The 72,089-nt window shown below is 38.4% G+C and overlaps 1 protein-coding gene and 1 non-coding gene across 3 annotated transcripts; both read left to right on the top strand.

Annotated features, from left to right (window-relative positions):
- Positions 1 to 26,662: 26,662 nt before the first annotated feature.
- LOC140885951 (small nucleolar RNA R71) lies at positions 26,663 to 26,769 on the top strand. Its single transcript, XR_012151363.1, has one exon. It is a non-coding gene; the product is annotated as a small nucleolar RNA R71 (small nucleolar RNA).
- A 27,959-nt stretch (positions 26,770 to 54,728) lies between these two features.
- Positions 54,729 to 56,944, top strand: LOC140884699 (uncharacterized). Of its 2 annotated transcripts, XM_073291540.1 has the most exons (7): positions 54,729 to 54,791; positions 54,902 to 54,986; positions 55,163 to 55,316; positions 55,501 to 55,638; positions 55,721 to 55,882; positions 56,080 to 56,171; positions 56,627 to 56,944. In XM_073291540.1, exons 2-7 carry the CDS (start codon positions 54,952 to 54,954, stop codon positions 56,712 to 56,714), a joined length of 669 nt encoding a protein of 222 aa, XP_073147641.1. In that variant the 5' UTR covers positions 54,729 to 54,791; positions 54,902 to 54,951; the 3' UTR covers positions 56,715 to 56,944. The 2 variants fall into 2 exon arrangements, with proteins under 2 accessions (XP_073147641.1, XP_073147640.1); XM_073291539.1 differs by lacking the exon at positions 54,729 to 54,791 and having other exon boundaries at positions 54,798 to 54,986.
- Positions 56,945 to 72,089: the final 15,145 nt, after the last annotated feature.

Here is a 72,089-nt window from a genome sequence, read left to right as displayed (position 1 = left end):
ATCCTTATTATCGGACGGCTCAATTGACTAGGAACAGTTTAGAATATACAGTGACTATAAGATGTATTTCATGATAGACATCCCCATGTTCTACCACATCTTACATACACTATAGTATATTCAAGGTCTTTATCAAAACAACAATAGTATATCACAATATAACAATATGAAGAAAGATAAAGTCATTGCCATTAATAAAAGTGTAAATTATATTAAACAAAAGATCGTTTGTACAAAGAGTCATCAAAGCCCATAGCCACAAGTTGGCTCACTGGGCACCCACTCTTTCAATCTCCCACTTGCCCTATAGCCAACTAGTCATACTACGTAGACCCATTGCTTCGCGATGTTTGTCAAACAATGGTCCTGGCAAGGGCTTAGTAAGCGGATCAGCGATATTGTCTGCAGAGGCCACTCGTTCGACAGTGATGTCTCCTCTTTCCACAATCTCCCGGATGATGTGGTATTTCCTCAGTACGTGTTTGGATCTTTGATGAGACCTTGGTTCCTTTGCTTGAGCAACGGCACCCGTGTTGTCACAGTACACCGGGACTGGACCAACAAATTCAGGAATGACGCCCAACTCTTGGACGAACTTCCTCATCCAAACGGCCTCTTTAGCAGCAGCTGATGCTGCAATGTATTCAGCTTCAGTGGTGGAATCCGCTGTGGTGTCCTGCTTGGAACTCTTCCAAGAGACAGCACCGCCATTGAGCATGAACACAAATCCAGAGGTTGACTTCGAGTCATCCACGTCACTTTGGAAGCTAGAGTCGGTATAGCCTTCCAATTTCAGATCTCGTCCTCCATATACCATGAACATATTCTTAGTCCTTCGTAAGTACTTAAGAATGTCCTTCACGGCTTTCCAATGCATTTGACCAGGATTAGCCTGATATCTGCTCGTGACACTCAGAGCAAATGCTACATCCGGTCTGGTAGATATCATCCATACATGATACTACCTGTAGCTGATGCGTATGGTACATGTGTCATATTCTCTATCTCTGCATCAGTCTTGGGACACATAGACTTGGATAAAGAAACTCCATGACACATGGGTAGATGTCCTCTCTTGGACCCATCCATTGAAAACCATTTCAATATGGTGTCGATGTAGGTTGATTGAGTGAGTCCTATCATTCTCTTAGATCTATCTCTATAGATCTGTATCCCAAGAATGTAGGATGCCTCACCCAAATCCTTCATCGAGAATCTACCTGATAACCATATCTTTGTTGACTGCAACATCCCTACATCATTCCCAATGAGTAGGATGTCATCAACATAAAGTACTAAGAATGTCACAGCATCCTTAACTACTTTCTTGTACACGCACGGTTCCTCCGGGTTCTTGATGAAACCAAAATCTTTTATTGTTTCATCAAATTTCTGGTTCCAACTTCTTGATGCTTGTTTTAGACCATAAATTGATCTCTGAAGCTTGCATACCTTATGCTCGCTTCCCATGGATGTGAACCCCTCAGGCTGCTGCTTCATATAGATTTCTTCCTTAATGTCTCCATTAAGAAAGGCAGTCTTCACATCCATTTGTCATATCTCATAGTCATACCATGCAGCTATGGCAATAAGGATTCTTATGGACTTGAACATTGCAACTGGTGAAAAGGTTTCATCATAGTCAACTCCTTGCCTTTGAGTATAACCTTTTGCCACCAATCGTGCCTTGTAGGTCAATACCTTACCATCAGGCCCAAGCTTTCTTTTGTAGATCCATTTACACCCTATTGGAACAATTCCATCAGGAGGATCTACTAAAGACCAAACTTGGTTTGTATGCATCGAATCCAATTCAGACTGCATAGCTTCAAGCCATAAATTTGAATCCGCATCAGAAATTGCTTCCTTGAAGTTTCTTGGATCACATCCAATGTCGGGTTCATCTTGATCCCCTTCAAGAAGAAGACCATATCGAACAGGAGGTCTAGAAGTCCTCTCGGATCTTCTAGGTTCAGGCGTGTCCGGTAATGGTTCCTGAGGCGTAGGATCGTTATTTTGTATTTCGGGTTCTTCTCGAACTTCTTCGAGTTCCATCATCTCGCCTTTCTTATCCAATAAGAACTCCTTCTCCAAGAAGGTGGCATTCCTAGAAACAAACACCTTTGTTTCAGCAGGATAATAGAAATAATATCCGATTGAATTCTTTGGATACCCTACAAAATAACATAAGCTGGATCGACTATCCAACTTATCTCCCACTGTCCGCTTCACGTAAGCAGGACATCCCCAAATCCTCAAGTACGAATACTTAGGAGCTTTGCCATTCCATAACTCGTATGGTGTTTTGTCCACTGCTTTAGTGTGGATGTTGTTCAACAACAATACCGCCGTTTCAAGCGCATGGCCCCAAAACGAAGGTGGAAGCTCAGTGAAGCTCATCATAGATCGAACCATGTTCAACAAAGTTCGATTACGACGCTCCGATACACCATTCAGCTGTGGTGTCATAGGAGGAGTCCACTGAGAGAGAATCCCATTCTCTTTCAGATAGTCCAAAAACTCGGTACTCAAGTATTCTCCACCTCGATCCGATCGAAGTGTTTTAATACTTTTACCTAGCTTGTTTTCTACTTCAGCCTTGAATTCTTTGAACTTTTCAAATGCTTCAGACTTATATTTCATTAAATATAAATACCCATACCTTGAATAATCTTCAGTAAAGGTAATGAAGTAGGTGTGGCCATATTGAGTCCCAACTCTAAATGGTCCACAAACATCTGTATGGATCAAATCCAACAGATTTTGACTACGCTCAGGTTTCCCCTTAAAAGGAGATTTAGTAATTTTCCCTTTTAGCAGGATTCACAAGTAGGTAGAGAGTTAATATCAGACATATCAAACATGCCCTCTCCCACTAGCTTGTTCATCCTCCTTGAGGAAATATGACCTAGTCTAGCGTGCCAAAGGTTTGCCGGGTTTTGACTATCGATTTTCCTTTTGTTTGTTGTCGCCGGTTTATCAATATAATTTATTGGAACGTCTTTTAGTTTTAAGTTGTATAGATCGTTTTCAAGTTGTCCATTTCCAATCAAACATTCATTCTTGTAAATATTGCAAATCCCATTCACAAAATTGCAAGAATAACCATCTCTATCTAGCATAGAAACAGAAATAATGTTTTTAATTAAATCCGGAACAAATAAAACATCTCTTAAAAATAACTTAAAACCGTTCTGCAAAATTAAACAAACATCTCCAATGGCTGTAGCTTCAACTCTGGAACCATTCCCGAGCCTCAGCTGGGTCTCACCCATTCTAAGCCTGCGACTTCTTGTCATCACCTGCAAATCATTGCAAATGTGAGATCCACATCCGGTATCCAATACCCAAGAAGTAGTATTAAGTGAAATGTTTATTTCAATATAGAACATACCCTTTGCAGTTCCCAACTGCTCTAGATATTCCTTGCAGTTGCGCTTCCAATGACCGGGCTTCTTGCAGTAATGGCAAACATCCTTGGATTTTCCATTGTTTGAAGCCTTTGTCTTGTGCTTCTTCTCGGGCTCGACTTTCTTGGGTGGGGCAGAACGTTTCTTGCCCTTCGTACTTGGCCCCTTCTTAGTAGAAGATGAGGAGCCCACCAAGAAAGCTGGTTTATCCTTCTTTAGTGTGGATTCATATGTCACAAGCATATTGACCATCTCTTCAAGGGTGGCCTCTATCTTGTTCATATTAAAATTTACCACAAATCCGTCAAACGAAGAAGGAAGAGACAGAAGCAGTAAATCCACGTTGAGTTCATGCTCCAACACCAAATCAAGGGTCGCTAACTTTTGTATGAGCCAAATCACTCGTACCCATGATCACGGACCAAAGTCCCTTCACGCATGCGACACGTCATTAGCTCCTTAACAGTAGCGAACCTTTCAGCCCTCGATTGAGCCCCAAAAAGTTCCTTGAGTTGAGCGTGAATGTCAGCAGCATTCACGGTGTCCTCAAATCGCCTCTGGAGTTCATCAGACATCGAGGCTTGCATATAGCATTTGGTCTTGATGTCATGGTCCCACCATGCATCAAGTTTGGCCAATTCCTCCGGACTTACGTCAGCTGGTGCTTCCTTCGGAGGTGATTTCTCTAACACGTAGAGCATCTTCTCCGAAGTCAAGACAATCTTCAACTTCCGGAACCATTCCGTATAGTTTGCGCCAGTTAACTTGTTTTGTTCGAGGATCGAGAATAATGGATTACGCGAATTCATTGTATGAAATACTGAAAAGAAAAACAGACATATATCAATGATTGTTTAACAATTTACTAAGACATAAAATAGGCGAAATTTAATTTTATGAATCTCACTCCCACTATTTTAACGATTTCACCACCCTCTAGTGAAAACGGGAAACTTTTCCTTAGTGAGAACATGGAGTCCAATTGACAAACTTATGGTCCCGAATAATATCAGCCAACCATAATTCTCAAAAGGTAGAGCCCAATTGCTTCCAAAGCAACCCCCATGTGTTTACCTCATGTCCAATAAGGGCCCAATAATATGACGCCGTTTAAAGTGACATGTCAAGATGACCCATCAATATTAAGTTGTGATGGACGGTCGCCATGTGGATCCCCCAATAATATGAGCCGATCCCATGGGAGTTCCACCCAACTTACAACATTTGTCGATCCAATGTACAGCTTTCCGACGGACGGGCCCCCCCAATAATATGAGCCGGACCGTATCCGCGGGTAGCATCACATACATTGACCGTTGATGGAAGGTAGGAATATTTAAACAAATTTAAATTTCCTTTATTTATCTTGATATCAATTTTAAATCATATTTAAAAAGAGGGATTTTTAATTATAAAATATTTGTCTCATCATATTCAATTTATTGCATGCTTGCCGGATTCACGCAATTATGTCTAAACATGCATACAATCATAATATCATATATTATATAGGATGATCGATTCCATTTCTAATTGACCCGTGGTTGCCAATCACGGGTCTTAATCCAATCCTAGGTAATATGCAGTATGCAATGCAATCCTATTACATGTGCTTCCAATTTACATTTCTTCAGTCTTTATTGTCTGCTGGGCCCACCATCTTCAAATCTTGATCTCCCACTAAATCTAATGTATTTACAATAAATAACAATGACAAGTAGGGGATACATTTTTAGGGGTGGGAACGGGCCATAAACCAAGCCCACTTTTATTACATATGACATTCATATTGGGCCATAAACCAGGCCCATTAATAAAACCAACAACAATAAAACAAAATGTAAATTCCTAACATACACCTACAAAATTGGTCATGACAATCGATCATCCTTATCCAATAACTTTTAATTCAAAATTAATTTATTGGATAACATGCAGTGGCAATTCAAATTTAAACAAGATAAAATCATATTTTACATATAAAATCTCATTTCACATATAAAATCATATTTTATCTCTTTATCAAATAAAATCATATTTTATCTACAAAATCCAATTTTATAGATAAAATCATATTTTACTTAATATATCATAAGATCAAATCTTATCATCAATTGTACCAAAATAATTGATTTCAAAATTCAATTTAAGGATAAAATATTAAAATTTTCCAAAAATTCAAATTTATCCAAAAATCAATTTTAAAATTTACGGACTCGAACAATTCGATCCGAAATCTCGTGAACCAATCAAAAACTATTTTTGACCGGACAAAAAATAAAATTTTAACACATTAAAATTAATTTTAAATAAAAATTTAATTTTTCCCGCGGGCCGCCCGGGACACTCCCGGGCCGGCCCGCACCCGTGGGCGCGGGCCGGGGCAGCCCGGCTGCCCCTTTAGGGCAGCAACAGTTGCTGCCCTGGCGGCGCCTGGCGCCGCCCTGGGCAGCGCCCAGCGCTGCCCTGCGCAGCGCACAGCGCTGCCCTGGCGGCGCTGAGCGTCGCCCCTGGGCGACGCCGTGCGCCGCCGTGGGCGGCGCACGGGGCAGCAACAATTGCTGCCCCACCGGGCAGCGATCCAATCGCTGCCCGGGTTTTGCCCCGAAATTTTTTTTTTTTATTTAAAAATATTTATTTTGTTTCAAAAACCGAGACTCAAAAATTTTGTACAATTGATTAATTTAATCGTTTGATCTGAGCAACCTGGCTCTGATACCACTGTTGGAAAACTGGCGTTCAGATCAATCACGATTGTTACCCGGTGCAGCGGAAGTTTAAAAATTTTATCATGGAACAATTCCATAGTGTGGGTATCAACCGTTTAACGATTAAATTATTTGTGTGTGTAAAATTCAAATAACAATTATTAAATTTTACCTTCAATCTCGAAGCGAGATTATTGGACACCAACAGAATTAATCTGCTCTTGTTGTCTCTCCCTGGAACCGATGAACTCCTTCAATCAGGTCCACGAATGGGGTTTAAATCCCTCTGATAGATTGCACTAGAAAATCTATCAGAAGTTTTCTGCGAAGAGATTAAACGAATCTGATTCGTTATTCCTGACTGCAATTAAAAATCACAGACCGGAAATTCTCTGACAGAGCAAGGAGGGGTTCGGCCGATTACTTTGAGAGAGAGGAGGGTTTCGAAATTTTGCTCTCAAAATTATGACCTGTTGTGTGTAATTTCTGTACTGTAATAACTTATTTATAATGCAGGCCACTAACACCTTAGGGCCCATTAGTCATAAGTTGAGGCCCGACAAGCAAAGCCCGCATGTTCAGAAATTAATATAAAATTCATCGTGACTCCGATTGATAAACCGATTTTACCAATGTGCACAGAAACCATTTCTGCACATTTTAAAGTCAAGATAATTTTTCCTGAATCCGAATTCAGTGGTTTCCAAAAATGTACATCCCTATGTCATTTTAGGAAATCTTACTCCCTTACTCTTATTTAAGAAGTCCAACTTCTTTATTCATTAAATTTAACTCTTTAAATTTAACTATCTCAACGGGGATTAAAACTCCATTACACTGTGTGACCCTAAATGGTTCAGGGATACAGCTAGCCGTGGGCTCACAACTCCTTGTGACTCGGAACAACGATTTCCGACTTGCCCAACGAATCATGGTAAAGCGCCTAGCAACATCGCCCCATGATTCCCTAGGTATCACTGATAGTGCCTACAAGAACCAGTAGATTTTGGTTAGCGTACAGTACGGTCCCTTCATCCATATATCCCGATCGAATCAACAACCATTGGTATATCGAGAGTCGCTCAAGATTCGATAACTATGCAATACATCTTGAAGATCAAATTAGTGACATCGCATGTGCTACTAAGAAACCATTTCTTAAATCACATCAAGTACTCTGGCCAGAGATTCGTCACACTAATATCTCCTCAGATCGCATAGGATATCCACACTCGCAAGTATGTGGTGAATCCTTGACAACAATGCATGGACTCCTATATGTGTTGTAACTGTACCCAATCCCGACACCTGATGACCCCCATAGAGTCGGTAAACGAGTCAAAGCACAGTACTAGCATATAGAGTCTCCATGATGTTTCAAGTAGTAAGGACTAATGGTGTACAACCAAAACCGCGGACTTTATCCACTCGATAAGTGATAACCACTTGGAAAGTCCGGATAGGGTAGTTCGATTATTCATCCTATGAATATCCATTTGCATGCTTCGAACATCTCCATGTTCCCTACCAATGAAACGTGGTACTCCGCATCGCAAATGCTAGTCTCAAACTCAAGCGATCCTTATCCTTATTATCGGACGGCTCAATTGACTAGGAACAGTTTAGAATATACAGTGACTATAAGATGTATTTCATGATAGACATCCCCATGTTCTACCACATCTTACATACACTATAGTATATTCAAGGTCTTTATCAAAACAACAATAGTATATCACAATATAACAATATGAAGAAAGATAAAGTCATTGCCATTAATAAAAGTGTAAATTATATTAAACAAAAGATCGTTTGTACAAAGACTCATCAAAGCCCATAGCCACAAGTTGGCTCACTGGGCACCCACTCTTTCAAGTGCCAAGTTTCCAGACTGAGTAGCCTTCCCTATATAGTCCCTGGAGCACCAAGGCCTCCAAACAATCTCCGAAGTATACAAACTTCCAGAGGAAAAACCGACTAAGGGTGGCGCCCCCTCATGTCTAGTACTGGTCACAATCCACAACTCTTGGTATTAGTTAATCTGTCATCCTGATGAAAATCCATCATCACTAGGTAACAACCTAAAAGGATCAAAGCAGCCAACTGTTCTAAGAAAATACGTCTAGAACAAACATTCATGTGTCTTGATGAGTTACATCATCCCTGGCAAACACTTGGCTTACTAGAATATTCTAGGTAAAACATCTAGAACTATTCATTGAAAACATGCAAAATCCCAAGTACTCATTAAAACAATGATCAGTCTTTTATTCAAAATAACCAAGTTAATCTCAAAGATTACAACACTTGAACCACAAATCCAGGTTCTAATATAATCTTTATTACAATCCCATATAATATATAACTTAACCAAAAGATTACACTGAAAGATGTACAATACAACAATAACTGAGTACATCAAATACTTAAATCTTTAATAAATCTGATTACAACTGAAATACTGTTTACAACCAAATACAGTATTTAAATTCATGCGAAAGTCTTTCATTCCGTCTACTGATCTTGAACGTGAAGTTTCCCGTCTGCTACTCATGTCAGTAGAACTTCTACCTCACAAGATTTCAAAGAATAAAATCTTGCTAATCTATCGGATCCTTTCAATATTGTTGGGTTCCTTATCTGGCAGATGAGACAAGATTTTCCCGTCAATCTCTCCAACTACTAGTGAAGAGTCTTCTGGGGTGGCTTCCTTGGTCGACTTAGAATGGATGACTACATGTCACACATTCCGTTCAACCTGGAGAAGTGCCTGACGTTGAAAACTGGATCTTCTCTTCAGCCTCCATCCTGCTGGGATCCACATAATATGAACTTCTGCTGCCGACCTTGGCAATGACGATCTTGGAAAAGCTTAGACATCCTACTATTCCAATTTCTGATACTGCTATCGTTATTGAATCCAACTTGTAATCCTACAAAGGATAACCCAAAATCAATACTATGTCCCAAATAATCTTATTGCATGCTCTGATATCATAAATGTAGTGACCCGCACCATGATCACCTACTAATCAGAACTTAAACATGCAATTAATTAATAAAATAATCTTAATCAGAGAAACTGCGGAATTAAAGTAAGTCAAATACCAGGTAAGCAAAATCTAGTGGTCAACCCCGCTATCCAGACTTGGTCACCACCTAACCTCCCTATCTCCGGGAGAACTACCTGCATCTGCCCCATTGAATAGGGCATCCAGCCAATAGAAAATAACCGGAAGTGAGCCTAACATGCTCAGTACGAGAGTATGAGTATACGGTGTTATGTGTGCATGTATGCAAGTGAACTGGGTACCAAGACTCTCAGGTCAAGAAACAAGCTCATAGACCAGGCCCAGGGTATATAGCACGCTGCGCCGTCGCATCAGGAGGTGGCTCATATACCCAATGGATAATGGTGACCTGATACTAGTACATGTGTCCAACCATAAAGGTGACCTGACACAAGACTTACGTATCCAACCATCCACAAACTCGTAGGGTGAGAGCCCTACTACAGGATACCTCTGAGGTAAAAGCTCAATATGCTCATGTATGCAACATACAGTCATGACATGCTGTATATATAAAGGCATATAAAACATGCAATCACATAATCCATGCAAACACATAATACATGCATACTCAATCTGGATATCTCGAATAATACTTCCGTACCTTTCTAAGGCAGATCCTAGAAGCTCCCCCTCTAGGTCCAAGCCTACCATGCAGCACTACAGCATAAATAACCATGCATTACCTAGCATGCCAAACATCACCTACTAGGCTCTAAAAGCCTTAATTAAACTATAGCCTACTCCCTATTTACTATAGGGAACCAAAGCCATACCTTCGTCCGTCGTCAGCCCGCTGATATTGCATGCCCCAGAACCTGGGCATAGCCTAGCTACGACTCCTAGATGCCTCGCCAGAGCTCCGCCGCCTGGCTGCTACTGCGGACACTGTTCGCTATAAAATAAACTATTTCCTACTCCAACTCTTAAAGAAAGAGTCCCGAAGCCCTTAAATAGAGCGATTACCGGGAGAGGAGAGGGAAAATTGCACTTAAAATGAGGGATTCGGACCCCTATTTATACGCCACGATCGGAAGCTCCGATCGGTGCATGTTTGCCACGTTTTGGACGGCCGAGATCGGAAGCTCCGATCGCAGGATCGGAAGCTCCAATCTCCTGCATCTGGCCACGTGTTTAAATCTCCTTGACACCTGTTTCTGGTTGAGATCGGAAGCTCCGATCTCAGGATCGGAAGCTCCTATCTCGGATCGGAAGCTCCGATCTGCCCGGTAGCTCCGAACTGTTTCTCATGCTTCCGAACTGGTTTTGGTCCCCCGGGACCCCCGGGACCTACCCCATCATTTTCGGACGTTCCGGATCTGATTTTCCACTTATTTTAACCAAATAAGGACTCCTTAAACATGTTTTGACACTTTTAAAATTATATGTCATTTTCTAACATGTTTAAAATCACTTAATCTTGTAAAATGAAACCGGGCTACTACAAAAGCCGTGCTATCTGTACGCTCGATAGCGTTGGCGTAGAACTCTCTTACCAAGGGTACAATCGCCGCTAAGGGTTGGCGGCAAAATTCGGTCCATCCTCGAGCCACTATGCCAAGAGATGCGGTGCGTTCTTCAGAGAGATTGAATCCCCTCTCTGCAATTGGATTCCTATTAGATTTGGCGTCTTCATATCTCACCTTGGCTTCTTCGGAGACGAATTTCCCATCGATGATGTTGGATGGGGTAGCCCTTGAAGTTGCAACCTTTTGTTTCTTGGGTGCCATGGCTACAAAACTTGAAGAATCAAGGGATGGACCTGCGAATTTGAAAGAACAAAGGGAAGTATGGAGTGAGAGAGAGAGCGGCGAGAGAGATTAGGGTTAGGAAGAGGAAATTAAAAAAGGAAAAGTGAAAGAAAGAAAGGGGGATCGGGAATTTAATTTGCTGATTCTGCGCGATGCGCCCGGGCGGTAAAAAAATAGCCGCCTGGGCGCACTATAACACCCAGAAAATTTATACGTAAATCCTCATGCATAATTAGGAGAAATTAATTTTAAAATATGGGTTAAATGAATTTATGTGATATTATGTGATTTATATGCATGATTTAATTTATTTTAGCATTTAACCCGCTATTTTAGAATTTCTTGATTTTTTTTGTGAAATAAATTGTTTTGATCGCGTAGACGGGTCCGTGGACGGACGAGATACCAAAATTTTTAACCAAAAATATTTTATGAGTTTTATGAGCCTTAAAATAATATTTTAAGTTATTTTGTCAAGAAAATTTTTGTATTTATTTATATATTTATTTAAGGGTTGATTTTTAGCCAAAATAAGTCATTTTAATGATCTTTATTAAATTTTTAAAATTCCTTTTGTAATTATTTCGAGATTTAGATATTTTATTATGTTATCTAATATTTTTAAGAGGTTAGAAATCTTTTAAGTTGGTAATTATCTCCTAGATAGTTAATAAAATCCTAAGCCTACCAGAAACCCACGCCCAAAATCCCCTAAATCACGTTGCATTCCATATTTTCCTCACCCTAAGCGCCGAAGTCAGTCTCCACCCTTCCCCTTCATCGACGAACAGCAGCCAAGCCTCCATAGCCACCGTTCGAAGCTTCAAGTTTAGTTGTTCATCGTCCCGGAGTCGTATACGCGTTATTGTTCGAAATAAAATCAAAGGCATGTTTAATTCCTTCCTTTAACACCATATAATCTATATAACCTGTTTATGTCCGATCACATGGTTGTGTTTCTGTTTTTTTTTTTTTTAGTTCATGAAGAATTATGGCTAGAACCCGTATAACTATCTTGTTTGCTTGATTTTCATATGCATGGCCACGTTTTTATGAAAGGGAATGGATCCGGCTGCTGGATGATGATTATAGACGTGTATTAGTGTCCTTAGGATCGATCTGGGTTAGAATTTTAAGGTGGAACAAGCTGGAAACGTGAGTTTTACTTTATATTGCATCAGATCGCGCAGTTCAAGGGTTCTGTGGAAGAGAGGCTCGTTATCCTTCCTCAGGCTATGGTTTGATGTACTATTGGTTTCATTGGAACCCCTTAGATGTTGGCTAAGTTTTTTCAAGTGGTCTCATGGTCATTGGTGGTCGGAGCAAGCAGCACGATCAAAAATACAGTCGCTGCTCCTGTTTGAGCACGAGCTGGGATCAGCCTTAATGCGAGGCTTCGTCTGGGCTACTCAGGCCACGGTTTGGGCTGAATTTTGTCTTGATAGAAACCTCTAGATGTTGGCTATAAGTGAGAAGTGGTTTGAGGGAAAAATACGGTCAGAGTAGGGAGAACGATTGGTTTTGGCCGAGTCGCTCACCTGCGCACGCGAGTACAGATGATTCTTGGTGTTTGGGTTTGTTCTCCACCTACGGTGCATGGTTTGGGTTTGTTCTTAGATTTTTGGAAAGGTCTCGAAGTGGGCTAGCCAGTGATGGTGGATCTTCGGCCATTGGGTGGCCGGAGATTTCCGGAAACAAACTGTAAAGTTTGCTGCTCACGCGGCCAAGAGAGTAGGAGGAAGGGGGGGTTCGGGCTTGGCTGGGGGCGGGCTGGGCTGTGTCTTGGGGGGATGGGTCGGGTCATTAGGGTCATGGGTTGGGTCAGTAGGGTTTGGGTCTGGGTTAGGTGGGCCGAACTCGGGTATTTTAATTTTTAAGTGTTTATGAATTTAAGTGGTTTTTGGGCTTTAATAATTAATTAGAAAATTAGTTGGGCCTCCAAATAATTTTATTTAGGCCTTAAATAATTTATTTAAGTTAGCCCAATGATTTTTATGGGTTTGGGAGCCCATGGGAATTTTGGGCCAGTCATTGGATTTTTTAGCCAGTCTAGAGATTTATTGGGTATAATGTAGTTAATGAGGTTAAATATTTTTATTTAGGTTCAGTTAAGTTTAGTTAAGTTATTTGGGCTAAAATATGATAATTGGGTATTTATTTAAGTTTAATGGGCTTAAAGTAATTGACCAGCAGTCTGGACCAACCCATGAAAAATAACTAAGTTCGGAATATATATTTAGTTATTTTTATGCATGAAGTTTATATTTTAGTATAAGTATATTTATTATAAAAATTAATTAAATATATATTACGGACAAATTTTCAGTGCATGCATTCATGAAATTTTATATGATTATGATTATGTATGTGTTGAGCAATAAAATATTTTTATGATGGAAATTGAAGTAGTGTGACAGCACAGAGGTGGTTATCCATTATTTATGTTAAGAGGTAGTTTACTACCAGCACAGAGGTGATTTATCACCGCCACGTATGTTGGTTCAGGAGACTGATCAGTCGGCACAGATTTAGTCACACTTACTGATAGGACCATATTATGTTTCAAAATGTCGTGCTCAACTATATTAAGTATGCTTATGATGTCAAGTTATATTTACGTTCAAGAATAAGATCAGTGATGTTTATGGCAAGATGATGAAATATTTTATGCATGCATGCATGTACATGTATATGTATTAGTATAATTATGTGATGCATTATTTTTAACCTTGCTATAAAGGGTTAGACATGTTGAGCCCCTAGGCTCACTACGCTTATATGGTGCAGGGGAGACAAATGACTTTTATGTAGCTCCTACCGGTGGTGAGGACGTATGAGCTCACGGAACAGTGGCCCCGTGACCGTTGCATGATTTAGGATTATTTCAGATACATTTTATCATGTTGTTGAATTTTAAGCAAATTATATTTTTACTTTAGTATTTCAGCACTTGGTGTTTTTGGAACAATGCAAAACTTATTATTTTTATTTCATGCATGATAATATTTATCTTTTATTTTGAATTACATATATGTATGGACATATATGTATAGTATTATTTTTAGTATTTTATAAAAAAAAAATTCCGCATTTATTAGTAGTAGACGTTTCATTTGGTATCAAAGCGCGGTCTTTGGAAGGTGTCCTACTGTCACGTGAAGCTCAGAAATCCTACTACCGGTCTGTAAGTTTTAATTGTTTTCTTATGAATTATAAGGAGCATATGTGATGAATTAAGATTTTCATATTAGTAAAGTTTTAGAACCCTTAAATTATGCATTGTGATTTACGTAAAAAAACATGTGGTGGTGCAGAATACCTCCGAGACAGATGAACAGACGCGGGGGACCTCCACCTCCACCTCCGCAGAACCCTTTTGTAGCATTGGAGCAGGCCAATGCAAATATGATGGCGGGGATCACTGCTTTGTTAGAGCAGCAAACTGCACGACCTAGGCTTACCCATGATGAAGATGTGGCTGAGCGGTTCTAGAAGAAGGGACCAAAGGAGTTTACAGGCACCACTGATCCGCTCATTGCCGAGGGATGGATCCGATCACTGGAGTCTATATTCGACTACATGGGGATCACAGATGCTGATAGGGTCAAGTGTGCGGTGTATATGATGAGAGGTGATGCAGCCTCTTGGTGGGAAGGCGCTGTTCGAGGCGTGAATCTACCTTTGTTGACTTGGATAGAGTTCAGACGTATGTTCTATGCCAAGTATTTCACTGAGGATGTGCGCAGCCGCATGATCCGAGAGTTCACGAGTCTCCGTCAGGGGGACAAGTCTGTGGTGGATTACATCACCCAGTTCGAGAGAGGGTGTCGCTTCGTGCCTCTTATTGCTGATAGTGCACCGGATAAGTTGAGACAGTTTGTGGATGGATTGCGGGCTGATATCAAGCATGACGTTCACATGTTGGATGTCACTACTTATGAGGCGGCAGTTAGCAGAGCATTGCGTTATGAGGAATGGAGACGAGAGATGCTGAGGGAACAGCAGGGCAAGAGGCAGTTCCAGCCAGGAGCTTATCGACCATATTCGCAGCCTCCTGCGAAGAAGCAGTTTACTGGGCCGCCTAAGGGCCCGAATCAGCAGGGACAACAGCCGAGGCCTCAGGGGCGCCAGCCACAGCAGCAGCAGAGGGGCGGGGCCCCTAAGACAGGAGTATTTCCCTTGTGCCCGCAGTGTCAGAGGCCTCACTCAGGTCAGTGTTTGATCGGTTCCAATGCTTGCTACTACTGCAAGGAGCCAGGGCATGTGGCATACAACTGCCCAAGGAAGAAGAACACCACTGGACGGGTGTTTGTCATGCAGGCTGAGGAGGCAGACCCAGATACCTTCTTAATCACCGGTATATCCTAACTTATTCTTTTAAGAAATTTTTAGGAATTTACTTCATGATTTTAATTTGCATGGGTTGACGGATTGCATGATTAGAGTAAGATGTACTTATTACTTGTGTTTAATTAAGAGAAATATTTTATAACTTTTTATTGGGAGAGAGTAAGTTTAGTATGCGATTGTTGGGATTTTCTGCTTGCAGGGAGAATTCTAGTAGGAGAAAACTCCACGTATGCGTTGCTAGATTCGGGAGCTACGCATTCGTTTATCTCCCTGGAGTTTATCAGACGGATAGGCATTAAGCCCGAGGTTGCTGTTACCGGGTACGATGTAACCATGCCGTCTGGACAGGTTCTTTCTACCACTAGTATCTGCAGAGGCTTGGAGATGGATTTACAGGGGCGCAATATCATGGCAGATTTAGTGGTCTTACCGTTGACTGGATTCGATCTGATTTTGGGTATGGATTGGTTGTCAGTCAACGGAGCAGTGATTGATTTCCGACAGAGGACAGTGGCAGTGAAACCGGTGGAAGGCGACCAGTTTGTTTTCTTTGCATCTCCGAGCACTGAAATATCGCCTATGATTTCTTATACACATGCGAGGAAGTTTACTGAGACGTGGTTGCCATGGGTTTCTTGCCAGTGTAGTCACATCAGCAGTGCCACCTACCAGTTCCCTAGCAGAGATAGAGGTGGTACGTGACTTTTCAGATGTTTTTCCCGATGATGTTGCAGGAATTTCACCAGCAAGGGAAGTGAAGTTCAGCATTGAGTTGATGCCCGACACTGTGCCTATTTCTAAGGCACCGTATCGACTCGCTTCGACAGAGATGAAAGAGTTGAAGGAGCAGATTCAGGAATTTTTGGAGAAGGGCTTTATTCACCCTAGCTTTTCTCCTTGGGAGCTCCAGAGTTGTTTGTGAAAAAGAAAGATGGTAGCATGAGACTTTGTATCGATTACCGAGAGCTCAATAGAGTCACAGTGAAGAACAAGTATCCACTGCCGAGGATTGAGGATTTGTTTGATCAATTGCAGGGAGCTTCGGTTTTCTCTAAGATCGATCTGCGATCTGGCTATCATCAGCTGAGGATCAGAGATGCGGATGTGTCCAAGACTGCTTTCCGGACATGCTATGGGCATTACGAGTTCTTAGTAATGCCGTTTGGGTTGACCAATGCTCCAACGGTTTTCATGGATCTCATGAACCGCGTTTTTCAGCCATACTTAGATCAATTTATCATAGTCTTTATTGATGATATATTGATCTACTCGAGGAGCATGGAAGAGCACAGACAGCACTTGCAGACAGCATTACAGACTTTGAGGGAGCATCGATTATATGCGAAATTCAGTAAGTGCGAGTTTTGGCTAGAGCAGGTGGCATTTCTTGGCCATATAGTTTCGAGAGATGGGATAGCAGTGGATCAGACGAAGGTGCAGGCAGTGCAGGATTGGGGAATTCCGAAGAATGCTTCAGAGATTCGCAGTTTCTTGGGTTTAGCAGGCTACTACCGGAAGTTCATCAAGGGTTTTTCTTCTATTGCAGTACTCTTGACTTCCTTGACCAAGAAAAATGCGAAGTTTATATGGAGTTCAGACTGTCAGAGGAGCTTCGATCGGCTTAAGGAAGCACTCACATCTGCGCCAGTGTTGGCGATGCCTGTTCCACATGAGGAGTTAGTGGTTTACACGGACGCGTCTAAGCTAGGGTTGGGCGCCGTATTGATGCACAGTGACCGAGTAATTGCCTATGCATCGAGACAGTTGAAGATTCATGAGCAGAACTATCCGACGCATGACTTGGAGCTAGCAGCAGTGGTTTTTGCTTTGAAAATCTGGAGGCACTATCTGTATGGTGAGAAGTGCAAGATTTTCACCGATCATAAGAGTCTTAAGTACTTCTTCACCCAGAGGGAGTTGAACATGAGTCAGCGCAGATGGCTAGAGTTGGTGAAGGATTACGACTGCGACATTAGCTACCATCCGGGAAAGGCTAATGTGGTGGCCGATGCATTGAGTCGAAAGACTTCAGTGGTATCCTGTTTGACAGTACAGTTGCCACTTCAGGAGGAGATACAGAGATTCGGTTTGGAATACTATTCGGGCGGTCACGCACCGAGTTTGGCAGTGTTAGTAGTACAGCCGAATCTTCAAGATCGTATCAGAGAGGGACAGCCTGCGGATGAGGAGTTACAACGGTTGAAGCAGAGAGATGAAGCCAAGGGTAGTCTTATTTATACTGTCATTGATGGCATCGTTCAGTACCGAGGTCGTATATGGGTACCGAACATTGATCGGTTGAGGACCGAGATCTTGGTAGAGGCTCACACATCTCCGTATTCGATTCACCCCGGAAGTACGAAGATGTATAGAGATTTGCAGTCATTGTATTGGTGGCCCGGTATGAAGAGAGATATTGGTCGATTTGTATCTGAATGCTTGACTTGTCAGCAGGTCAAGACAGAGCATCAGCGTCCGGCAGGGTTGCTTAAGCCTCTACCCATTCCGGAGTGGAAGTGGGAGAACATCACTATGGATTTTGTAGTGGGTCTTTCGAGGAGTGTCAGAGGCTGTACAACTATTTGGGTGATCGTGGATAGACTCACTAAGTCAGCTCATTTTCTGCCGGTGAGGACTACTTATTCTTTGAACCAGTATGCAGAGCTTTATATCAAGGAGATTGTTAGATTGCATGGCATACCGGTGTCTATTGTATCTGATAGAGATCCGAGATTCACATCTGCATTTTGGAAGAGTCTGCATACAGCATTGGGGACTAGATTACTATTCAGTACAGCTTTCCACCCCCAGACAGACGGGCAGTCTAAGAGAGTGTTCAGGTTCTCGAGGATCTACTGAGAGCTTGCGTCATTGATTTTCAGGGCTCTTGGGAGACTAGATTGCCGTTAGTGGAGTTTACCTATAACAACAGTTTTCAGGCATATATAGGTATGGCTCCTTATGCAGCTCTCTACGGGAGGAGATGCAGATCTCCAGTGCATTGGGATGAGGTTGGAGAAAGGATTTTACTTGGTCCCGAGATTGTACAGCAGACTACAGACATTGTGACACAGATTCGGGATCGTATGAGGACAGCTCAGAGTCTTTAGAAGAGTTATGCTGATACTCAACGACGAGATCTTGAGTTTGCAGTGGGTGATCATGTGTTTCTGAAAGTATCACCTATGAAAGGGGTGATGAGATTTGGACGCAGAGGCAAGTTGAATCCGAGATATATTGGGCCATTTGAGATCTTGGAGAGAGTTGGCACTTTGGCATACCGATTAGCACACTACCGCCAGGGCTTGCAGCAGTGCAAAACGTCTTCCATGTATCCATGCTTCGGAGATACATGTCTAATCCGTCACATGTGTTGGATTACGAGCCTTTGCAGTTAGCACCAGATCTAGCGTTTGAGGAGAGACCTGTTCGGATCTTAGCCACAGAGGAGCGGAGATTGAGAACGCGGGTCATACCGATGGTCAAAGTCCAGTGGCTGAATCACTCTGAGGAGGAAGCCACTTGGGAGACCGAGGCAGACATGAGGACTCGCTACCCGGAGCTATTCGGGTAAGTACTTTAATTTCGAGGACGAAATTCAATTTAAGGGGGAAGAATTGTAACACCCAGAAAATTTATACGTAAATCCGCATGCATAATTAGGAGAAATTAATTTTAAAATAGGGGTTAAATGAATTTATGTGATATTATGTGATTTATATGCATGATTTAATTTATTTTAGCATTAAACCAGCTATTTTAGAATTTCTTGATTTTTTTTGTGAAATAAATTGTTTTGATCGCGTAGACGGGTCCGTGGACGGACGAGATACCAAAATTCTTAGCCAAAAATATTTTATGAGTTTTATGAGCCTTAAAATAATATTCTAAGTTATTTTGTCAAGAAAATTTTTGAATTTATTTATATATTTATTTAAGGGTTGATTTTTAGCCAAAATAAGTCATTTTAATGACCTTTATTAAATTTTAAAAATTCTTTATTTTATTATTTCGAGATTTAGATATTTTATTATGTTATCTAATATTTTTAAGAGGTTAGAATCCTACCCAAAACCCACGCCCAAAATCCCTAAATCACGTTGCATTTCATCTTTTCCTCACCCTAAGCGCCGAAGTCAGTCTCCACCCTTCCCCTTCATCGACGAACAGCAGCCAAGCCTCCATAGCCACCGTTCGAAGCTTCAAGTTTAGTTGTTCATCGTCCCGGAGTCGTATACGCGTTATTGTTCGAAATAAAATCAAAGGCATGTTTAATTCCTTCCTTTAACACCATATAAGCTATATAACCTATTTATGTCCGATCACATGGTTGTGTTTCTGTTTTTTTTTTTTTAGTTCATGAAGAATTATGGCTAGAACCCGTATAACTATCTTGTTTGCTTGATTTTCATATGCATGGCCACGTTTTTATGAAAGGGAATGGATCCGGATGCTGGCTGATGATTATAGACGTGTATTAGTGTCCTTAGGATCGATCTAGGTTAGAATTTTAAGGTGGAACAAGCTGGAAACGTGAGTTTTACTTTATATTGCATCAGATCGCGCAGTTCAAGGGTTCTGTGGAAGAGAGGCTCGTTCTCCTTCCTCAGTCTATGGTTTGATGTAAGATTGGTTTCATTGGAACCCCGTAGATGTTGGCTAAGTTTTTGCAAGTGGTCTCACGGTCATTGGTGGTCGGAGCAAGCGGCACGATAAAAAATACAGTCGCTGCTCTTGTCTGAGCGCGAGCTGGGATCAGCCTTAATGCGAGGCTTCGTCTGGGCTACTCAGGCCACGGTTTGGGCTGAATTTTGTCTTGATAGAAACCTCTAGATGTTGGCTATTAGTGAGAAGTAGTTTGAGGGAAAACTATGGTCGGAGTAGGGAGAAAGATTGGTTTTGGCCGAGTCGCTCACCTGCGCGCGCGAGTACAGATGATGCTTGGTGTTTGGGTTCGTTCTCCACCTAAGGTGCATGGTTTGGGTTGGGTCTTAGCTTTTTGGAAAGGTCTCGAAGTGAGATAGCCAGTGATGGTGGATCTCTGGCCATTGGGAGGACGGAGATGTCCGAAAACAGGCTGTAAAGTTTGCTGCTCACGCGGCCGAGAGAGTAGGAGGAAGGGGGGGTTCGGGCTTGGCTAGGGGCAGGCTGGGCTGTGTCTTGGGGGGATGGGTCGAGTCAGTAGGGTCATGGGTCGGGTCAGTAGGGTTTGGGTCAGGGTTAGGTGGGTCGGGCTCGGGTATTTTAATTTTTAAGTGTTTATGAATTTAAGTGGTTTTTGGGCTTTAATAATTAATTTGAAAATTATTTGGGCCTCCAAATAATTTTATTTAGGCCTTAAATAATTTATTTAATTTAGCCCAATGATTTTTATGGGTTTGGGAGCCCATGGGAATTTTGGGCCAGTAATTGGATTTTTTAGCCAGTCTAGAGATTTATTGGGTATAATGTAGTTAATGAGATTAAATATTTTTATTTAGGCTCAGTTAAGTTTAGTTAAGTTATTTGGGCTAAAATATGATAATTGGGAATTTATTTAAGTTTAATGGGCTTAGAGTAATTGACCAACAGTCTGGACCAACCCATGAAAAATAACTAAGTCCGAAATATATATTTAATTATTTTTATGCATGAAGTTTATATTTTTAGTATAAGTATATTTATTATAAAAATTAATTAAATATATATTACGGACAAATTTTCAGTGCATGCATTCATGAAATTTTATATGATTATGATTATGTATGTGTTGAGCAATAAAATATTTTTATGATGGAAATTGAAGTAGTGTGACAGCACAGGGGTGGTTATCCACTATTTATGTTAAGAGGTAGTTTACTACCAGCACAGAGTTGATTTATCACCGCCACGTACGTTGGTTCAGGAGACTGATCAGTCGGCACAGATTTAGTCACACTTACTGATAGGACCATATTATGTTTCAAAATATCGTGCTCAACTATATTAAGTATGCTTATGATGTCAAGTTATGTTTACGTTCAAGAATAAGATCAGTGATGTTTATGGCAAGATGATGAAATATTTTATGCATGCATGCATGTACATGTATATGTATTAGTATAATTATGTGATGCATTATTTTTAACCTTGCTATAAAGGGTTAGACATGTTGAGCCCCTAGGCTCACTACGCTTATATGGTGCAGGGGAGACAGATAACTTTTATGTAGCTCCTACCGGTGGTGAGGACGTATGAGCACACAGAACAGTGGCCCCGTGACTGTTGCATGATTTAGGATTATTTCAGATACATTTTATCATGTTGTTGAATTTTAAGCAAATTATATTTTTACTTTAGTATTTCAGCACTTGGTGTTTTTGGAACAATGCAAAACTTATTATTTTTATTTCATGCATGATAATATTTATCTTTTATTTTGAATTACATATATGTATGGGCATATATGTATAGTATTATTTTTAGTATTTTATAAAAAAAAAAATTCCGCATTTATTAGTAGTAGACGTTTCACGCACCCCCCCTTTTTTTAAAAAAAACGGGACAGTGGGCATGCGCCCGGGCGGTAAAAAATAGCTGCTCGGGCGCACCCCCCTTTTTTAAAAAAATACGGGACAGTGGGCATGCGCCCGGGCGGTAAAAAATAGCCGCTCGGGCGCACCCCAAAAATTTTAAAAACCTAAAAAAAAAACAGTACTCAACTCGGAAAAGGTTTTTAAAATTAAAACTAAAACTAAAACTAACAAAAACAACAAGAAATAAAAGATAATGTAGAATGTAGTTCTCAATTTAAAGTCGAGAGCTTGACTTTTCTTCCTCCCTAGACTAGTCTTGGTCAGTCAATGTGGTGATGACAGGCATGTAATCAATGTCACCCCCCACATAGTGCTTGAGCCTTTGAGCATTGACCGTAAAAGCTTCGTTTCTGGCATCTTTGATCTCAATTGCTCCCGATGGATACACCCTGATGATTTTATAGGGACCAGACCACCTAGACTTCAGTTTCCCGGGAAACAGCCTCAACCGGGAATTAAATAGCAAAACAGTACTCAACTGTCGTGGAATTCCTCCAATTGATTAAGCTCTAGCAGTCGCTTTTCACCTGCAGCAGCAAATTCAAAGTTTAGGGTCTTAATAGCCCAATATGCTCTATGTTCTAACTCAACAGGTAAATGGCATGCCTTTCCAAATAACAATCTATAAGGGGAAGTGCCTATAGGTGTTTTAAACGCTGTCCTATAGGCCCATAAGGCATCATCAAGTCGAAGCGCCCAATCTTTCCGATTAGTATTCACACTTTTCTCCAAAATTTGTTTGATTTCTCGATTGGACACTTCCACTTGGCCACTGGTCTGAGGATGATATGGGGTAGAGACTTTATGCTTGACACCATATTTTTTTAAAAGTTTGTTGAAAAGTTTATTGCAAAAGTGGTGCCACCATCACTAATGATTGCACGGGGTGTACCAAACCGATTAAAAATATTTTCTTCAAAAATTTCAGTACAACCTGTGCATTATTTGTCGTATAAGCTTAAGCCTCTACCCATTTTGAAACATAATCGACTGCAACCAAAATGTATTTTTTTTGTCAAAGAGAGTGGAAATGGTCCCATGAAGTCAATTCCCCATACATCAAATATCTCACACTCAATGATATTATTTAAAGGCATTTCATTTCGGTTAGAGATATTACCTGTCCGCTGACATCTATCACAAGCTAAGGCAAACAAGCGCGCATTCTTAAAGAGATTTGGCCAATAGAACCCACATTCAAGTACCTTTGCTGCTGTTTTAACTGGTCCAGCATGGCCACCTACCTCACGATCATGACAGTGACTGAGGATGCTTTGCATTTCTCCTTCCGCCACACATCTCCGGATCATTGAGTCAGCATAAATTTTAAACAAAAAAGGTTCCTCCCAAAAATAATGCTTTACATCTGATAAATTTTTTTTCTTTTGATGGAAAGACAGGTTGTGTGGGAGTGTGCTTGTGACCAGATAATTAGCAAAATTTGCATACCATGGTGAATTTTCTATGGCGAAAAGTTTTTCATCAGGGAACCAATCATCTATATCCTCTATGTGAGTTTGTGCACCGTCAGCAATGCATTCTAATCTAGACAGATGATCAGCTACTACATTCTCAACACCCTTCTTATCCCTGATCTCTAAATCAAATTCTTGCAAAAGTAAGATTCATCTAATCAGTCTAGGTTTGGCATCTTTCTTCGTCAACAAGTGCTTAATCGCAGAGTGATCTGTGTATACTGTGATTTTGGAAAGTAGAAGGTATGAATGAAATTTGTCCAGTGAAAATACTACAGCTAGCAACTCTTTTTCAGTGGTGGCATAATTGAGTTGAGTTTCATTTAGAGTCTTGATAGTGTAGTAGATAGTTCAGAATACCTTGTCTATTCGTTGGCCAAGCACTGCGCCAACAGCAGAGTCACTTGCATCGCACATTACCTCAAATGGGAGGTCCCAGTTTGGTGATGTCAGTACTGGTGCAGTCACCAGTCTTTCTTTCAACACTTCAAAGGCCTGTAAACAATTTGAATCAAAGTTAAAAGGGGTATCATTCATTAGCAAAGAAGACAGAGGTTTGGCAATTTTTGAAAAATCCTTAATAAACCGCCGATAGAAACCGGCATGGCCTAGGAAACTTCTTACTCCTTTTACTGTCGTAGGTGGTGGCAAATTTTTAATAATGTGCACCATGGCCCTGTCCACCTCGATCCCCTATTCAGAAATTCGGTGACCCAATACTATACCTTCTGTCACCATGAAATGACACTTTTCCCAGTTCAGCACCAAATTTGTCTCCTCGCATCTCATTAAAACAGAATTCAAGTTATGTAGACATGCATCAAAAGATCGACCGAAAATAAAGAAATCATCCATGAAAATTTCTAAAAAATTTTCGACCATATCATGAAAAATGGCAGTCATGCACCTTCGAAAAGTAGCAGGAGCATTACACAACCCGAAAGGCATACGTCTATAGGCAAATGTACCATATGGACAAGTGAATGTCGTTTTATCCTGGTCTTCAGGTGCAATCGCTATTTGATTGTATCCTGAATACCCATCTAAAAAACAGTAAAACTCATACCCCGCCAGTCTCTCTAGCATTTGATCAATGAAGGGAAGGGGAAAATGATCCTTACGGGTTGCGTCATTTAGTTTTCTATAGTCTATGCACACACGCCAACCTGTAACTGTTCTAGTGGGTATCAGTTCATTATTCTCATTCTGTATGACAGTAATTCCCCTCTTTTTTGGTACACACTGCACCGGACTCACTCATGGACTATCAGATATAGGATAAATGATACCTGCATCCAGAAGTTTGATTGTTTCAGCTTTTACTACTTCCTGCATTTTCGGATTCAATCTCCTTTGTGGTTGGACCAATGGGTTGATGCTCTCTTCCATTAAAATCTTGTGCATGCATATGGATGGATTGATTCCTTTGATATCCGCCACTTTCCAAGCGAACACACTCTTATGTTACTTGAGCACCTCCATTAGTTTGGCCACCATCTCACCTGTCAAAGAAGAAGATATTATGACAGGTAATTTATCATTCTCACCTAAAAACATATATTTGAGATGGACTGGTAATGGTTTCAATTCCACAGTAGGTGGTTCCTCAATGCTTGGTTTCTGAAGAACTAAATCCTTCCGGTCACCAAGGTCTTCAAGTCTAAACTTTCCACCTCTTCTCCATGTCTGGTTGTCATTCAAATATGCAGTCATCTCTTCAATTTCGTCACTGAGATCGTCCACATGCTTAGATATAAGTGCAGCTTCTAATGGTTCCTGAAAAGTATCCTGCACATAATCAATTAACAGTGAGTCCACTACATCTAGTTGAATACATTCTTCATTATTCTGAGAAAATTTTAAAGCATTAAAAACGTCAAACGAAATTTTCTCTTCTCCCACTCTCAAAAGCAACTCTCCCTTCTGGACATCTATTAATGCCTTTCCTGTTGCCATGAAAGGTCTACCCAAAATGAGTGGCATGTCCAAATCCTCTTCCATATCTAGCACCACGAAGTCCACGGGGAAGATGAATCCACTTTTACAAGCACGTCCTCGATTATCCTCCGTGGATATTTGATGGACCTGTCCGCCAGTTGTAACGACATTCTGGTGGACTTTGGTTCTCCCAAGCTCAATTTCCTAAACACAGAGTAAGGCATTAGATTTATACTAGCACCCAAATCACATAAAGCTTTGTGAAATTGAATATCATTAATCACACAAGGGATAGAGAAACTCCTTGGATCTTTTTGCTTTACTGGGATTTTATTTTGCATCAGTGCTGAGCAATTCTCAGTTAGACTAATCATTGCATGCTCCTCCAGTTTCCTCTTGTTGGAGAGGATCTCTTTCAAGAAATTCGCATAGCTTGGCATTTGCATCAGTGCATCGGCGAAGGGAATATTAATATTCAATTTCTTGAATACTTCCAAGAATTTGCCAAACTGAGAATCTAGTTTTGCCTTCTTCAGAGTTGCAGGAAAAGGTGGTGGCACAAAAATTTTTGCTTGTGAAGTGGGTGAAAGTGTTGGGATAGATGACTTACCTGAAATTTTTTCTGAAGTAGCCAATTCTGGCTCTTTCTCGATCTGTGGTACAGGCTCTACTGTCTTTCCACTCCTCAGTTCAATTGCTTTTACCTGCTCCTTTGGATTCTTCTCCGTGTCATTTGACAAGGTACCCTGATCTCTGCTGGAAATTATTTTGGCCAATTGCCCTATTTGATTCTCTAGATTCTTTATTGAGGCATCTTGATTCTGCATCCGGGTTTCAGTAGATGATATAAATTTCTGCATCATCTGCTCTAAGCTCGATTTCTCCTCTTGAGGCTGTCTGCCATAGTTCTGATTTCCATATGGTTTATTGTTCTGTCCACCCCCACGAGAAATTTGGATGATGTCTCCACCCTGGATTATAGGAATTCGAGAATGGGTCATTCCTTGGGCGATTTTGATTTCCCATGTGACTTTCCATAACTCCCTCTGGTTGAGAAAATGTTTGACAGTCTTTCGTGAAATGCTCTGCACCGCATTTTTCACACCACACTTCTTGAACTCGCATCACAGAGTTTCCTACACTCAGTTCCTCAATTCTCTTGTTCATGACTTCAAGTTGAGCGGCCACTGATGTGAACGCATCAACCTGATGAATTCCCATAGATTTCCGGGTCGCACTCCTTTCAGACTGAGGGTGATAGCTACTAGATGCCATTTCCTCAATTAATTCATAACCATCCTCTGACGATTTTCTCAGTAAATTTCCACCTGCAGCTGCATCTAACATTGTACGATTTGAGTGAGAAAGACCATAATAAAAAGTTTGTACCACAAGACCGTCTGATAATTGGTGGTGTGGACATCTCCTCAGTAGATCTTTGTAGCGCTCCCATGCTTCGTAAAGTGTTTCCTGTTCTCATTGGAAAAAAGTTGTGATGTCAGCTCTTAGCTTCATTGACTTAGATGGTGGGAAGTATTTGGTGAGGAAAGATTTTGCCAGATCATCCCAAGTAGTGATGGAACCTGCAGGTAAATTTGTTAGCCATGCTTTCGCCTTGTCTCGCAGTGAAAAAGGGAATAAACGCAACCGAATAGCGTCATCAGAAACTCCCTGTATCTTGAATGTATCACAAATTTCTAGAAAATTTGTGAGGTGAACATATGGTTCATCAATGACCGTCCCGCCAAATTGGAGTGTGTTCTGAATCATTTGAAGAATAGCAGGTTTTATCTCAAAGTGATTCGCTGCTACAGTTGGCCTGATGATGCTTGGTCTAGAATCTTCGATGTTTGGCAAGGCGAGATCCATCATGGATCTGTAAACTAGTTGTTCTCGTTCTTGTTCTTCTTCCATTTCTTCTTGTTGCTGCCTTCTTCTTCTGTGAAAAGTTCTCTCGATTTCTGGATCAAAAGGCACTAGTTCCTCAGGTGAGAGTCGCATGCACTGCAAGAGACTCCTGCAGTTCACAGATGGAATAAAAATGATTAAAATTGTAATAGAGAAAAATCGAATAAACAAATTAAAATCTCAATAGTCCCCGGCAACGGCACCAAAAACTTGATCGATGGAATACTAACACTAAAATATGCTATAAAAATCTCTCAGTTCCAGTCGAAATAATCGCAAGTGCACGATTCAAGTTATAATAAAATGTACTGAGTACGAGTATCGCCCTCAGGGACTAATCAATAATAATTTGTTCCTTAAATTTTTAACTACACAAAATATCGAAAAGTTGATTTGTGATTCTATCTACCATTTAATACTAAGAACTCAAAGTAAATAAATAAAAAAAATCACAACTAAGAAACCAATTCTCACGATTGTAAATTAAATAAAAATTTGAAAAGATTTTGTTGGAATTTCGGTTCACCTTCCCCTTAATTGTACTGGACGATTGGAATTTAATTTATGCGCATAAGTTTGACAGAAATTCCTGAAATATTGACACTCTCTCTCGAGGTTATGCCAAACTAATCAACTCAATGAAACAATTAAATCTCTCTAATTGTTTATCATGACTGATTGCTATGCGTTCTATGAATTCTACAGCTTTCAATCTGGTAATCTATGGCTATCAACATGTAATAAATACCATATCTCTATGCATATTTTAAGTTCATGGATTCTATCATTCGCCCTAATTATGAACCTATCTCTCGATAGCAATTCATAATTTACGAATCTATGTTAAGAGTAGCTAATTATCAACATAGAAAAAAAAACACATGATAAAATCAATTATAAACATAAATCATATCTCAATACTTCCGGTGATTCAATCACACTACAGTGTTTCAGGGTTCGGATCCCCTCGATTCCAACAAAATAAAAGTTTAGCTACTGAACGTCATTACAAAATCAATCTAAAAATTGTTTAACATAAGAATTCAGAAAAGATGAAGAGAAAAACTCCCAACGGAGATGAGAAATCTTCAATCTCTTAGCCGCCGTCCTCTCTCTCTCTATGCGATGTGTCCAACCCTCCAACCGTTTAATAAAATCCTCTTTTAAATAGCCCAAGAGTCCTCATCAAACCAAATACCCGAAATAAAATATTTCCCAAAATTACGTGCAGGCGCCCTAGCGGTATAAAACAACCGCCCAGGCGCCTACACTCTGCCTCGAGGATTTTTCTTCAAATGGGAGTGCGCTCGGGCGGTAGAAAAGTGCCGCCCGGGCACACGAAAATTAGTCCAGCTACTGTTTTGCTCAAATATGGGTGCGCGTGGGCGGCAGAAAAGTGCCGCCCGGGCGCCCTGTATTTTTCCAGAAACATAATGTCCTTCTCTTGCTTTCCTCATGGCCGCATGCATGCAACGCCTTCTCACTATAAATCAGCAATTCCTAGTGCTTTCCTGTAGAAAAAATAAATAAACCAAAGGAGTGACTACACACACAATAAAACAATAAAACGGAACAAGAAAGGTAAGGAACAGACACAACGCAAACAAAATGAAAGCAAAACAAACACAAAACATGCAAAATAACGCACAAAAACGACTCCTATCAGCCTCCGTGTCCTCTGCCCCGCGGGTCACGTCTGTTTCTGCCCGGGTCGCCCCTATTTCTCTGTTTTTTCTGCGTTTCTGTCTGCCTCTCGGTTTCGTGTCGGGTAAGCGTGGCTTGACTCTTCCATCTCGGTTTTGTGATCTGTATTGAGTTTGAGATTTGTTGTGGTTCACGATGGAAAATTTTTTTGGGAGTTTGAAGATGGTTCTCGTAGTTGCTTATTCTTAAGAGGTTATCGTTGTCGTGATTGTTGTGTTGGGAATATATATTGATTGAAGTTTCTGTTTGCTATCGATTTTTGGTGAAATTACATTGTTGGTGGCGTTTTTGAAGTTTGAATACACTGTTGGTTGGATATATTGTTCTTAGGCCGAGTTGTGTTGAAATTTTTGCGAAAGGGGTGGTATTGGAATTTTTGATTATTTTTCTATGGCGCCGAGAAAATCTGTTAGTAAGCGTGCGAGGGGAGGCGCTTCGTCTTCTCGCAGCGGTGGAGGGGCTGCTTTTGATGATACTCGTTTCACTAGTTTGGAAAATTTTCAGTGATATGAGAAGATGAAAGGGAATTCTATGATTGTTGAGAAGTCGATCCACCCGACTATTGATGCTCAGGTACCACTGCGAGCAGAGTTTGATAGATTTGGCTGGGGTTATATTCTGGATATCCGAGGGGATTACTATCCCGAGTTGGTTTGGCAGTTCTATGCCAATATTGAAGAGAAGGACAAAACAGGGATGCAAACAATTCAGACTTTTGTGAAGGGAGTTCGCATCGAGGTAAAGAGTGAGTTCTTGGCCCAGCTTTTGCACATTCCGAATGAGGGCCCTCCGATTGTTTACAACCAATGTGATGCTATCTTGTCTGACCCTGCCTACAATTTCAACCTTGCTATGTCGCATCTCACCTACCGTAGGGTAAAAACTGGTTCTCGTTACAGCATCCTCCCTACTACTCTCCCTTTGATTGATCGCCTCATCTGCTACTTCATCAGTGCAAACATCAACTCGGAAGTCTGGAAACAATGAGGTGTGCAACCTGGATATGTATTTGATTCATAAGATGTTGTACGGGTTGGGAGATATCACTGCGATTCCATTGGCGAGCATCTTGATCTCTCATATGCGCACTGTCGCTCACTTGGCTTGTGCTCCGAATGCCAAGTAGCACGCTCCTTTCGCCATTACAGTTTTGAGGATTTTGGCGGCTTGCGGCGTCGATTTGACTGGCGAGGCTTTTCTTGCACCAGCGCCGAAGCACATGCTCACCGCCCACGCGATGACTGGTATGTATTTTATCTTTCGACAGGTTGGATGGTATAAGAACCCTAAGAGCCGCAACACTCACTATCATGCACGAGATCCGCCAGTCCCACCACCTACAGCTGCAGATGCATCCCGAGAAGCTCGCATTCAGGAAGAATGCTACCCTTGATCAGGCAGCTGACCCTCCCGCCGGTGCACATGTCCACGCCAGAGCTCCGAGGGGTACTCGTCGCGTTTTCTCTGCCATTTTTGACTGCTTGGATGAGCTTTGCACCGGTATGACTCGACTCCAGCATCACGCCACGTCCCAGTCATACTCCACTGACATTCATGCGCCGCCTTTTGATCGCTCTGCCTTGGATGACCTTGCCGAGTCAGCTGCTGCATTGGAGGAGGAGTAGTTTAGAGATATTGTCTGTTGTGGTTCTTTTGGATGTTATGGATATTTTGTTATGGGTTTTGGACTATATGTGTTTTGGAGTTTATTTGTTGTAGTTTCATCTCTTTTGACATGTTTTGCGGATACTCTAGCCTATTCTAGTTATGTCGTGGGTTTTAACTGTTCTTGCACTTTATGACTTTTATTAGTTGAAGCTTCATGGATATTGTGGTTATTCCCTTAGTGGTGCTTACTCTTTGTTGAATTTATTTTGGGAAGCCTATATGTGTGCTTGTGTGCGTCATTGTTCTATTTTACGTGTTTTGGTTGGTTTTGTTGTTCTCTTTGCTCAGGCTGCCATTTGCCCCTAATTTTGCATGGTCGTCGACATTTTTCAGGGAAGTGTTTTTGCTATTGTTATTTTTCTCTTTATTTTTTTGAGCATTTAACACTGAGGACAGTGTCGCATTCTAAGTGTGGGGGTAGGGGTCGTTCTTTACACTATGTTTCACATCACTTAAAAAAAAATAGAAAAATTGCAGTTGTTATCCCTAGAACTTGTCTGATTAGTCCTCGAAGCGAAAATTTGAATGATTATGACTTAGGGATGATTTAGGCGATTTTTGGACCGTTTGAGCCTTTCGAGCCTACCTGATGCATCACTTTTGTCCCTAGTAACCCCATTGAGCCTGATAAAAATCGAATGGTGTGTGCCAATGGCACACAATTAGACCCCATTCGTCATTTCTTCTGTCCTACATTGACCACCTGATTTTTTAGCATATACACTATTTTTCCTACCTAAGTTGAGAGAAACAAACCCTTTTGGTGCTTTTAAATATACAAAAAACTCCAAGTATTCACATAAAAATATTTGAAGGAGTTGGTGAATTATTTTTGAATGAAAGAAAGGGTTGAGTTGAAAAAAAAAGAAAAAAAAAGAGAAGAAAGTACCCGAAAAATTTCAAGGGGTATTGAAAAGAAAAGGAGGAAAAAGAAGAAGAGAATGGGTTGTATTGATGAATCAAAAGAAAGTTATGAAATTCAATAATAGATGGGGAATGGAGCTTTTTAATTGCGCTAAATGGAAACTTGTTTGTTGTCTCTCATTTTTGCTTTCCTATCCTTTATTGTAGCCGTGAACCGTGGCCTAACGTTATAAGCTTAAAAGACCTATTGACCGAGTCATAATTGTTCCACATTTAGTAGAGAGGGATATGAAAGATAAGCATATGGGGCGAGAAAAAGAAAGAAAAATTTTAGTTGGTGAATAAACATGAGAGATCTTTAAATCGAAAAACTTTTGAGGAGTATAAGTTCTGACACTCACACTACACACATCTCATTCTGTTGATCTTTTCTGGGTAGTGTTCGAGTTTTGAATTGCGACGAAAGCGAGGCTTGTGATTTTCGAAGTATGAGCTTTTGATTGGGTGTGACGAGATTTGGTAGATTGAAAGGTTTTGATTGTGCCACTCTGTGTCGATATTTCTCATCTCTAATTTCTTTTGATTTGTTCGAGGACGAACAAAAGCTATGTGTGGGGGATTTGATAAGCACAAATTTTATAGCTTATTTGGCACTTTATTTTGTCGTATTCGTGCTTATCTGGCATTTATATTCCGAGTTTTGTGCATAAATCGTCATATTTTCTATGTTTGTAGGTTTGACTAAGATTTGAGAAGAACTGAATATTGAAAAAAAAGTCAAACAATTCAATGCCACGTTGGAACTTGGCCGGAGAACACAGAAAAATCTTAAGTCGCCAAGAGTATTGAAGGAAGAAAAATAATGCACGGACCTCGTGCACCTTCTGGAAAAGGGTCTGTGTACCATCGGATTTTGAGATGTTCATCTTAGAAAAATGCACGGACCTCGTGCACCTTCTGGAAGAGGGTCCATGTGGCTTCATAAAATGTTTGGGCTGGAGTTTTTAATACACGGACCTAGGGACGGACCATGTCCGGGGTCCGTGTAAGTCGCAGATATGGAAAAAAATAATTCGCGCAGAATTTGGGATTTTTGGAACTTTAATTATTTTGGGCAATTTAAGACATTATTTTGGACAAAAATAAGGGAGGTATAAATAGAGTCAAGCCCTAATTAGAGAGGACTTTTGAACTTCTGATTTTTGACTGATAGACTTTTGAGAGATTTTCGGGATTTGACGGCTGAGATCTTAGAAGAGAAGAAACGCGCAACGCAAGCAAGATTCGGCACTATTGCTGAGAATTTTCTTTTCTTCTTTTTTTATTTTATTTTATTATGAATTCAAACATGAAACTTTTGTTTGATTTTATTATTATGGAGTAGTCGTCTTTTGACCGGGGCCACAATAGGGCCAGTCTATTGATTTTTGTTCATGGAACGGATTGATTGAATTTTGATTTATGGAATATTTATTGATTAATGTTTGTGCATAATTCTTGCTTTTAATCTGGCCAATTAATTGCATGTATGTCGTCCGATCTGGACTTGAAAAAGAAAAGATTGAAATTAGCTTCAAAAATATTGATTAACATATGGTTAAACCGACTAGAAATAGTATTCGGTTTCTGTGTGCTATTTTAGGCGAAAGCTGAAATTCCATAATTCCTGAATGCGTTTTTGTTTAATTAAATTAAATTAGAAATAATTGGACTGTTAAATGAAAATAGGGTTATTAATTCTAGAAATAGATTAATAATTATTCTAGGGAATTTCGTTGTGAATATGAATGAGTTTTGTTTGATTAAATCCAATACGTGGCAATTATCGATGTTTGGTACCGTTGTGTGTTCCTTGTCATTTTCCTAAAATTTGAATCAGTCTTAAAGCTTTTCTGTTCATTTAATTTAATTTAAACTTCTACTTTAGAATAATTTATTTTATTTTAATTAGTAGTTAATTTATAAAAATCCTTTATTTTAATTATCCTAGATTAATTTGAATAGTCTATATCTTAGTATTTAAACGTTAGTCTCTGTGAGATCGACTTGGACTCTGTCCAACTATATTATAACTTGACCTAGTTCACTTGCTATAATTTTTCCCAACCGAAATCGTCGGTCAACGTTCATCTGAGTATTCGAGAGAATCAAACAACTGATCAATCTCCTCTAACCAAATTTCACACATAACAGAATTTCCAGTATTCTTCAGAGTCGGCGGTTTAAAAGTCTGAAACCTCATCAGTAAAGATTCCATCGATGTCGGAGTGATATCCATCTGATCAGTCGTAGTTCTATTCTATCCAATCGGGGTCACTGCTGGTCGATTCCTGTTCAAAATTCATCGGGAAACTATATATCATACTCAAGAGGATTATAACACAATTTTCTCATAATCTCAATTCATAATTCAGTGTCCATAAATCTCTGTTCAGATTACTCAATCACCTCGAGAGTATTCGGATTCAAATCGAAAATCATTCACAATTTGTATCTCAAGTAAGTAATGCTTTACTAATTGAATCACAAAATCATGAGATTCAAATAACTCTCAAATGATAAAGCATGCTCGCATGGAATTTAAATAAGTCAATCACATGCGAGAATTTAATTCATGCGGACTCGATCTACCCCGCTCGCTATAATTCAATCCAAGATCTTATCCCTCTGATATCACTTAATGTGAGGACCCGGATTCTAATCATATAATCAAAAATCAATCATGCAAATAACTATCAAACACCCAAAAAGGACAAGGCTAAAAGCCAAGAATTTTTTTTGGGGGTGAATAGTGTAAAGACCCGAGTTCTAATCTCTTATTAATCTCATTAATCATTATTAAACCATGTTAGACAATAATCAAAGTCTAAAAAAAAGAATAAAAAAATTTTTTTTTTAAAATAAATTGCACTGCGCACGCGCGGGCATCACCCCTCGCGCGCGCGCCGGCCAATGGGACCGAGGTCCCCTGGTTTGGCTCGCGCGCGCGCGAGCAGGAGCTCGCCCGTGCGCCAGCCAAACCAACAGAAAAAAAAATATGGCTCAGCTGCTGTCAAAAACGAGATCATGCCTATGATTGATTCAAGATCATGTCCTACCAAAGTCTAGACATGATGAAATCAAGCATAACAACTACTATGCATTCTAACATGCTTTTAATGCTAGTAATAAACCATTCCAAGGCTTTATAACATAATCATCATTCACATAACATGTAATAACAGTGTCATATATCCAGATCAAGACACCTTATGTTGATTCAAGGATTTACAACATATTTCCAATCCTATAAACATCAACAAAGCCACAACTCAATCATCTACAAGTCTTGGTACAAGTATCTTCTAACATGATCATGATCAAGACTCATTAAACTTCATGACAGCACACATAACTCCTAACTCGGATCCTCACGCTATATCGATTTCATCCCTTGTTCTTTAAGTCCGCCTTTGCCCGGTTCCACTTCCTCCTATTGCAATGACACATACAACAAAACAATAGCCGGATAACTCCGGTGAGAAATAGATTTCCCAGTAAAAGCAACTAAACATGCATAATCAATATCACAATCATGATATAGAAGTAAATACAATGCATGCTTTCAAAACAAGGTTCTTTTCATCATTCATCAATTGGGATCCCGAGAAGAAGATATCATAGCTAATCCACCGACACACCCTATCGAGGTGGGGCTACTATCTTGCTCCTCTAGACTTTGAAGCCATTATATATGCAGCTCAGACGCTAGGCTCAAACAACCACCCAGGCCATACATATACAATCCCTCAAATCGTCTATTCGAACGTGTCCGTTCATTTCAAACTCAAAGGAATATGTCATCAAGATGAATGCAACATGTAACATAATCAGGGCATTCATTATATCCAGAACTTATTCAAGTAATCAAAAGAAAGCACATAAGAGCACTTAAACAAACAAGTATGTGAATTGAGGGAACTCGATACAACCATCTCGAGTTATAATCCCAATCAAATTGTAGTCCACTTTTACCTTTCAAATGTGATGTCTAGGATGTCTTTGAGCTTGTCCAATTCTTGTGCTATCGTCTATCAGTTTCGAAGTCGAGATTAATCAATTGAAATGTCCTGTTCAAGCACTGAAACAACAACATAACAAGCAAAGAATCATCAGCTAAGAGCTCATCCACTTCTAAGCTGAAGAATGCTATCAAATCACTCCAATTCAAAAATTCGACGGCATTTCGGTATAACTCGGCGATTCCCGCAAAGCTCTATATCATTTCTAACATTCATATCAATTGTTCAACAACTCAACTCAACATATCAGCAAGTATATATCAATCTAAACATATCTGGAAATCATAAGGACATGATATACACATCACTCTTTAACCAAACTTCAAGAACATCAAAGCTAGAAGATCAACACCATCAAATTCATTCCAACTTCTGATCCCTGTCCATTTCGAATTCTCAAACCAACATGAAAGACAGAAAAACTTACATCAAATCGAAGGTCTTGTCGAGAGGATTCCAAAACATCTTTCGGAATCAAATTCGGATAATCGAGTCAAAAGATATGGCAATCGCAAGATAAAGAAATGAATTGAAAAGATCTTTTCTTTTGCCTCTCGGTTCTTGCTTTTCTTTTTGTCTGAATAAATCTGATGAAATGTGTTGATTGACACGTGCATGCTGATAAGTTAAGCATGAAATCTGATAAGTGTAGTCATATCGCACTTTGGCCCCTCAAGACCTCAATAATTGCAATTCAGTCCTCAATTACTCAATTCATTCAAATTCAATCCTAATCAATTTAAGAATATTAGAATTTAAATCAAAACTCCAAATATTCCCAAATTAATTATTCTCGGATTAAAATTAAATAATTCCGGGCGTTACAATTCTCCCCCACTAAGACTCGATTTCGTCCTCGAAATCTTAGTAACATCAATAGATCATATAATAGATATCAGATAACAGAAAACTAAAGGAGACTCACATCATTGAAACATCTCTGGAAATCGTTGCCTCATATCTGATTCTGTCTCCCAGGTTGCTTCTTCAATACCATGACGACTCCACTGAACTTTCACAAGCGGAATAGTCTTCGTACGAAGTTGCTTCTCTTTACGATCCAGAATCTGAATCGGCTTTTCAAAATAACTCAAAGTCTCGTCGAGTTCAGCTTCATCAAATTGAAGTACATGAGATTCATCATAAAGATACTTTCGAAGCATTGATACATGAAAGACATCATGTATTCCAGATAACTCCGGAGGAAGAGCTAATCGATAGGCAAGATTGCCTATTTTCTCCAGAATTTCATATGGACCAATGTAGCGTGGAGACAACTTCCCTCGCTTGCCAAATCTGACTGTACCTCTGAAAGGAGAAATCTTCAGGAATACTCGATCCCCCTGATCAAAAGACAAAGGTCGACGTCGAATGTTGGCATATTTCGTCTGTCTATCTTGAGCTGTCTTCATTCGTTTCTGAATAAGCTTCACCTGGTCATTCATATCACGGATCATATCAGGACCAATATCAGGTACTTCAGAAATATCATCCCAGTACAAAGGAGATCGACATTTTCTTCCGTATAAAGCTTCAAAAGGAGCCATTCCAATACTCGATTGAAAGCTGTTGTTGTACGAGAATTCACAAAGAGGTAATGAATCTTGCCAACTCGTGCCAAAATCAAGCACTACAGCTCTCAACATGTCCTCCAATGTCTGAATGGTACGCTCAGACTGCCCGTCTGTTTGTGGATGATAAGCTGTGCTCAAACGAAGCTGAGTACCCAAAGCACTCTGTAAGCTATGCCAGAAGTGAGATGTAAATCGAGGATCACGATCTGATACAATAGACTTCGGCACACCATGTAATCTGACAACTTCACGGACATAAATTTCTGCCATCTGATTATGTCTGTACGTCATACGATAAGGTATAAAACATGCAGACTTCGTCAATCTATCAATAATCACCCAGATAGCATCATAACCTCTAGAAGATCGAGGTAATCTCGTCACGAAATCCATGGAAATATGATCCCATTTCCATTCTGGCACGGATAAACTCTTAAGTAAACCAGGCGGTTTCTTCCTTTCAGCCTTCACCTGTTGGCAGTTCAAACATCGAGACACAAACTCAGTGATATCAGACTTCATTGGCTTCCACCAGTATCGAGTCTTCAGATCATTATACATCTTCCTACCTCCAGGATGAATACTATAACGACTACAATGCGCCTCTGTCAGTAGTTGTTGTCGCACATCAGAAATATCAGGCACTACAAGGCGATTGTGAACATAAAGAAGATCATCTCGAACCCGATATTCAGATACATGCCCCGATCTGACTTTCTCAATCGCATTCTGTATATTCTGATCAAGTTTCTGAGCATCTCGAATTCTTACCAATAAAGCTGGTTCAGCTTTCATTTGATAGAGTCGAAGAGGTTGATAATTCATATCAAATACTAACCCAGACAGACAACAGTCTTCAATCAAATTCGATACACCAATCGTCGATAAGGACAAAGAACATACCTTTCGACTGAGTGCATCTGCTGCCGCATTCGATTTCCCTGGATAGTACTTAATCTCACAATCAAAGTCTTTAAGCAAATCAAGCCACCTTCGCTGTCTCATATTCAATTCTGACTGGGAAAATAGATACTTCAGACTTTTGTGATCAGAATAAATCTCAAATTGCTCCCCGTACAGATAATGTCGCCAAATCTTCAAAGCAAAATGGCGGCCAATTCAAGATCATGAATCGGATATCTGGTTTCGTGAGGCTTCAACTGTCTTGAGGCATAAGCAATCACATGTCCTCGCTGCATCAAGACACACCCTAATCCTCGATGAGATGCATCACAGTAAACAGTGAAACCACCAGTACCTGAAGGAATCGTCAAGACTGGTGCACTGGTCAGTCGTGTCTTCAACTCAAGAAAACTAGATTCACAAGCTTCAGACCAGACAAAAGGAGCATTTTTCTGAGTTAACTGAGTAATTGGCTTCGCAATACTGGAAAAATCTTTGATAAATCGACGATAATACCCAGCCAATCCCATAAAACTCCGGATCTCAGGAACAGATGTCGGTCTAGCCCAATTGATCACTGCTTCAACTTTACTTGGATCCACAGAAATACCATTTCCAGATATAATATGTCCAAGAAAGACAACCTGTTTCAGCCAAAACTCACATTTCGAAAGTTTAGCATACAATTTCTCGGCTCGTAAGGTTTTCAAAACTGTTCTCAGGTGTTCAGCATGATCAATCAGATTCTTGGAATAGATCAGAATATCATCAATAAAGATAATCACAAAATCATCGAGATACTTCTGAAACACACGGTTCATCAAAGCCATGAATACAGCTGGAGCATTCGTCAAACCAAACGGCATAACTATAAACTCATAATGGCCATACCTGGTTCTGAACGCAGTCTTAGGAATATCAGAATCCCTAACTCTCAGCTGATGGTATCCAGATCTCAGATCGATCTTGGAATACACAGAAGAACCCTGCAACTGATCAAACAAATCATCAATACGAGGCAAAGGGTATTTGTTCTTTACCGTAGCCTTGTTCAGTTGCCGGTAGTCAATACACAATCTCATTGATCCGTCTTTCTTTCTGACAAACAGAACTGGAGCACCCCAAGGAGAAACACTGGGTCGAATGTATCCCTTGGCCAGTAAATCTTCTAACTGTTCCTTCAATTCTTTCAGTTCAACTGGTGCCATTCGATAAGGTGCTTTCGAAATCGGTGCAGTTCCAGGCATCAGTTCAATGTTAAAGTCAATCTCACAATACGGAGGTAATCCTGGAATCTCATCCGGAAAGACGTCCGCAAATTCACTAACCACTGGCAAGTCAGCCAGGTTCAGGCTAGGTTTCAACATATCCACCGCATAAACAAGAAATCCCTCCGCTCCTTTCTGCAAAAGTCGGGTCATAGATAATACAGAAATAAGAGGAATCTTAGCACGTGAACCCTTACCATAGAACTTCCATTCTCCAGCCATCTCAGGTCTGAATCTCACTACCCTCTGAAAGCAATCGACGGTAGCTCTGTACTTATTCAGCATATCAATCCCAATAATACAATCAAAATCAGACATACCAAGTACAAAACAATCGATCTCAATCTCATTACCCTCATACTGTAGTACACAATTCTTTACTATCTGAATCGAGATAAGACCCCTCCCCAAAGGAGAAGAAACAGATACTACAACTGGTAATGACTCAACAGGCAAAGAATGTAATGCAACAAATTTGGCAGATAGAAACGTATGGGATGCACCGGTATCAAACAACACATAAGCAGAATAACCAGAAATAGAACAGTTACCTGCAATCACATCATCAGGTGCTCCCTGTGCCTGCTCCTCAGTCAAAGCAAAGACATGAGCCTGCTGTCTCTGAGGCTGATTGCCTGCCTGACTTCCACCTGGTCGAGTCTGCTGCTGTGGATGTGCTGGCTGAAAAGAATGAACAGAAGAGGCCTGTCTTCCAGGTTGAGCCACTGATCGTGATGACTCTACACCTCTTGCCTGTCCAGTATCTCTCTGAGGACACACCCTTGCAAAATGACCCGTATGTTGGCATATATGGCACCTTCCAGATACACCTCGGCATTGATCGGTTGGATGATTTCCACCACAACTGTTGCAGAACACTCCTGATTTCTGCTTCATACTACTGGACCTCAAAGAACTGCTCCCAGACTTCTTAAACTGTTTTCCTCTTGCTTGCAAAAACCTTTTCTTTCCACTGCTACTACTACCTTCAAATCGAAAAGGTTGTTGTTGCGGAGTTGGAGCTACAGGTTGTGCGGTATACAAAGCTCCTCGCTGCTGTATCAAACCAGCTTCCGCTCCCTTGGCACTGTTCAAGGCATCAGCAAAAGTATTCGGTCGCCTTGTATTCACCAGTGTAAAAACATCCGGACTCAGGCCATTGATAAACTGATCAGCCATAGCCTCGTCACTGTCAGCAACATGTGGAGCAAAACGTAGCAGTGTAGAGAATTTTGCAACGTAGTCTTCAATATTCAAATTCCCCTGTTTCAGATTTGCAAACTCAGCCCCTTTATCCTTGCGGTAAGACACAGGAAAGAAGCGTTGGTAGAACTCAGTTTCGAAGACATTCCAAGTCAATACAGTTCCTCTACGCTCCAAAGCTCTTTTTGTAGTGAACCACCAACTCTTCGCAACTTCATGCAACTGGTGCCCAATCAATCTAACTCTCCGTTCATCCCCGTAGTCAAGTGAATCAAATAGCATCTCCATATCATCAAGCCATCCCTCACATTCAACAGCATTTTCTGTACCTTTCAAAGTAGGCGGCTTGTAGGATTGGAAACGTTTCAGAAGTGTTTCCATAGGAGTTGCGGTCATATCAGTCATATCTCTTGACGTACTTCCCTGTTCATTACTCGGCACGGCAGTAGCTTGAGGCACTATCGGTGTAACAACTGTCGGTGGAGTATGAACTGTCTGTTCTGGTAGAGAAATAGGAACCTGGGGTCTTAGAGGAGGTCGGCCTGGTCTTCGAGACATATCTGATTATCAACATGGTTAGGATACTAAATCATCAAATTATCTCAGTCCTCCTCTGATCATCTTACCTCTGATCAAGACTCGGCTCTGATTCAATCTTACATAAATAATCATAATCTTCAAATAAAACATGCTTCCAATCAATTCAGATAATCAGGTAGCATGTCATAATTAACAGATCACATGCCTCTATTAGTTCAGATATTCCCATAAGCATGCATCTTTAATCATCGTAATCATACTTTCAAATAAAATAAATACAACATCTTGTAATAAAATACTTGAAAGTAAATCATGCTAGAATTTAAAACATGTAAGTCAATCACGTAATTAAATCATAGCATGATAAAAAAAACATAAATAAGTAAGGCAGAAGACTCGATCTACCCCACTCATTGTCTATCTAAGTCCAGAATTTTCTTGCTTTGATACCACCTGTTGTGAAGACCCGAGTTCTAATCTCTCATTAATCTCATTAATCATTATTAAACCATGTTAGACAATAATCAAAGTCTAAAAAAAAGAATAAAAAAATTTTTTTTTTAAAATAAATTGCACTGCGCACGCGCGGGCATCACCCCTCGCGCGCGCGCCGGCCAATGGGACCGAGGTCCCCTGGTTTGGCTCGCGCGCGCGCGAGCAGGAGCTCGCCCGTGCGCCAGCCAAACCAACAGAAAAAAAAATATGGCTCAGCTGCTGTCAAAAACGAGATCATGCCTATGATTGATTCAAGATCATGTCCTACCAAAGTCTAGACATGATGAAATCAAGCATAACAACTACTATGCATTCTAACATGCTTTTAATGCTAGTAATAAACCATTCCAAGGCTTTATAACATAATCATCATTCACATAACATGTAATAACAGTGTCATATATCCAGATCAAGACACCTTATGTTGATTCAAGGATTTACAACATATTTCCAATCCTATAAACATCAACAAAGCCACAACTCAATCATCTACAAGTCTTGGTACAAGTATCTTCTAACATGATCATGATCAAGACTCATTAAACTTCATGACAGCACACATAACTCCTAACTCGGATCCTCACGCTATATCGATTTCATCCCTTGTTCTTTAAGTCCGCCTTTGCCCGGTTCCACTTCCTCCTATTGCAATGACACATACAACAAAACAATAGCCGGATAACTCCGGTGAGAAATAGATTTCCCAGTAAAAGCAACTAAACATGCATAATCAATATCACAATCATGATATAGAAGTAAATACAATGCATGCTTTCAAAAAAAGGTTCTTTTCATCATTCATCAATTGGGATCCCGAGAAGAAGATATCATAGCTAATCCACCGACACACCCTATCGAGGTGGGGCTACTATCTTGCTCCTCTAGACTTTGAAGCCATTATATATGCAGCTCAGACGCTAGGCTCAAACAACCACCCAGGCCATACATATACAATCCCTCAAATCGTCTATTCGAACGTGTCCGTTCATTTCAAACTCAAAGGAATATGTCATCAAGATGAATGCAACATGTAACATAATCAGGGCATTCATTATATCCAGAACTTATTCAAGTAATCAAAAGAAAGCACATAAGAGCACTTAAACAAACAAGTATGTGAATTGAGGGAACTCGATACAACCATCTCGAGTTATAATCCCAATCAAATTGTAGTCCACTTTTACCTTTCAAATGTGATGTCTAGGATGTCTTTGAGCTTGTCCAATTCTTGTGCTATCGTCTATCAGTTTCGAAGTCGAGATTAATCAATTGAAATGTCCTGTTCAAGCACTGAAACAACAACATAACAAGCAAAGAATCATCAGCTAAGAGCTCATCCACTTCTAAGCTGAAGAATGCTATCAAATCACTCCAATTCAAAAATTCGACGGCATTTCGGTATAACTCGGCGATTCCCGCAAAGCTCTATATCATTTCTAACATTCATATCAATTGTTCAACAACTCAACTCAACATATCAGCAAGTATATATCAATCTAAACATATCTGGAAATCATAAGGACATGATATACACATCACTCTTTAACCAAACTTCAAGAACATCAAAGCTAGAAGATCAACACCATCAAATTCATTCCAACTTCTGATCCCTGTCCATTTCGAATTCTCAAACCAACATGAAAGACAGAAAAACTTACATCAAATCGAAGGTCTTGTCGAGAGGATTCCAAAACATCTTTCGGAATCGAATTCGGATAATCGAGTCAAAAGATATGGCAATCGCAAGATAAAGAAATGAATTGAAAAGATCTTTTCTTTTGCCTCTCGGTTCTTGCTTTTCTTTTTGTCTGAATAAATCTGATGAAATGTGTTGATTGACACGTGCATGCTGATAAGTTAAGCATGAAATCTGATAAGTGTAGTCATATCGCACTTTGGCCCCTCAAGACCTCAATAATTGCAATTCAGTCCTCAATTACTCAATTCATTCAAATTCAATCCTAATCAATTTAAGAATATTAGAATTTAAATCAAAACTCCAAATATTCCCAAATTAATTATTCCCGGATTAAAATTAAATAATTCCGGGCGTTACAAATAGTAACCGCGCTCAATCCGCTACTATTCACCGACCGAGTGCCCACTCCGAAAACCAAAACAGAAACTCAAAAAACAGCAGGCGCTCGGTCCGTCAAAAAATGCAGATCGGGCGCACCTATTTTTGGGTAAAAATCTTCATTCTAGAACAGTTTTCCAACATTTAAAATACTCGGGGGTCTAAGAAACATCGAATACTCATAAAAACCCAACAACACAACATGCTTTGGTACAACAACTCGCATAATACAATACATAACAAGTCCAAAGTTGCACATACAAGCGATTCGGTAGTACAAACATTGCTTCTAGTTTAAACACTTCCAAGTACCAAAACTAAAAACATAACAAGTTCGAATTTCTTATTCGACTTCTAAAAAAAGCCTCAAGTCCTCACTCTATCACTCGACCACCTAGTCATGTGATCTCTGACTCGGTCCTGCCCCACCTGTTTCCAAGCACACATACAAAAACAAGACAACAGCCGGATAATCCGATGATAATAATATTCCCAGTAAAAGAAACAAGACATGCAATATCAATTAATATATCAAAATCATGATATAGGGCAACAAGACAATTAGTTTCACGTAGTAAATCAACGACATGAAATAGCATCATCTCGACTCAAATGCAATAAAATGCAATGCATGTCATCGGGGTTCAAGATTATCTAAATCGGATAATCAAAAGGAAATTCTTTGTTTTTCAATTGGGATCCCAAGGCCAAGATATCACCATCATACACCGACTCTCCCGTTCGTGGTAAATGCGGTATATCTTGCTTCCTCTAGACTTTGGAGCACTATAAAGAGTGTTTTTAATCGCGGCCATTGGATAAATCATCGACCAATGCCCCTCAATTATAGTCCCCAAATCGTCTAATTCTATAAGTACTCAAATCTTTTGGCTCAATATGAATGCACATGAAATTCGAAAGCATTAAAACACATAATTCAAGTAATTCTCATAAACATGCAAGTATGTAATTTCAGGGAAATCAAAAATCAACTCAGATTAGAGTATTCGTCCCTATTCAATTCAATGTCGACTTGTACCTTTTCTCGATTCAATTGATGCTCCAAATCAACTTGATCAATTCGTCTATCGTTTTGAATTTTGATTATTTCGATATCATCAGCTTTCGATCAAATCTGTACAGAGATATATCATTCAAATAAACCCAATCGAATACGGCTTAATCAAACCAAACCCATCGATATTCCAAAACTCGAATCGACGGCATAACGGCTAGAAACTTGCTAACCGAAAAATCAACAACAATTCATAAATCCTCAAACCCAACTCATATCATCATCAATTTATCAAAATTCCATCAAAAACATGTCAAGACCGTAAATCCCAGAAATTGACATTTTTGAATTTTGCTTCAAAAAATCATAATAAATTCATACGTCGTTCTTTTTCCGATCCGACTTCAAATATAAGTTCTCTCCTAGCTCAAGAACAACATATCCGAATTTAATTCGATTCCAACAACATCCAAAAATTGAAGTATAACTAATCAAAGAGATACTTACAATAAAATGAAGCCCTCGACGCGGGGATCACAAAACTACCTTCAAATTAAAATCTATCGGACGAATCGAGCAAACCCGAAACTTGAAAAGCTTAAAACTTACGTTTGGGCTTTAATGTAGGATGAACCGTGTTGGAGAGAAGGAAATAAGATGATAATAATGAAAGATAGCCCACTCATCAATATAAATATCATAAGACCAAGTCAAATTCCACAAATTGCATTTTGGTCCCTGAATTCCTCAAAATTGCAATTCAGTCCCTAATCAAATATCAATTAAATTCTCAAATTTTCTAATAACTTATTATCGATATTAATCTCATATAATCTCAATTAATCAAATTTTGGGGCGTTACAGATCCTTTCCAGATTTCTTCTTCTTCACGTTCAACCTTCTTCTTCCTTCTCAATCTCTTCTGTGCATGCATTGTGTTTCTGTGGTGCGGCTCTCCGCTGATTATGTCCTTCAAGTCTCTTTTTATATATCCTCAAAGCCTGCAAATAAAATCCCACAAGTAAACACAAGTTTCCAAGTTGAGAATTTTGCAGATTTCCTTTACGCAGCAGCGCGGGTGCGCTAGGAGAAGAGCGTAGTTGCGATGCTCTTTCGCACTCTCATTCACGTTCAAAGAATCAACCGGAGCAGGTGTGTTCGTGCAACGCATTCCACCGCACAACAATCTTGAAAAATCATCTTACGTTCTAACCGTCGGATCGAGCTGAAATTTTGATAGCAGCTTTAAAACATCCTAAATTCAATTTGAACAATGGAGATCGAATTTGAATGTTTCTAGCAGCTCCAATAATTTTTGAAAACTTACAGCTTCGTAATTCGTTCATCCGCTTCTTCTTGTTAATTAGCTTCCAATCCTTGCATATCACACAAACATAAAAAAAATACACATAAACCCGCTCGATACATCACATAAGCCAAGTTAAATCATATGCAAATTAAGTGCATAAAATGCACTTATCAGTATAATTCGAGCCTTCAATTAATATTCTTAATATGCAGCTCAATTTGGCCCGTTTACACCCAAATATACAATATAAAAAAGGGATTTTGGGATACACATTGGAAATCAACATCAAAAGTATATAAATTATTTCTCCAAATAGAAATTTCTTCAAACAGAATGATCCAAGCTCGAAGCTTGTCATGTGATTGTTATTTGAAACCATTTATCAAATTTTCAACACATAAGTGAAACTGTAAACTTGAAATATAAAATATAAAATAATAAAAATGGAAATGATCGTATGTAATTAGTATATATATGTTAGTAGAAATAATCTATTGCTGATGAAAGATGATACAATTTTGTTTGGGGTGATTTTCTTAAATAACTTTCACCAAAATAATATAATTAATTTTAGATTTCTATTAAAGCCTTCAATTAAGTTAATTTATCAAAATAATTTTTATATCATATCAAATTACAAAAAAATTCTTTAAACCTTGCTCAATATTCATCATCAATCTCTCCATGCATCACAAACTCTTTTATTATCTCACCAATTCTCCGCCATGCAGAAGCTTTGATGCACACCAATTTATTTCTTCAAATAGGTATGAAATTCATTTTTTTGTCCAGTTAGTATTTGTACACATATGATGATTATTTTTGAGTTATGATTACTGTATATGCATAGATATATGACAAACCAATTTTGTTTCTGTCAAATGTTGGATATGTTGACTCCAATGAATCTCTCTAATTCATACTATCAATGGAGACATGCCATAATATTGGAGTTGTCAGACAGGCCAATTCATGGCAGACCGGGCCAACCCATCAAAAATTCAAATTTTGGTGGGTCGAAGGCGAGCCAGTCCACCATCCCCATGTACTGAAAATTTTCAACCCAACACAACCCAAAGTGGGTTGCGGGTTAGGCAGGTCGGCCTGCGGATTGACTCACTACAAATAAAAATAAATAAAAGTCATTATAGTTAATTATAAATTTCATTTCATAAATAAATATTGATAGAAACATATTAATAAAATTTGTAATTATTGATTTCATACGTGTAAATTTTATATAAAGTAATTAATACAAAAAAATCACAACTTTTATTAAAAAAATTACATATATCACAATAAAAATAAAAATAAAACAATAATTCTTTAGGCCAGCGGGCCAACCCGCTCGAGTCGCGGGCCTAGGTGGGTTAGCCCACCTTTATTCGGGTTGAAAAAATTTCAACCAACCAATTTAAATTGTGTGGCGAAACGGGCCGATCCAATGAACCTAACCCAAATTGACGGCTCTACATAATATACACAAAAGAAACCCAAAGGACCGAATATCAATCATCATTATGTCAAATGTTGCATATGTTGACTCCAATAAATCTATCTAATTCATAGTATCAATGGAGACATGCCATAATATTGAAGTTGTCAGACAGACCAATCCATGGCAGGCCGGGCCAACCTATCAAAAACTCACATTTTGGCGGGCCGAAGGTGGGCCGGCCCACCATCCCGATGGACTGAAAATTTTCAACCCAACCCAAGGTGGGTTGCGGGTTAGGCAGGTCGGCCTGCGGATTGGCTCAATACAAATAAAAATAAATAAAAGTCATTATAGTTAATTATAAATTTTATTTCATAAATAAATATTGATAGAAATATATTAATAAAATTTTTAATTATTAATTTCATATGTGTAAATTTTATATAAAGTAATTGATACAAAAAAATTCACAACTTTTATTAAAAAAATTACAAATATCACAATAAAAATAAAAATAAACAATAATTCTTTAGGCCAGCGGGCCAACCTGCTCGGGTCGTGGGCCTAGGAGGGTTAGCCCACCTTTATTCGGGTTGAAAAAATTTCAACCCAACCCATTTAAATTGTGTGGCGAAACAGGTCGATCCAATGAACCTAATCCAAATTAACAAGACTCATATATATATATATATATATATATATATATATATATATATATATATATATATATATATAGTAATGATCACCTACACCCTAGGGTACAAGGTTTTTTGTGTGCGACCGGGTTTTAGTGTTTTTTTACACTAAAACCCGGTACCGAAAATCCCTGCACCCTAGGGTGCAGGTGATCAAAATTATATATATATATATATATATATATATATATATGTTAAAAAATATATTATTATTATTATTATGTTTAATATTGAATATTGAATGTGAATGTTGAATATTGAGTTGTAAAATATGGAATATTAGTGTGTGATGATGTAGATGATGATGTATTTATTTTTGGACTAATCTCAAATGTGAATCTATAAATAGGTCTTCATATGTGATGAAAAATACAATTGAATTTGAGAGAAGAAATTTTAAAGTGTGGAGTTTGAGAATATTTTGAGTTTTTGAGTTTTTATAAATTTTTACTTTTTCACAACACGTTATCAGCACGATCGCTCGAAGGTTTTGTAAAATTTCAAAAGCTCACAAACACAAGAAAAAGGTAACAAGAGTATGAATATTTATTTTATTGTTTATTTATTTATTGTGTATATATTTAATATATAATATCATGTTATGAAAAAAATAAAAAAAATTTCAAAAACTTGTTATAAATCCTGGGAGGATGTTAAGACGACATCCCACACTCCCGGTAAGGGATACGACAAGTATAAAAGCCTCTAAGGTTCTTAAACAATATAATCATATTTGTATAATTTCATGTTATTATATAAAAGGTTGTCTATGACACCGATCTTATAATAATGTGATATGATATACTATATCTGACTTTATACTAACTATATTGGTATAATTTCACAATATTATATAAAAGGCTGTCTACGACACTGATCTTATAATAATGTGATATGATATACTATACCTGACTTTATACTAACTATATTGGTATAATTTCACAATATTATATAAAAGGCTGTCTACGACACTGACCTTATAATAATGTGATATGATATACATAATTATTTAATTATGATTATCATTATATGCATTGCATCATTATCACGAATTTTTATTCAACATATATCGATTTTTTTTTTTACCCCCAACGGTCACAAACGGCTAGTTTTTGGCCTATAAACATGTTCACTTATACTCATTTTCAATAACACCAAAATTCACTCTTTCTCTCAAAATATTTTCTTACTCGATTTTTCGAAGATGGAGATGATGGCATTTATAAGGCTATTTTTCATAACGATTATGATCATCATGCTCATGAGTCTTGTACTCGCCAGTGATTTTCCACCACATACTTTTTATCTATTTATATACGCATTTGTAATCTTCGTTCTTCCATTATTTTGTATTGTCATATTAATGGAAATTAACTAATAAAATGCATTGTTATTTTTCTAGTACCACCATGTCAAATTTGGCAAAGATTGAATTCGTTGCGCTCGATATCACTGAAAAGAATTATATGTCATGGACTCTTGATGTAGAGATGCATCTTGAGTCATTGGGTCTAAATGATACCATCAAAGAAAATAATATATCATCCTCACAAGAAAAAGCAAAGTCTATGATTTTCTTACGTAGACATCTTGATGAGGATTGAAATGTGAGTATCTCACAGAAAAAGACCCAATGATTTTATGAAAAGGGCTGAAAGAAAAATTTGAGCATATAAGGAAAGTTATACTCCCGACCGCCCGTGATGAATGGAATACGTTGAGATTCCAAGACTTTAAAAAAGTCAGTGATTACAATTCTGCGATGTATCGAATAGTTTCGCAATTGAAATTTTATGGGCATGTTATTACTGAAATGGAAATTCTTGAAAAAACATTTTTCACATTCCACGCATCAAACATAACTCTACAACAACAGTATAGAGTGCGTGGATTTTCGAGATATTCTGAACTAATCTCATGTCTTCTTGTGGCGGAAAAGAACAACGAATTGTTAGTAAAAAATCATCAATCCCGACCCACTGGATCAACGCCATTTCCAGAAGAAAATGTCGTAATTAAAAATGAAAACCAAAATCAAAGGCATAGACCAAATTTTGGTCGTGGACGAGGTCGAGGACGTGGGCGTGGACGTGGACGTAAAAATGATCGCGGCCGTGGTCGCGGCCGTGAATATGAAAATAATCGAGAAAGTTACTTCAATAACTCATCTCAAAAGAACGTCACAAACCACCAACTAAAAAGGCAGCATGAAAATACGAATGAAAATGAAAATCAATCAAAAAGATCTGAGAGTGTTTGTTATAGATGTGGCACTCCAGGACATTGGTCACATATTTGTCGAACTCCTGAGCACCTATGTAAGCTCTATAAAGAATCGACAAAAGGGAAAGGAAAAGAGACCCATTTTGTTGAATATAGTGACCATTTAATTATTTCAACTAGTTTCAATGCTGCAGATTTTTTGAATGATTTCGAAGACATTGATTAAAGATTGGTGGAACTAGATTGTAACAAATTTGTATTTTTCATGCATTCTTGTATTATAAAGCATGTTATATTTTGCATTTGTATTGTACTTAATTTTTCTTTATTGCATTTTTGTGAAGTTTGATATGGAAAATGCTATGAGCAAACATGGAAATAAAATAATGGAAATTTGCATACCGGATAGTGGTACAACTCACACTATTCTGAGAGATGAAAGATATTTCTTGGAAATAAAACCAACAAAAACAATGGTGAATACAATATCAGGTCCTGTAGACTTGATTGAAGGTTGTGGTAAAGCAAAATTTTTGTTACCAAATGGTACAAAATTTCTGATAAATGATGTTTTATATTCACCACAATCGAAAAGAAATTTGTTGAGTTTTAATGACATATATTCTCATGGATATGATACTGAGACGATAACTGATGGAAATCAGAAATATATGTGTCTTACCACATATAAATCAGGAAAGAAATATGTGGTTGAAAAATTATCAATGCTCCCTACTGGATTGCATTATACACATATAAGGCCAATCGAATCAAATATGGTGGTTAATAGTTCTTCAATATTAACCAATTGGCATGATCGATTGGGACATCCTGGTTCAATAATGATGCAAAGAATGATTGAAAATACGCATGGTCATCCATTGAAAGACCAGAAGATCTTTCAGAATAATAAGTTTCAATGTAAAGAATGTTCTCTTGGAAAACTTATTATAATACCATCGCCAGCTAAAATCCAAACAGAATCACCCATATTTCTTGAACGTATTCAGGGTGATATTTGTGGGCCAATTCATCCACCATGTGGACCATTTCGATATTTTATGGTATTGATCGATGCCTCCAGCAGATGGTCACATGTATGCTTAATGTCAACTCAAAATGTGGCATTTGCAAGATTAATGGCTCAAATAATAAAATTGCGGAATCAATTTCCCGATTATACAATGAAAAAAATAAGACTTGATAATGCCGGAGAATTTACTTCCCAAACTTTCAATGACTATTGTATATCAATGGGAATTACTGTTGAACATCATGTTGCTCATGTTCATACACAGAATGGATTAGCTGAATCATTGATTAAACGTCTACAACTGATTGCTAGACCAATGATTATGAGAACAAAACTCCCTATTTCTATATGGGTACATGCAATTTTACATGCTGCGGCATTAATTCGCATCAGACCAAGTGCATATCATAAATTCTCCCCATTGCAGCTTGCATTTGGTAAAGAACCAAATATATCTCATCTGAGAATTTTTGGATGTATGGTGTATGCGCCTATTGCACCACCTCAATGATAAAAAATGGGTCCTCAAAGAAAAATCGGTATTTATATCGGTTATGATAGTCCATCAATCATTCGATATCTTGAGCCTCAGACATACGATATGTTTATAACACGTTTTGCTGATTGCCATTTTAATGAAGAAATATTTCCAATGTTAGGGGGAGAAAAGAAACACATCGAAAAAGAAATCACATGGTATGTACCATCATTGTACATTTAGATCCAAGGACCAAACAATATGAGAAAGATGTACAACAAATTGTGCACTTGCAAAGAATTTCAAATCAAATGCCAGATGCATTTGCAGACACAAAAGGGGTAACAAAATCATATATACATGCTGTAAATACCCCTGCTCGAATTAATTCCAAAGAAACAAACTGAAGACACTCATGAAGGCCAGTCGGTTCCAAGGATAAAAATCCTCGGAAAAGAAAAGGCATAGAGAAACACGATGATCATAAAATAGAAAAAGGTGTTCCAGAAAAAATACCTGATGATGAAAATGTTCTGTCAGAACCACAAACTGACGAGAATCGTGAAATCTCTATCAATTATATTAATACTGGAAAAATATGGAACCAAAAAGATATAGAAGATATTGATGAGATATTTTCTTATAATGTGGCATGTGAAATCATAAATGAAAATGAAGATCATAAACCAAAATCTTTTGGTGAATGTAAAACTCATCATGATTGGGCAAAATGGAAAGATGTCATCCAGGTTGAATTGGATTCGCTAAATAAAAGCAATGTTTTTGGACCTATAGTCCTCACACCTGCAGGTGTAAAACCTGTTGGATACAAATGGGTTTTTATTCGAAAACGAAATGAAAAAAATGAAATAGTAAGATATAAAGCTAGACTTGTTGCACAAGGTTTTTCTCAAAGGCCTGGAATTGATTATGAAGAAACGTATTCTCCTGTTATGGATGCAATTACGTTTCGATATTTGATTAGTTTTGCAGTGTCTAAAAATTTGGAAATGTGTCTGATGGATGTTGTTACGACTTACTTATACGGATCACTTGATAGTGATATATACATGAAAATTCCTGAAGGATTTAAGATGCCTGAAGTACAAAGTTCAAAACCCAGAGAATTTTATTCTGTAAAATTGCAAAGATCATTATATGGGTTGAAGAAATCCGGCCGAATGTGGTATAATCGGCTAAGTGAGCACTTGATGAAAAAGGGATATGTAAATGATCCAATATGCCCTTGTGTTTTCATCAAAAAAACAACATCCGGATGTGTAATTATTGTTGTATATGTTGATGATTTAAACATCATTGGAACGAATAAAGAAATTCAAGAAGTTATGATGTACTTGAAGGAAGAATTCGAAATGAAGGATCTTGGAAAAACCAAGTACTGTTTGGGTTTGCAAATAGAACAAAAAGAATGTGAAATTTTTGTTCACCAGGTAAATTATACAGAAAAGATCCTTAAACGTTTTAATATGGATAAATCAAATCCATTAAGTACTCCAATGGTTGTAAGATCATTAAACATAGAAAATGATCAATTCCGTCCATGTGAAGATGATAAAGTTATTCTTGGTCCAAAAGTACCATATCTAAGTGTCATTGGTGCTCTTATGTATCTTGAAAATTTCACTAGACCTGATATATCTTTTGCTGTAAATTTATTGGCAAGATTTAGTTCATATCCAACAAAGAGGCACTGGAACGGAATTAAACATATATTCCGTTATCTACGAGGAACGACAGATTTGAGACTTTTGTACTCAAAAGACACCAATCAAAATATCATTGGTTATGCCGATGCTGGATATTTATCTGATCCACATAAGGCACGTTTCCAAACCGGATATGTATTTACTCGTGGAGGCACCGCAATTTCTTGGCATTCACAGAAACAAACACTCGTAACAACTTCATCAAATCACGCTGAGATTATTGCGCTATATGAAGCAAGCCGTGAATGTGTTTGGCTAAAATCAATGACACAAAATATCCAAACTGTTTGTGGATTATCAGTAGACAAGAAACCTGTGACGTTGTATGAAGACAATGCTGCATGTATTGCTCAAATGAAAGAAGGATACATCAAAAGTGACAGAACAAAACATATACCCCCAAAGTTCGTTGCCTATACTCAAGAGCTTGAGAAGAATAAAGATATTGATATCTGTTATATTCAATCAAGTGAGAACTGATCAGATCTCTTCACAAAGGCACTTCTCACGACGATATTCAAAAAGCATATATACAACATTGGGATGCGCAATCTGCGGAATATGTGAAGAACCACTCATGTTAATATGAGGGGGAGTTTACGTGGTTGCACTCTTTTTTTTTTACTATGGTTTTTATCCCACTGGGTTTTTCCTAGTAAGGTTTTTAACGAGGCAGTATAAAACACGTAATGAAGATAGTTATCATATCACAATCATCATCACAAGGGGGAGTGTTGAAAAATATATTATGATTATTATTATTATTATTATTATTATTATTATTATTATTATTATTATTATTATGTTGAATATTGAATATTGAATGTTGAATGTTGAATATTGAGTCGTAAAATTTGGAAAATTAGTGTGTGATGATATAGATGATGATGTATTTATTTTTGGACTAATCTCAAATGTGGATCTATAAATAGGTCTTCATTTTTGATGAAAAATACAATTGAATTTGAGAGAAGAAAATTTAAAGTGTGCAGATTGAGAATATTTTAAGTTTTTATAAATTTTTATTTTTTTACAACATATATATATATATATATATATATATAAGAGACTAGAGATATAGAAATAGATAGATATTAGATTTGGGCCTAAAACAGCTCACCGAGGAAACATAAACTAGAGAGAGAGAAATAGATAGATATTAGATAAGGGCACTACCATGAATAAATATAGAATAAGGGCATATTGGTAATTGGTCTTCATAATCCAATTTATTGTACAATTTCTGATTCCTAAACCCATGTCCAATGAGGGACTTATTTTCCAATTTGAACAGTGTCATATCCGGGGGCTTCGGGATTCATTGGAATTGGCAAAAACGAGACAAACAAAGGTTTACACATTTATCATGCTCTAATCCATTACACCAAACACACCCATGGTCTAAAACTGAGGCAACCGAGGAAACATAAACACATACATTCTCACGTTAATTCTTTCTAGGGTTGTTCTGCGATATCTTCATTGTTCGTCGTCCCTGTTATTTCTGCAAAATGATGTCTATTCCTCAACAAAAAATAGAAACGAGGTATTGTTTAGGATTTGATGTCTTATAGATCGGCGTTTGAATTATCATATGTATTTGTGTTTGAACGATTAATTGTGTTTGTAAACTGAGGATTATTAGGTTATTTTTCTTGTAAACTGGATTGGGGTTTCTTCATTGTGTTTATTTTTTCTCGTTTGTCAATGTGAAACGTGCAGCGATGATCTAGACTTTAGCGACACACAGCTTTCCGATTTGGATCAGAGCGACATGGAATCCAGCGATATGGAATTCAGCCACAGGGAGTTCACAGAATCCAAGCCTCTTGCAATTGCAGAGGCTTATAGATCCATCTTACTGGATTTGCGTGAAGTACGAAATTTTTTCTCTTATTGTCCATGTTATTTTATGGATCATATAGATTTTTCTCAAACAAGACTTATTTTCAAGTGTCTTAATGCCCGACAGTTTTGTTCGTTTCAAGAAACTTATTCAGCAGCATTAAACTCATGAATCGGATGGTCGCTAACTCAACTTTGGTTAAACTTGTCCACAGTTGTGTGATTTCTGTATGGAGCCACCTGATGATGATGGAGAAACGGTCGATGCAGGAATCACATATGTGAATGCTGACAAAAAAGATAATCTTAGAGATTTAGCGGAATTAGCTTTGAAATTTTACAATGACACCAAAGTTTGATAAGTTATTTGATGCATTTGCATTCTACGGCGATATACACTGTTATTTTAATGTTCTGTTTTGCATTTTGTCCTAGGCAAAAAACTTCAAGCTTGTGAAGGTTTGCAAGATCAACTATGGATCTACATATTTCGGGGTGACTTTCAGGGCACAGGAAGGAGGAAGTGAAGAGTGTCCACTTTTTCGAGGTGCTATTCATTGTGTGGGCGGGGACAAACCGGCGTTTTGTGAAATCAAGGTGCTATCTCCATTGTGTTGACCTCGTTCTTTTTATTTTTATTATATTATTTTATGTAGTTAAATGAGGAACAAGTTTTGAATATTAGCTCAGATTCTAAACATGTGATTGTTTGCAAGGGTCATAATTGTATGATTTCTTCATTCTTGGCCTAAGAAATTTAGCACTCAGTCTTTGCTTTTATTTGTTTTTTAAAGGATAATGAAGAAGTCACACTTCTGCCCAGTGACGACAATTATGTCAGTTCTCAAGGATCATGTGAAAGTAAAGATGGCTCCCCTTTCAAATGGTATTATATTTCAACAAGTTATAGTACTTAATGGTTTCCGCTTGTAAGTTTTGTTAACAAGTGTGCATTTTTTTATGTTGTTGCTTTGAGGTGGTCCGTGGTCTTAGTGTTGTAAAGGCGTCTAATTACTATTTTATGTGATTAGTTGGTACTGGTAATATCAAAACCTTGTGCTATTTTGCCAAATTAAGTCTTCAAGTGACTATTTTGTGATGGCTTTGATGTTGATAGTTTCACTTTTGTGATTCCTTAGCTCAAGAGGCAGTGTTTGATGTTTCGTGAGCACATGGTTTTTCTATACGTTCTTCTCTTTGTTATTTTTTATTAATCATATGCTGTGTCTTGATTCATTATACCATCTTTTTTCGGATGAGATGTGTTGTATAATTTGGAGGATCTCTTCATGCTTATAATGTATTTTTCTTGCTGATATTATTTGTTACATTCTAATGTAGGAAAACTGATCGTGGTGATGGCTCCCCAGCAAATACTGAAGATGGCTCAATTGCTGGTTCTGATGTTTCAGGGGGAAGTTCGAATTAGAAACTACCATCCTTGGCCACCACCAAAATAATCTCTCGAGTCGGGACTAGTTTTTATGCTTTATATTTAATGTTACTGCGTTAAGTTTTCGATGTGTATGCGTAAAGTTGCACGATGAATAATTATTTGTGTTAATTATTGTCATAACTGCATGTATTAAATGCGTTACCAGTAGTATGATTACATATTTGTTCCGATTCCTCTTATATTATTGGGGAGAATTTAGATAATGGCTGAAAACATAGGTTTATTTTGTTTTATGGTTAGATTATTTTCTAAATGATTTTTATTTCATTTAATTTATTTATATTGAAAATATTATTTTTCATCGTAATATATATTGGGTCTATCTATTTCATACAATAGTTGATCTATTTCATACATTAGTTGCAATGGAATATTTATAACAAGAAATTGACACATCCCCAGAACAAAAACTTGTAATTTAAAACTCGAATGTATGTATTCTTTTTCTGACAATTTAGATATTCAACATCTTGCAATAAAAAAACAGGGAGTAAATTATCCATAATTTACCATTTTCTTATGTATAATTTAAACCACGATTCGCTTACAATAATTATCGGGAAGGTGCACTTCATGCAAAATATCTTTGTTAGATTATGAATTTATAAATCTCATGAATATTTTTTTAAAAATAATCTTTACACTTAATAATACATTTAATATGTGTGCAAGGAATGGGAGAGTGATAATGTTTTGTCTTTTATATAGTTTTATGAACTTTTTTTCACATATATTTTAGTTCAAATCGAAGCAAAAAACTAAAACAATAACAATATGGATTTGTTTATTATTTTAATGTCCATTAAAATCCAAACTAGATTATAGAATAATGTTGGGTTCACTTATGATAATAGCCTAGATATCCGGATTTTTGTTAATAAATTTTTAATAAAAAATATATAATTTATAATCACAATTCATAATATTTATTTACCAGAGATGAGATTCTCTCGTGTCTCTTTATTTCATTTCACGTCTCATTTTCATCCTCCGACTTCCTTCCCTCCCTCAAAAAGTAGGCCAAAGCTAGCTCCTAGTATCCTGCTAACCACCATCCCTCCCCCAATTTCCGCTCACGTGTTTCTTGAATTGTATGCTCTGTTTCTCGGAAATTCTGTGGTCCAAATACTGGATGTGGGGAGAAATCCCGGTTTAGTCATAAATATTTGGACATATTTTCGGTTCATTCCTAAATGTTTGGACGTTCCCGGTTTGATCCCAAATATTTTTCAAAAATTTCCGATTCAGTCCTAAATGTTTTTATGTTCCCGGTTTGGTCCCAAATGTTTTCAAAAAGTTCTCAGTTCAGTCTTGAATGTTTTACGTTTCATATTTCGTCCTAAATATTTTCCAAAAGTTTTCGATTTGGTCCTTCCATCTACAAACAAAGCGTGATAAAAAAACTTACAAACAAAAGACAAAGTTAAATAAAATAGAAGTTAATAATAATAATAATAATAATAATAATAATAATAATAATAATAATAATAATAATAAATGAACGATAATGTCTTTCAAATGAAAATATAATCTAAATGTCTTTCAAATGAAAATATAATCTAAATTATGCAAAATAAAATTATAGAATAAAGCAATAATTGAACCGTGCAATTTTATAGTTAAAAACATTATCAATCACAAAGAAATAAAAAAAAATTTTAGCAAATAACTAGTATTACTTATTTCACAAAATATTTGAATTTTCAACAAAATTTTCAAGAGAATAATACTTATGCTTAACAATTGAGAAAATATAATGAATTATTTGACCAACGTTGAAGTAGTGAGATGAAATTAAGTTTTATTTAATAGTAAATTTTTCTCATATACTAATTTTTTAAATTATGAAAAGAGTTTGAAAAAGATATTTTTTTTCCAACTTCCAAATTTTTTTCTTAAATGTGCAAGCATCATGAATGAGAATATAACAAAATTAATAGAAATATAAATAACATCATTAAATTTTAATTCTTTAAGTTTCGTTTATTTTATTTAAGTTTTTTATTTTGTAGCATCATGAATTTAATATTTTCATTTTGAACATTGTGTAAAATTGATTTAAATTTGGATAAAAACTCTAATAAAATTGTGTTTTAACACTACGCGGTGTTAGTTTTAACATACGAGTAGATGAAAGGATCAAGCCGGAAACTTTTGAGAACTATTTGGGACGAAATCGGCAAAATAAAAATATTTAGGACTGAAACTGGAACTTTTGGAAAACATTTAGGACCAAACCGGGAACGTATAAACATTTAGGACTGAACCGGAAATTTTTGGAAAACATTTGGGATCAAACCGAGAACGTCCAAACATTTAGGACTGAACCGGGAATGTGTCCAAACATTTGGGACTTGTAGCGACCCTACCCGGATCCACTACCTAATCAGAGTTAAGAGCATAATTAAGCATGCATTAAATAAATCGCTGCGGAAGACTTCAATAAAATCAGACCGGCAGAATACAACCGGTTAAACAAATTCGATTTATACAACCAAATCGAATAAATAGCCTAAAGGCAAAACCAACAGCTAATCCTGCTGTCTTCACTGGTTGTTGGCTACTCCAAGCTCCTCGTGCTCAAACCTGCACCTACACCTGCCCCGTCGAATGGGGTGTCCAGATACACAGAAAAGACTGGACGTGAGCTCTAAGCTCAATACGAAAGCACTGGGTAAAACATACAAATATGATGCATGCAAATGATAGAGTATCCATATCTGGGATAACTGTATACAACTGCTCAGTAATGGCGCCTAGGACATGAGTGGTATAACCCGGGGAGCAAACCCTGCGTACACTGCTCATTCCTACTGGACGTAGACCGTATCCTCCAGATGCTAATCACCCATGACCCGTCAGTCACTGGGCACTAGACATCAACCGTCCAAACAGGGCTGAGCGACCCTACATGACTCATCTCAAAAGATGGACATGCACAATATGATATGCACATGCTGCATAATAATATGACACACAAATGCAACATATAAGCATGCAAAACCCGCTGGCTATCTCAGTCTGTACTTACGTACCTTTCTACAGGCAGTTCCTAGCAGTCCCACTCTAGGTTCCAAGCCTACATGAGCTCTACAATGCAAATACTCATGCATCAATAATTAAGCTCTAAAATCCTTAATTAAGCTATTGCATACTCCTAAATAATTTAAGGAGACCATAGCTATACCTGCGTCCGTCGTCAGCCCACTGATGGAAATTGCCTCAAAACTTAGGCACAGCTCCACCTCGACGTCGGGATCGCTATGCCACTTCCGGATTCCCAATAGGATGCCTAGAACTCCCTAGATCTGAGTTAGAAGACCTAGAAATTGAGAGAGGAAAAGGAGAGGTGCGAGTTGAAAATGAAATTTCGGACCTCTATTTATAGGCGAAGTTCGGGCCGTCCGAACTCGACTTCGGATCCTTCGAACTGGTTCGGATCCCCCGTTCCTGACTTCGAAGCCTCTGTTCCTGTTCGGAGCCTCCGATCCTGACTTTGGATCCTCCGAAGTCCCATCAATGATATCACCCATGACGCATTATCTTCGGAGCCTCCGATCCGAGTTCGGATCCTCCGAACCCGTTCGGAGCCTCCTAACCCGGTTCGGAGCCTCCGAACCATCCGAACCCTCGGAACCTTCCCGACCATTTTTGAGTGTCCTGAATCCATTTCTGGACTCCGTTAACCCATTTGGAATTTCATTAATCATGTTTTACTTAATCTAAACATGATTACACGATTAATTACTTATTAATTGTTAATTCTGGATACGAGTCACTACATTCCCCCCCCCCCCCCCCCCCCTTAAAAGATTTCATCCTCGAAATCTAGGGTAGAACCTCGAGAACAAATTAAAGACCCTTGCCCAAGTGTCTGGTCGAAATAGATTCCGACACGCCCAGACTCTTGTCGAATTCCCTGCTAGCTCCATTAATGCTGAACCACATTAACATTCTTCTAGCTGAAAAAACCACTGCGTTACTGGTCGGCAGTCGAAACTCCTCTGGCGCTAGAGTACCACAACACTGATACGTCCTCCACACTGACCAAGATCTCTCTGGTCACAAAGGATACAGAAACCCGCTTGATCAAGATCATCGTCTCAAAGGAAATCTTATACTGATGAAGACCAAGTCATAACCTGACTGGTTTTACTACATTCGTCGAATCACCAAATTAGATCTAACATCTAATGGTTCCAAAAGTTCTCGGTGCTCAACACCTCTAGTTAGGAAACACCATTCCCAATACTGTGCTGTCACAACAAGGCCCAAATTTCTCCCTAAGAGAATCTAGTTGACCCAAGGTCATACTACAATATGACTGCTTATCACGATTTCCAGACTGGTCATCCTTCCCATGCCTTACCGAAGCAATGAGCTTCCCAAGCAATACGGGGAATTCAATACCATGTCCAGTGCAAATCACAGTTCACGTTTCTCAGTATAACTCAACACTATGCCTCGATGAGAACTATCACTCGTACATAATGACGCGAAGTCATCTCCTAGCCGTTGGCTTGCGAAGTCACGCATACATTGCAATGGAAGTCATCACGCCTTTGCTGATCTACACCATATCGATCATAGGTTATTCACCTCATGAATTCAATCGATGAACATCCTCCTGATAGTTTTTACATACTCGCAATCACTGTGCACACATCAAGACTAAGGCAAGCTCCCACCAATATGCTCGACTGGGACATTCCACAGTGCACAGACATATGGAAACGCTTCCTATTCCGTCTCAAAACTCAACAGTTACATGCGCCTGGTATAACTCAACACTGAGTATCTGATGATACCATCATCGCTCGTCCCAACCTACCATGGTTGAAATTAAAGATTATGGAAACTAAATCCCAACGGATTCTCAACAGTCAAATCACTCCCTTGCTGAACGCATAAGTCTCAGCACTGAACGAACTAATTCGTCGATTCCCTAGTCGATCAGCGACTGCCTCGATCATTTCAATGATCTCACGCACCACATGCTGAAAATTAGTGATACACTATGCTGGATTCTCGAGAACCAGATCTCAACTAATGTCACATCTCAGGATCAGACAACTGATGTTCCTTGCTAATGTCCATTAGCATTTCTAACTACTCGTCGGATCCAAACACAACAGTATACTAAGACATCATGACAAGAACACTATCCAGGGAGTTACCAATTCCTTCGCTTGTCTCCACCGTCAAATTATCACCTAAATTGACCATACAAGTCAATTGCAATCTTTCGATAGATTCGTCTCTGGAAAACCTAGAGGCCCAAAGCATCACCTGTTCCGAGACTGTACCAAGTACTCATCTCCTAAGCACTAAGCGACAAAATACTACCCAAGTATTCTTCGATTGCTCTATCCAAATCATCAGTGATTGGATTTCCCTATCGATCTCGTTGAACTACTGATGTTCGCGCTCATTTGATCAGACAATCACTGATCATCTAAACCTACGTGGCTCAATCAATAACCATGACTCAACTTCCACGAAGAACTATCCCCAAACACCTTGGAATACCAAAATCGTTTTGGTTTCAACACACCATGATTGATAACCAGTAAATAGCTATTAGTAGTCTATCGACACAATCTCGTGTCTCACTACCGACAGCTGCCTCGTATGCTGAACTTAATCAACCTAACTCTGACAGAGTTAGCCAATAGCCACTAGTAGTCATTAGCACAGATCCCGTGCCACATCAGCACTACTAATCGCTGTCTTGTTTACCCAAGGCAAACATCAAGATAAACTAAACACATTTCCATCCCATGGAAACTCCTACACTCAACATCTGAGAATATCAAACAGTGCTTAGCGCAACCACTGGATTCACTATCCTTACCTCGTTCATTCAGAATGAACACCACAGCTCGTCAAGTCCAAGAAGAATAACTAAAGAATCCCAAAGATTCCCACGATCTTCGGACACTCTCCTGATCATATCCCTTGTTAAGATTGTGCAACAATTCAAGACTAAGGTAGCTTACCTCAACAACCCACCTGGACAACCACCAAGGTTTCACGGTCATAGGCCACGCTTTCCTCACATCTCAAATAGTCATGTACAATCCTCAACATCTGATATAATCCATCGCAGATGAAGTCATCCATCATTGAGTAGTTCTCGCATTTGAGTCGAAGTCTTAAAACAACATCCTATCCAAGTTCTTGGATAACTCCTATCACAGGAAAACTCTAACCATAATTCTGATGACAACCCCTAGCCATCGCTGGTAGAAATCCGTCCACCTACTAGATCCACACGTCTAGCAATAACTTAAAGGTTAAAATCTATCTGCTCAGAGTACACACTCGTCACGGAAATCCATCCAAGACTGGTTCCCATAGCAGAACATAAACAATATCTTTGGCACACCAGACGATATCGAACCATCGATATCAAACCTGATATCTAATCCAAGGTCATACCTTGTCGTGACTGCTACCAAATCCCTAGACTAAGTAGCCTTCCCACCGCCATCTCCTGAAGCACAAAGGCTCCCAGGTAACCTCTGAAGTATAAAGACTCCCAGAGTAATACTGGCATAGGGTCGCGCCCCCTCACGTCTAGTCCTGGTCATAGTCCACAAATCTCGGCATATACTGGACCTGATAACCCTGATGAAAGCCCATCATCACAAGTCTCAACCTAACGAAGGTCAGACAACCTATTATTCTAAGAAAACAACTTAGAATGAAGCCCAACGTTCTAAACCGAACAATATCCCTAATGCCTCTAGATGAGTCCACTCATCGCTGGCACACCCTTAGTCCACTGACTAACTAGGTCAATCCTAGGAAAACGCCTAGACTAACCACAAGTCAAACTTTCGCAGTTGGCCCACTCGAATCCCATGAGTTACCACAGTTGAACACTAATCAACTAAAACAATGTCAATCCTAGCAAAATCACTCGCAATCATTCATGAATTGCTGGATAAATAAAACATATATCATTGCTTTCATTTATGTACAATTTCTCAATTACAATCCCATGTAATACATATAGTATTCAAAATACAATGAAATGTACAACCAACCTTGAAATGATACAACCATAGTATGATGATTCTTTACAACTGAAATACTGTTTACAACTACAACGATACAGTATTTAAAATCATCGTACAAATCTTGTTCCTTGAGCATGAAGCTTCTAATCGACACACGCATCGATGCAAGCATACTCCCGTCCAAGTCTCTCTACATGTCCTCCTACGAAGAACTCCGAAGAAATGGCACGTGATAGCTAACTAGCTATGCTCTGCGTCAGTGCATGTCGGTCGACCTCTTCTGCTCACGATCTATCGTCAGCTTTCTTCTTGTAACAAAATCATGCTTTTGAACATGAAGTTTCCCGTACGTGTACCAAAAGCATCGATACAAGCATACCGGCAAAACTATGTTCTGCATGAGGTTAAAGACCTCACGCTCGAAACCTATCATGCTTTAGGCACTCGAGGCATTCCTTGGTGAAGGTCTATATAACAATCTCTCCAACTACGAATGGAGAATCTTCAGAGTAGTGTCATCATGGTAATGACTGTACAGATGCAAGCATCAATTAAGTCCCCACCAATCCTCTGCCACTGCCTCTGGCATCCGGTACTCAATCCATAGCTAGGACCCATATGAGTAGAAGTCTTAAAAACTCGGGCACGATTCCTCGCTCCTATCCGCACTTGCTGGAATCCCATAAGCCAATTCTTTAGAAATTCTGCCGATGATGATAGTCTTCGGGCAACCTAATCGCCACATCATCGCCTCTTCCAAGGTCTCATCCATCCTATAAGGATAACCCAAATTCTCAGTACTATATCCTAAGTCTCTTTGCATGCAATGCTCTGATACCAAAAAGTGTAGCGACCCTACCCGGATCCACTACCTAATCAGAGTTAAGAGCATAATTAAGCATGCATTAAATAAATCGCTGCGGAAGACTTAAATAAAATCAGACCGGCAGAATACAACCGGTTAAACAAATTCGATTTATATAACCAAATCGAATAAATAGCCTAAAGGCAAAACCTACAGCTAATCCTGCTGTCTTCACTGGTTGTTGACTACTCCAAGCTCCTCGTGCTCAAACCTGCACCTACACCTGCCCCGTCGAATGGGGTGTCCAGATACACAGAAAAGACTGGACGTGAGCATTAAGCTCAATACGAAAGCACTGGGTAAAACATACAAATATGTTGCATGCAAATGATAGGGTATCCATATCTGGAATAACTGTATACAACTGCTCAGTAATGGCGCCTAGGACATGAGTGGTACAACCCGGGGAGCAAACCCTGCGTACACTGCTCATTCCTACTGGACGTGGACCGTGTCTTCCAGATGCTAATCACCCATGACCCGTCAGTCACTGGGCACTAGACATCAACCGTCCAAACAGGGCTGAGCGACCCTACATGACTCATCTCAAAAGATGGACAGGCACAATATGATATGCACATGCTGCATAATAATATGACACACAAATGCAACATATAAGCATGCAAAACCCGCTGGCTATCTCAGTCTGTACTTACGTACCTTTCTACAGGTAGTTCCTAGCAGTCCCACTCTAGGTTCCAAGCCTACATCAGCTCTACAATGCAAATACTCATGCATCAATAATTAAGCTCTAAAAGCCTTAATTAAGCTATTGCATACTCCTAAATAATTTAAGGAGACCATAGCTATACCTGCATCCATCGTCAGCCCACTGATGGCAATTGCCTCAAAACTTAGGCACGGCTCCACTTGACGTCGGGATCGCTATGCCACTTCCGAATTCCCAATAGGATGCCTAGAACTCCCTAGATCTGAGTTAGAAGGCCTAGGAATTGAGAGAGGAAAAGGAGAGGTGCGAGTTGAAAATGAAATTTCGGACCTCTATTTATAGACGAAGTTCGGGCCGTCCGAACTTGACTTCGGATCCTCCGAACTGGTTCGGATCCCCCGTTCCTGACTTCGGAGCCTCCGTTCCTGTTCGGAGCCTCCGATCCTGACTTCGGATCCTCCGAAGTCCCATCAATGATGTCACCCATGATGCATTATCTTCGGAGCCTCCGATCCGAGTTCGGATCCTCCGAACCCGTTCGGAGCCTCCTAACCCGGTTCGAAGCCTTCGAACCATCCAAACCCTCGGAACCTTCCCGACCATTTTCGAGTGTCCTGAATCCATTTCTGGACTCCGTTAACCCATTTGGAATTTTCTTAATCATTTATTACTTAATCTAAACATGATTATATGATTAATTACTCATTAATTGTTAATTCTGGATACGGGTCACTACAGGACTGAACCGGGATTTTCCCCTGGATGTGATAAAACTTGTTCATGGGCGTGTTAGAAGTTATAGAAAGGGAGAAAATGTGGTGATTATTAACAATTTGAGCATGTAGTTTTTTCTTGATTTCCATGTGTTTGATGAAACTTCTTGTAACGCCCAGAATTTTCTTAGGTTATTTCGCATGCATAACTAGGAATAATAATTAAATTAAAATTTAGAAAATGAGTTAAATGACTTTATGTGGATTATGTGAATTTATTTTCATGTTTTAAACAAAGTTTTTCGATCGCGTAGATGGGACCGCGGACGGACGTGATATATGGATTTTATTCTAAATATTTTTGAGATAATTTTAAGAGCCTTAAAATATTATTTTAAGGTATTATTTTCATAAAATATTAGTTTTTATATATATAGATATATATAATCAATTTTCACAAAAATAATACAACCACATAATACATGCATACTCAATCTGGATATCTCAAATAGTACGTCCGTACCTGTCTAAGGAAGATCCTAGAATCTCCCATATAGGTTCCAAGCCTACCATGCAACACTATAATGCATAATAACCATGCATTAAATATCATATCAAATAACACCTATCACATGTTCTAAAAGCCTTAATTAAATTATAGCGTACTCTCTATTTTTTATAAGGAGCCAGAGCTATACCTTCGTCCGTCGTCAGCCTGCTGATGCGCATGCCCCAAAGTTTGAGCACAACCTCGTTATGACGCCTGGACACCTCGCCAGTGCTCCGCCGCTTGGCCACCATTACGGACATTGTCCGCTATAAAAATACTAATTCCTACTCCAACTCCTAAAGAAAGAGTCTCGAAGCCCTTAAAATATAGCCTTTACGGGAGAGAAGAGGATTCGGAATTGGAAATCAAATAAGAGCCTCAGACCCCTATTTATATGCATCGATCGGACGCTCCGATCCCACTTCGGAGGCTCCGATCCCATGCATGCAGCTATGTGTTCAATTTCTGTTGACACATGCATGGCACCTCGATCGGATGCTCCGATCCATCCCGTAGATTCCAAACTCCAACGTTGGCTCCGATCTGTTCGGACCGTCCGAACTTCGCGAGCCCAATTAAGTCTATTAAGCATTTTTAGGATATTTTGGACCCAATTCCTTGGTCCGATAGATTATAATAAAATTCATTAATCATGTTTTATTGAATCTAAACATGATTATTAACTTAATCATGTAAAATAAAACTGTGCTACTACATTCTACCTCATTTAAGATAATTTCGTCCTCGAAATCATATCTTAAGTATCGAATCAATTGAATAAGATCAACAGATTTTTATTCTCTCATAACATTTTACAAGACCCCACTGAAATCCAAAGAATTATCAGTATTGACTCAACACTGGAACTATACCACAAAAGAAACATAATATTCCAAAATACTGTTAGTAACAACATGGTCTCTCAACACATGTCAAATCTGTATCCAATGTACCTTGGATGATTGTAAGATGTAAGACTCATCTACCACAAATCACCACCATAGTTAGGGGTGAGCTAAAAATCGGTCAAACTGAGAAAACCGACTGAACCAAAAAAAATCATAAATTCGGTTCGGTTTAAATCGGTTTAATCGGTTCGGTTCAGTTGTTTTTGAAAAAAAATCGGTTAAACCGATTAAACCGAATTTTTTTTAAATAATTAAAAAATTAATATTGGGCATTATCTTTTAACTATAATTGCTTATTTGTTGTTGGGCTATAACTACATATACCCAATTTTGTTAGAAGTTTAACTCCATAACCCAACAAAAAAATATCTCATAGTTTTAAAATTTTTGCCTTAAATCCTAACACCATAATTTATCTTCATCTTCACATTGAAATTTCATCTCAAATTCAATTGAAAGTTTGTACGCATGCAATATTTTATTTTTTATAAAAAATATTTTTTTGGTAAAGGCATGTGCCCCTAAAACTACTTGTAAATTCAATAGAGAAATTTGTGCACACAAAATACATATAATTTTATTTTAAAAAAAACATGTAAATAAAAAACAAATAAAAAATCGGTTATTTAGGTCAAAAACCGAAATAACTGATTTTTTATCGGTTCGGTTTAGTCAGTTTTAATATACAAATTCGGTCGGTTCGGTTTGTTAAAAAATAGATCGGTCGGTTCGGTTTTTGAAAATTTCGGTTCGGTTTTAACCGATTGCAAACCCCTAACCACAATGATACATGGAATACATCGCGGATACCAGATCCATAAAGCGACAATGCTAGTTGTGCTATATTTTATTTATTGTCCAACATCCCAATTGGACCAATAAACTCTAAAGATATTTTTCTAGTAAATCAACTAGATCAACACCTGGTTTTAATAAATTCTGGTCCTTCAACCTGCCGCTCTCCCATTTCTTCCACGAACAGTGGAGTATGATATTATCGCCCGCACAACGCCTCAATTGGTGTCATACCAATACCTCAATGATAGATGTTGTTATATACAAACTCAATCACTGAAACTTGATTTTGCCAAGATGGTCAAAATCTATAGTGCAAGCTTATAATATATTCTCAGAATACAAATATTATATTCTGACTGGTCATCATTCTCCGAATGATAAATAATAGCTCAGTACTCATACCAAGAGTAGTATCCTTACCATATCAAAAACTCCCCCAGAATCTAGAAGTAGACCCGAGGTCTCTATCACTGACAATACTAACAAATACTCCATGGAGTTTTACAATCTCCTGAATGTGCAATCAATCACTACTGTCAAAAGTGAAATTTCTATTACGCAGAAAGAAAATGTGCTGCCCTGGTGAGTCGATACATCACAACCCTGATAGTATCATAATTCCTCAAGAATACTAGTAAATGAGTCACAAAGTCCATTGTGATAACTCCCATTTCCACTCAGGAATCGATAACTATGACATAAACTTCCATGTTGTCAATGTTCAGTCTAAATCTGGTGAAACACCCAATATCAAGAAACATAGTGATACACAAAGTGCTCCATACTTTTCTACCAGATCCGAGTACTCAAGTCTTTGTACATCAACATGATTCTACTACTAACAGTGAAATGACTAATCCCTCGTCATATCAATAACACATGTGACAACGTCGTTGTCCACAATTCTTGATTTTCTGAACTCTTCAGTTTCTCTTCTTGGAAATATCAATATTTATTCTGTTGATTCAAAATTCAATTAGTAAAATTCCTGGTACTAATAATCTGGGTCGAATATTGACATCTATCTCATAACTTGAGATAATGCTCAAAACAATAATACTGATTATCCTATCATGGATATAATTATTTCTTATTGATTTCTGACTTACGCTACTAGATGAACAAAACCGATTCATCCCTCCCTTGCAAAGTCCTCAAATCAATACAATCTAGCTAACCCCTGACTCGATCCCATCGAATCAGATACATCAATGGTCTAACACATCCAATAGACATCCCAAAAAAAAAATCAGTGACAACAATCCCGCTAGATCTGGTAACTTTAGATCACAATTGTTGTCCTTTTTCCACATCTTAACACTTGATGCTATCCTGTTATTACCCATTGAAACTCAACTAGATCAAAATCTGATGAATATTTTCCACGAATACTGAATATCTGAGTACTGGTCTCATCCTATCAGTTTTCCTCAAAGATTAACAATTACTCAGTTCATTCTCTGAAAATTGAGTTCACAATTTCTAATCACCAAGCAATGCTTATTCCAAAAAAAAAAATGCTCTTTCAATGAAAAAACAACCATCTCCCCTATTACTGGGTTACAACATCTGTATCTGGCACAGATAATTCAAAAGCATGGCTTACTGGGTTCCCAAAATCACAAATGTTACACTTGTTATTCCTTCTTAACAGAAAAAAATCCAAAAGATGAACTAACACATTCTTGGAAATTTCCAAACAGTAAGAAATTCTGAATATTTCTCAATCAATATTGAATAGACTTAGCAATCACATCCATTATCCTTGATCCATCATAGCTCATACTTAGCCCAAAAGAATCAATAGGTTAAGTCTATTATTCATAAATTATTGATTTATCATAACTTCATACTATTGATCAACAACCATGATCTCTGTGATTCTATTCAACGAGAACTATCTGAAACCAAAATACTTGGAATAAAAAAATTCCCACGAGTTTCACCATTCTCATCTCTGACAATATCAGACGATAATCCAATTTTCATTGATAACTTACATGGCTCAATCAACAACTTTTGATCTCGTTGCCATAAATTCGGTAATTCCTAACACTTGGAATTACAAAGTTCACACTATCCCAACACTCCTATTTTTGACAGAATCAAACACTAACAATTCAATCCCTTGGCACTATCCCAGTACCCAAACCAAATCTAAAGGATTCCAACTATTGTTGAACATCCTTCTGATGGTTATATTTCTTTGCTAAGACTGCACAATTTAAGACTGAAGCAGCCTTCCCCAATAGCCTATCTGAAACAATCCTTCCAGAGAACACTCGCGTAGGTCGCACTTCTCTTCCCGTCTCAAATAATCCAGTACAGTCCTCAGCACCTGATATAACTCACCTCTGAGTTCTAATGAAATCTATCATTACAGAGCAACACCCTTATCCGGGTCAAAGTCCCATTACTAGTATAGGAAAACTCATATAATTAATTCATCTGAAAAGAATAACAACTCAAATAATGAATTTGCAAACATTAGACAATTCAACCAGTGAATATCAATTCACAATTGGAATGAAATTCTGAAAACCCAAATCGAAGGCCAACACTTATCTGCTCAGAATGATCCCTCGTCAAGAAAATTTCCTTCCAAGACTAATTCTGACAACAAAAAATCCTTAATCTACATCTTTGACGAAGTCAGATGATAACTAATTTTCTTGGATACTAAATCTCACTATAAATTAAATCTTCTGAAGAGATACCAAATATCAAATATCTATACCTCTACTGCGACTGTTGCAACACATCAGACTGAGAAAGCCTCCCCCGGAATAATCATCTGAAGCAAGAAAAGCTCCCACACATCCTCTGAAGCACGGAAGGCTCCCAAAGTAATACAAGAATGGGGTCGCACTTCCTCTCCATTTAGTCATATATCCACATAGTCCACAATACTTGGTATAATTCATCATTGTGCCCCTGATGAAATCACATCATCCTTGGCTAACACTATGTAGCGATAGAATATTCTAGGAAATCCATCTAGAACTATTCAACTGGAAACATGCATAATTCAATCCTAATTATACAATACATTAAAATCAAATGTCAGATCAATGCCATCCAATCAAAATATTCCTAAATATTACAAATACTTGAACCACTAATCCAGGTTCTATATAATCTTTATTACAATCTCATGCAATACATTACATTGAAAGATGTACAATAAAAAAAACTTAGTACATCAAATAAATGAAATCTTTTAATACATCTGATTCATGATTTGATTACAACTGAAATAATGTTTAAAACAAAACTTAATACAATATTTAAATTCTTGTGGAATTCTTTCATTCCGTCTACTGATCTTGAACGTGAAGTTTCTCAAAAGCATCAGCATGTCAGCAGACCTCTTCCTTGAAAGATTTAAAAGACATTACGAATCTACCTGATCTTTCCAATATTGTTGGATTCCTTATCTAGTAGATGAGACAAGGTCCTCATAACAATCTCTCCAACTACTAGTGGAGAATCTTCCGGGGTGGATTCCTTGGTCGAGTATTCTGATAATGTGACATAACCTAACATGTTTCAAAAATTCATTTTTTACTCCTAATTCGAGTCATAACAGTGCCAAAACAAACTTTTAACAAAGTTTCATCATGAATAATATTACATAACAAGATTTTAACAATTAACATGAATAATCGAGATTTTTCAAACATACATAAAATTTTAAAACAAAAGCCTACTTACCGTAAAATGCTTGAGGGATTTCGAAACACTACGAAGCCTTGAACTATTCTCATGAACGCAACAATTCTTCAACCAAAAAATTAAACTAGAACTCGCATTCTTGCA

The sequence above is a fragment of the Henckelia pumila genome, chromosome 2 (assembly GCF_033568475.1).
Source record: "Henckelia pumila isolate YLH828 chromosome 2, ASM3356847v2, whole genome shotgun sequence".
Classification (NCBI taxonomy): Eukaryota; Viridiplantae; Streptophyta; class Magnoliopsida; order Lamiales; family Gesneriaceae; genus Henckelia; species Henckelia pumila.
Note: the sequence above shows the minus strand (reverse complement) of the source record. Positions and strands in the feature narration are given on the sequence as shown.

Excerpts from the sequence above, each read along its gene's own strand:
- LOC140884699 (XM_073291540.1), top strand. The coding sequence starts at position 54,952 with ATGATGTCTATTCCTCAACAAAAAATAGAAACGAG. Across the intron at positions 55,639-55,720 it reads AATTTTACAATGACACCAAA|GCAAAAAACTTCAAGCTTGT; the intron begins GTTTGATAAGTT and ends ATTTTGTCCTAG. Across the intron at positions 56,172-56,626 it reads GATGGCTCCCCTTTCAAATG|GAAAACTGATCGTGGTGATG; the intron begins GTATTATATTTC and ends ATTCTAATGTAG.